Source organism: Dipteris shenzhenensis, chromosome 6 (assembly GCF_047967505.1).
Source record: "Dipteris shenzhenensis isolate YYH24624 ecotype China chromosome 6, Dip_SZ_1.0, whole genome shotgun sequence".
Classification (NCBI taxonomy): Eukaryota; Viridiplantae; Streptophyta; class Polypodiopsida; order Gleicheniales; family Dipteridaceae; genus Dipteris; species Dipteris shenzhenensis.
The window spans coordinates 29955297-30027385 of NC_141601.1; the positions used below are offsets into that span (position 1 = coordinate 29955297).

General features: G+C 42.5%; 2 protein-coding genes across 4 annotated transcripts; one reads left to right on the forward strand and one right to left on the reverse strand.

The window, feature by feature from the left end:
• Window positions 1-8777: 8777 nt before the first annotated feature.
• TPR7 (Tetratricopeptide repeat (TPR)-like superfamily protein) lies at window positions 8778-38122 on the reverse strand. 2 transcript variants are annotated; one of them, XR_015541173.1, is made up of 12 exons: window positions 37646-38122; window positions 29776-30006; window positions 29509-29565; window positions 29220-29348; window positions 29046-29123; window positions 28845-28915; window positions 28687-28757; window positions 28345-28534; window positions 11555-11954; window positions 11231-11374; window positions 9109-9349; window positions 8778-8924 (listed from the first exon to the last, which is right to left on the reverse strand). XR_015541173.1 is itself a non-coding variant. In XM_087376026.1 (11 exons), the coding sequence occupies exons 1-11, from the start codon at window positions 37727-37729 to the stop codon at window positions 9203-9205; spliced, it is 1602 nt and encodes a 533-aa protein (XP_087232152.1). In that variant the 5' UTR covers window positions 37730-38122; the 3' UTR covers window positions 8946-9202. The 2 variants fall into 2 exon arrangements, 1 of the variants encoding a protein (XP_087232152.1); XM_087376026.1 differs by lacking the exon at window positions 8778-8924 and having other exon boundaries at window positions 8946-9349.
• Window positions 38123-64073: 25951 nt separating this feature from the next.
• On the forward strand, window positions 64074-68809 carry LOC147901042 (trihelix transcription factor GTL1-like). 2 transcript variants are annotated; one of them, XM_087375437.1, is made up of 3 exons: window positions 64075-65817; window positions 67097-68421; window positions 68539-68809. In XM_087375437.1, the coding sequence occupies exons 1-3, from the start codon at window positions 65162-65164 to the stop codon at window positions 68739-68741; spliced, it is 2184 nt and encodes a 727-aa protein (XP_087231563.1). In that variant the 5' UTR covers window positions 64075-65161; the 3' UTR covers window positions 68742-68809. The 2 variants fall into 2 exon arrangements, with proteins under 2 accessions (XP_087231562.1, XP_087231563.1); XM_087375436.1 differs by having other exon boundaries at window positions 64074-65817; window positions 67097-68809.
• Window positions 68810-72089: the final 3280 nt, after the last annotated feature.

Sequence of the window (72089 nt, forward strand, 5' to 3'; positions counted from 1 at the left end):
TGATTGGTCCACCTCAAACCCCACCCTAATCCCTAAAGATTAGGAAACACTAATTTGGGGCCCTTTTGAGACTCAAAATCTCTCCTAATGGTGATAGAAATGTAGAAAACAATGGTGAAGTGTTCATAGAGGAGAAACCCATTTTCCATCTTCTTTAGTGCTACAAGGACCAAGCAAAATTTGGCACCTTGACAATCAATTGTTGCCCACATACATGTCACCTTTGCATTGCAATCAAGCTCACTAAGTGTTAAAGGCAAAAGCCTTCAATGAAAAACATGAACACACAAGAACAAGGAGAGAAAATTTTCCATTGTTGCATAATGCAATTGTTTATTTCTTCATTCACATTCTCAAATACAAAAGATGGTGGTAGCTATGCTTCTATGCAAAATGAAAAGGTGGAATGTGGATGTGGAGGGGTATGGCTGGCCACCCTTCCAATGTATTATTAAATCCCAGATATTACTTTGGGTATTGCTGTGTGTGCACACATGGGCTAACCCTAGGAAACAGCACATTGAACTAGGTATCTTAATGCTCATGCAAGTTTGAGGTCCATCATGTACTAGGTCTATCCATTATTTACTTGGTGAACACTTAGCGTTAATAGTAGTTATGCATGCTTAGAACAAACCACCTCTTTTCCTTAATAAAGAGTATTAATGCCTTAGGAATGTGCTTCAAACAAATCTCTAACAAGCACCCCCATTTCCAAAACAAGAGATGGTGATAATTGAGAAATGGCCAAATCTTAGGCAAAGGAAATAAAATCTTTCATAATTGACCATCATTCCATCCCTAAGGCACAAGAGATGGAGGAGCTAAAAGCAAAAAAGATATCCCAAGGGCCAACCACCTCTAATTCCTTGTTATGGCTAGGATGGCCGACTAGACCTAGAGAGATGCCCTTAGCCACCCAAATGATAAACACTTTTTCTATGCCAGTATCTCAAACTTGTATGACTGGGGGAAGTAAGAATAGGTGGATGAGGCCCATTTGTCCTTGGTTACCTCTACTAGGGCCCTATTGAACTAGGCAATATTTGGTTCTTGTATATTTTTCTGGACCTTTCCAATGTTGTGTGCCCCATATCTAGTATGATACTCGTCTATGGTAAAGAAATGCAATCTCTACATACCACGGTAGGTAATCAGGAGAAAAGGGATTCAAGACCTTAACCTTTGGTTTTGGAGACCATTGTTTTACCATTGGAACTATTCTCCTAAAGTGGAAAAAAAGTTCAAATCACTCGTGGCTCCATTAGAATATTCAAATTTATAGATCAATATTGATCACTCTATTTTCATTATTGACTAGCATAGATAACAATGATCTGATTTCCCAATAATCCTAGTCCAAAAGGGGGAAGAGCACATTCTACATGTTTTTCTCTAGCTCTCTTGGAAAAGGGCGTAAGAAAAAGCCACCAGTGCCTAGTCTAAGTACCCAAAGTCGGATAGATTTGGAAGGAACTGTTCATGAAATTAAGTTAGCCATTTAGAAAGAGATCAATGATCTACATAATACTTCTCTAGGCTTAAGAAATTTTAGATTTGTGATCTTTCAAGACCATGGGACACTCATAAAAAGGAGATTCTTCCTCAAGGATACAATTTGGACTAGGTTTGGTGCTCTGTCCTAATTGCTAAAATGTAGACAAATGCTTCATCTCCTCCTAATCATGGCTACATGGCACTTCCTCTAATTTCAGCTTTAAAATGCATGAAAGTTGAGTGGGAAAATACCATCTAAACAAGTTCTTCAATCTAGACTCAAGACTACATGAGTCTTTATTAGAGGACCTGGGTGCAATAAGGGTCACTTGCCTATAGAAAAGGTGTAAGTATTTGTGCATCAACATTTTGGGCAAAGAGGCTTATGAGTTAGGATGGTCAAGATATGCTCACTACTCCATGCTCAAGAAAAGTAGTATAAGATTTCTTCCATTTGCAACATATCATGATCATAACATTTGCAAGTATAAGTAGCACAACCTCACCTTTCCCGTCACTCAAAAATGAATGAGGTGCAACACAATAGTAACTAATTCATATGCTTAGTGCCATTTTCTTAGCACTACATGCTTCTTGAGAGAACCCAACACCCACACACACTATTTACTTCGTAGCAAAATAGTAATGCTAGTGTTATTATTTTCAAAGGGATTTTAGTTACATTTGTGTCTACATAATTGCATGCAATACCAACGTAATGTACCTTGGAACTATGTGCCAACAAATTGGAAGTATATGTAGTGTTGCATACATAAGATTGATTATACATGCATTGGTGTTTACATGAATACAAGCAATACTACTTAGGGTACCTTGGAAGTATGCGCCAACAACCAATGAATGGGTTACAAAGTCTCTCTCTCTCTCTCTCTCTCTCTCTCTCTCTCTCTCTCTCTCTCTCTCTCTCTCTCTCTCTCTCTCTCTGTGTGTGTGTGTGTGTGTGTGTTAACTTTTTGGTTCCTGTTGAGAGCCATGGGTTGATGGAGGTGTTCGTTGAGGCTGCAGCTTCGCTAATTGGTAGATATTGAGGTGAAGGGTTGAGTGAAACTAACCCTAGGTGCCCTCACAGGTTGACACATGTCACCTAGTTATTGGGAGATAAGGTTGGGTTCAAGAAACTGTGGCTTGGTTAGTGAGACTACAGTGCCAAGTGGTAGATTTCCTTAACCACAAGCCACATCACCTGACATATGGCATCTCTACCACGTCACCACTACCAAGTGATACCTCACCTACCTACCACATCATCTGGACATGTGGCAGTGCCATGCCATCACTACCACCTCACTTGACAAGTGGCAATTCTAGCTCACAATGCCACCTCAGCATCTGCTTTAGAGGCACACCCCTTGCCCAACACACACTGCACGTGACCACCCAATGCCACATCATCATTGCGTCTCCACAATACAATGAATGAGCACCAAAATGATTGTGATCACAAGTTATAGATAGCACTCTGAGCCTACCAAACAATGCTCAATGATTCTTGTATACCCAATTCTAGTTGGCATCTATTCTCAAAGGAATCATTCTAGTGGGATTACTTGTGACAATTCTAAGGGTGATTGTACAACACACAAATGGCCAATCTTGGTACAAACGAGCTATGAGGGTGGACCACTAAACAAGCATCCACACCAATGCAAAATGCAAAAATGAGAAATGGTAGTACTAAGTACTAAGTACAACATAGTCATGTCAGTGGTCAACTACATATCAATCTCATCATCATCATCATCATCATTAGGACATCAGGGTGGATGAGGCAATGGAGGCATGAAAGCAGTGATAGAGTGTTGTCGGCCGCTCACGGGTGCGACCCTTTGACGTCTCCTGGCCATAGCTCTACCCCTAACAAGGGCTACAGTAACCCCTGTCAGTCAGGCTCCGACTCTAAACAGGGAGGGCATATCCCCAAGTGTAATCTGCGCATCAACCCTCTATCTGAGCTATCGAGTCACTTGCTCTGGGTCACAATCATGTCGAGTCCTCATCTCATGGGAATCCATGTGGTCTAGCAGGAAGAACTTTGTGATAGAGCTCTGAGAGGGATCTGCCAAGGAAGAATTATGCTCCCGTCTCCATGATCGAAGTAGAAGTAACTTCCGCAGTGCCTGACTGCCTCATGAATGAAAGCCGCCAAGCATCTCTGGTCTAGATATGAGAGGAATCGGGACAAAACCCTAGAGTTATCTCTGAAGAGGCAGTAGAAATGCCTCAGATCACATAGTGAACAGGACACCTAAAGATGAAGTGCTCTTCCATCTAAACCTCTTGTATGTCACATAATGTGCATATGCGCCTCTTCCTGGGTAGGCCCTCTGCTCTACTGCTCTCGATACGGAGTCTATGTGAAGAGACCGGAAACTATCCAACAGAGAACCTCAGTGAGTGGGGTAAGTGGATATGCATGTATCTTGGTGCATCAATGAACCCCTCCTCTCTGATATGCAAGCAGTGATCCCTATAGAATCTGAGCTTCACTGGAAGCTCGTTCAGTACTAGCTAGGTCCGGAATGTGTGTAGCTATAAGAGATCCTCATGGATGACCTGGTTAACGTCATGTGAGTGCAGGGGAGAAAACGGAGTGCCTGTACTGGAAGGGAGGGAGTCTATCCATGTGGAGCCCCAATCGCTCAAACCATCTCTCTGTGCATGCATGCTAGCATCTATGGTCACCTCTTGCTGAAAGAGCCATAGAGGAGAACAATGCTAGCCATGGTAGCCTATTGCGCCCAGAAGTGTAAGCCCCATACTCTTTGACTCGGTACAGATACATGATGACCTGAAATGCAACATCTAGCTGTAATGGAGATGAGCCAAACTCAGCCTGGATGATCTAGTGAGAAACGGATGGCTTACCACGAATCATCCGTGATAGCATGAGAACATGTAGCTGCTCCACCCGGTCCCACACTCTATATCTGACAAGTCTAGCCCCCAGCAAGGGTTGCCATACATCCCCGCTGGTGGGCGAACCAAGGAATCAAAACGCAGCCCCTTGATTCGAGGATCCTGAAAGTGTGAGCGGAAGCACTACCTCTCTAGTATGGCCAATGAAGTGTATCCTCTGCCCAAGCGGGCCTACATCGTGGGTCTCATAGTGAAGATGGGTCCGGAGAAGACAATCCCAAGATACGTGTATGATGAAATTATCTCAAAATATGACCCATCAAACGTGAACTGCTCTTGACTACATCGCGGGTCTCATAGTGAAGATGGGTCCGGAGAAGACAATCCCAAGATATGTGTATGATGAAACCATCTCAAAAGATGACCCATCAAATGTGAACTGCTCCGACACATGATGGCTCGAGATGCGTTGAAGATCATAACCTTGGTTTTACCTAGGTTGACATTCAAATCATGAGACTCACAAAAAGATTGTAGTGCGTCAAGGTGTCTCTGGAGCCCCGCTACTGAGGAAGAAAAAAGAGCCATGTCATATGCATACAACAATATCCGAATCAACGTGCCAACAAGACAACATCGATCCCTCCTATGTTTGCATCATTGTCTCAAGCTGTCTATGTAGAGGCCAAACAAGGTAGAGGACTCTATCCACCCAGATCCTATACGGACTCTGCCTGAGACTCTCGTAAAGTGCCATGACACCCCAAATGATCTCCTAGTCATAACCCAAATCCTGTAGGCATCGGATGAGGTAGGCTCTCGAAATCGTATCAAATGCTTTGCAAAAATCCACAAAGCAACAATAAACCCTTTGTTTCCGTGCCCTCACCTCCTCAATGATACACTTGAGCGTGAGAATGTTACCCATGGTTCCATGATCACGCCGAAATCCAACTTGTTCTACTACTCCAAGTCCTTGACACTCCGCAAATCAACTAACCTCGAAATCAAGCACTGATGCATAAATCTTAGACATGACATGTCCAATCATAATGGTCATGCGATTCTCCGAGCTCATGGGATCCCCTGCCTTGTGGATGGGTCAAATAGTGTTCATGGTCCACGTGCGTGGATTCCCCAAACAAACAGCTTCATTAAAGAGCTTTGCTAAGATCGGGGCTAGGAGGTTAATCCCATATGTAATGAACTCAGTGATAGTCTGATCCTCCTTCGCTCGACCATTATGAAGTTTCATTACGGCGTCCTTCACTCCCCCCTTTAGTGAAAAGGGTATAGGAAGTGGAGCATGGCAAATGTGAGAGGTCAAGGACTGGCTGATTCGGGATGTCATATAGTATGCGTGCATAATTACACCAGACCTGAGTGTTAGTGAGTGGTGAGGGGGACCGTCCCTTTAGAAATCTCTGCTAAAAGTCCTTAGAGTTGTTTTACTAAACAAAATGTTCAGTAGTTATTCCTCGTTCCGACAAACGAAATCTAGTTTCTTTCTACGTAGCAGTCAACGATACTCGCGTACCATCTTTGGTTCGCTCGGAAGACTGTTTTTTGTTTCGAATCTAAGCTAACGACGTAAACGCGTGAAGGACAGCCTCATGTAGTGATTAGGGCAACGCAATCCTCTAATAGGAGTATAAAGTCAATATAAGTGAGAAGTATGTACAGACGGCCTGAGTAAATAGGAGAGTGGTCACGATTGAAGCGTATATCGTGACAGATGGAGTAAGAACTCAATGGGGTGGAGGGTGCTATGCGACAAGGAGTAGAAATGCTAAAGAATAGGTAGGTATGATCAGCCCCTGGAGGAAGAGGTGCTACTATAAAATCAGTGATGCGAGATGTGAAGGTAGGGAATCCCACGATGTAATCGACGACACTAGAACCTCCCCTATGTGGAAAGCATGTGAGACCACCTGAGGCAGGCAATCTGTCAAGACCATTATAAATAATGAGATCATGCATCCTACCGAGGTCCAATAGGGCCTGCCCATAAGATGTGATCGGACCTCGTCTATTAGCCAAAACCCGTACCATACCTACACCCTCAAGGTCAGTATCTGACAGTAGAATGGAATCATTCCTGAAGTACAGGAGTGGTACCTAAGGGACGTATGTCCTCGCATTGAAGTCCCCGACTAGGAGGACTTCTCTGTGGCTCAAGAAGTCAACAATGAACTGATAAAGGACTGCAAATGGAGATGTCTCAACCTCATCTCAAATATCTCTAGCAAAGGGATGTCTCTTGAGGAAAGTAGCATATTGCAACAAACAGATCCCGACTATCCATGTGTCAGATCCGAAAAGAAACTTGAAATGTGTACCTCTCTGCTCTATTGAAATGATCCCTAAAAGGATAAATCTGTAAAGAACTGCTACTCCTCTTGATCCCCGTACATCTCATCTCTGTAAGCATACTCCCATGTGTACCTGCTGACTACCAGTAGAGGGCACTCTGAACTCTGATGTGTCCGTGTGTAAAAGACTATGTCACGACATGTATAAGATTTGGAGAAGTTCCCTGGTTCTGACCATAAGGTACCATTATAGTTCTAAATGGTGCAGGATAGGGTCTCGAAGATCTGAGTCTCATAGACTGCACCTCCCTACGTGAGAGGGGGGGTTGATGCCCGATGGGGGTCTATAAGAAGTCATCCCTTCCGTACTACTGCCAACTTTCCTCCTTGTGTGGACCTGATCCTGCTGCTGCAACAGAGAGCGCCTCTCCTCAATCTATAGCGGAGTGAGGTCCTCATCCATGGAGATCGCTGATCGGTCTCGTAGGACTGACCTGCGTCCGAAAGCCGAAAGTCGTGCCCGAGCGTCATGGAACCATATGATCAGGGGCTACTCAGTTAGATGCGCGCAACACCCAAAGTAGTGGCCATGAAGACCGTCGCATCTGTCATCGATATAGCCGTAGTACACGGGATACCACGGACTTTGATGTTGAGAGCCTTACTGACTCTCTACAGCTGCTTCATGAGGATAGCCAAAACAGTTGCCCTCGCAAGTTCCCGTTTGGCCACGTCGACCCAACTGGAAGTCTCCTCAATTGCAAATTGCATGCTCGCAATCTGTGCCTCAACAACTCGAGTGCTCCCTGGGACTATGCGTATGGGTGACCTCATGTCGGAGCTGTGAGATATCTTGCCTAAGTCCCTGAATGAGATCAATCTGATCTCAAATAGCATAAGCTTGCTCTTATATGACGCGCTCCTACTCTTGTATGAGGCGCCCCTACTTCTATGCGAAGCATGTCAGCTCCAACTCACCATCAACAAGTTCTCCCAGGCCTCTAATAGATTAGCTCGTCCGTGTCCTAGCTAGAACTAGGTTTCGGGAGGGGGGTATAGATTAGCTGCCCGGAGAGTAGAGGAGCAGGCACGCTAGAGAGCAAACAAAGGAGCAAACCTAAGGGGAGGGGGGTGCGAAGCAAGAGCAAGGGCCGCTGCAGTCAGAAGAGAGACGCCCATACGGGAGAGAGAGAGAGAGAGAGAGTCGCACACACGCGCAAGCATACATAGATAGACCAAATACAATAATTGTAGATTGTATGCTACTTGCGAATTGCTCATTGGTGGTTGTCGCATGGTTGTGCATGTCTCCGTTGCCGGCATTTCCTTAACAATCTTCCCCTCTATCACGAAAGGATATGTTTGGCAAGGTGTGCATCAAGAACTCGAAAGTTAAACTAGCCAGATTACTTTCTCATTAAAACACAAGGTTCCTTAAGCTCCACCATCGGTCTGTCGTGTCATGATGGTAACATTCCAAGGGCAAAAGATTTGTGTATTGAATCCTCTCGAAACTATAGAAATGCTGGCTGAAGTTTTATGCGATCATACTCTTCAATCTCAGTTCAAAATGGGACATCCATCAAGGAGTTTTTGTATATAAAACAGTTGCAATGCAGAAAGTGTAAATCATGGTTGTGAAAAAGGTCAGGTACGAAACATTTGGTACGTTTTAGGATCGAGTACTTAAAGTACCTAAACTTAAGAAACTTTAGACATGTATAAATAAATAAATTATATATATATATCCAACCATGGTGTAAATATCCAGCAAAGCATTTCTATTAAAGGATACAGCTTCGCTTTATTTGAAATAGCTTGGGCCAAGAAGTGAAACTTAAAAACAAGAACAATGCCCTGTGAGTATGACAGCCCACTCACTCAATTACAAAGCAGCGTGTACAAAGCTAAGAATATCGAAGGTTCATGATCATAACACTGACAAACCTTGTGCATTATCTTGAGAAATTTAATCAACAAGAAGCAACCTCTCTACTCACAAAAGTGTTGCAATCAGTAAGAGAGCATAAAGTTACGGTATTAGAAAAGCAAAGAAATCAGAGAGGCATTGATCATTGCAGCAGCAAATTTGTATCACATTGATCAAGTTTGTATTTCCAGAATTATCTTCTTCCCTACAAGCATGGAGTTCAAATGAAACCTTATTAAACAAAATTTGAATCAGAAACCCTTGTGCAAAGAAAGCACAATCAAGCTTGCCATATCTTCCTTCGATCCCTGTTAGCATTTACCAATGAAACATGGACTGAAAAGATTAATGTGCAATAAGAGAAGTCACTTGAAAAGCTTAACAAAAGTGCATCATATAAATGGTAGCATTTTCCGTAATTAACACAATGAGACGAGGTTTCAAGCTCCAAACCTCGGACAACAGCATATAAAAAATTGTTGCACAACTGACCTCAACGGACTTCTTCCTTTAGGTCAACTGCTGCAGCAGATGAGACTCTACTTGATTAAGTTGCAAAGGCAAACAGTGTATTCCACCCATGGCACTAGCCACCAATAAACCCGAACCAATGGAGTATAACAGCAATGATCAGCATCAATATAGCCAAAACCAAGCCGGCCCTTCCAAGCAAAAAATTCTTTGCTTTCGTTCCATATTCCCAAAATTTCAGCACTCTATCAGTCCATCTCATCTGCAAAGATGCAATAAAAAAGAAAACACCATGAACATGGAGGGCTGCAAAGCACACTTGCTTCCACCTGCACAAAATCCCCTTTTTTCTTATGTCGATTCCGTTCCATACAACTCAGCTTATGTATGTTATGCATCAAAGAGCAGCCAGACTCCAATACAGGAATTCAATTATGTGAATGTACATAAATGAAATCTTGTTTAAGAAACTGCAGAATCAACATAAAATATAGAAAGCTTCTAAGACACCGCTCCATGGGATCTCATCAAGCCAATACTACTGCCTACATATATTTCACAACAGAGGAGAAGCATGCCAAAACCTGGTGCAACCAATGAATTTTGCAAGCACTTACGTCATGTCTGGTTTATTGATTTTGAAAGACACCAAGCCTGTCCACTGTTCACGCCTCCTCTTTCTAGACAAATGTTCTTACTGTAGGAAGCCACTTGGCTCACAATCCAAGCAGGTGGGCGCCTTGACGTACAAGGCCTATGGCTGGGAGGTGAGTCAACTAGCTATATCTTTTATGATTCTTGTTTGATCTATGGTATACATCTTCTGGTTTCTACCTTGGAGTCTATGTTACCTGAGGATGATCTGAGGATGATCTAGACTTATGGATAAGGTCAGGTATCAACCCTAGCATGTTAGAGTTGCTTCAGGTCCTATCAGAGCAAACCTTGGAATAATTGATTTGAACCTGTGCTTCTGGTTGAGATAGATTTGCAGGTTTTAATTAAACCTGCAAATGGTTTTCAAAAGGAATAAAATCCATGGGAACTCTAAAGCAGGTACAGTGCCAGCTATACTTTCAATTGCCTAAGCAATCCAAATTGCATATCACAATCAATAGGACTTGGGCAGGGCACTCTTTAACGGTCAGACTGCGCACCCATTTGACTAGTTGTATGAATCGAGAGCAACTTCTTTATTAGTTCTAATCTTGACCTGTATAAGTCTAAGTGACTGATTTTTGACACACTCAATTTGGAATACCATCTGCTAGAATCTGTAAGAATGGTAAAACCTTGCTCAAAAATTCTGAAATAGGTGGCTACCAAAAAAGGCAAACGTCTTCTTGTTGGTTTCGGTGGCTAGCTGCATAATGTACAAGAAGATAAGAAAGTCAAGGTAGCACAATACAGGCTGATCGATTCAAATCAAGTGGGAGCTGCCAGTAAATATACCATGTGACTCAGGCAGGTTAGATTTTTACTGCCTGCCGCTACCTGTAGATAGCTGACTGCACACCAACATGCCAGGTGGGAGTCATGTATGAGCAGGAGTAGGCTACACCCATGTGCCTCCATATTGTGATGTTATGCCAAATTGAACACTTGTCTATTAAATTCATGAGATCCATGCCAGAGTAGGCAATCAGCCTATTTTGCTCTACTTTTGGAAATTTACTGCCTTCAAGAGATATGCTCTCCCACCTCTTTCACCCCTCTGCTATCAGCTTCAAATTTTGACTTATTTTTTGAGCTAATAGAGCGTCGATGTTAATGTGGAACAGAAAGATAAGGGCCCACCCTAGTTTGGGCAAATGAGTTTCTCTCATATGCATCAGATGCATACTAGTAGATATCCCCAAATTTGACATCCTTTCAAACTTTTTATTTTTTTAACATACACAATGTTTCCAAGCCCACGCCTGTAAGTATATGGAAATTTCCTGGATAGATCTGTACATATAATACTCCCTTTTCCCCCCCAATGCTATGGACTCAAAAACGTTCATTAGCAAATCATTTGAAATTTCAAAACAGGTCAATTTGACCAATAATCTGCAATGTATACTTTTCAAGACATCCAAACTTTGCCTTGCATAGTCGTCCCTACAAGCATTGAAAAGGAAGCTTTGATGAGAGACCGTACCAGCTTGTCTAGGTCACTTGGGCTAAGGTTAGCCATAGCCTTTTGAGCTTGCTTTGCCTCCTCTGGTGACAACTTTAAGCCCAACTGCTCTCCCATAGTGGCCATAGTCTCAGGTGTCATATGCCCTACCATTGAAGCAAGCATCTTTTATCCAGTTTCATCAGCGAAAAGAAAGTCAGTACACCGGTCACAGACCCTGAACACTGGGGTTGACTAATAAACAGATCATCAAACAATCTATTGCTTTGCTAACAGAATCATTGGAATTCGTAAACTTTCTATATTAACATATCACAAAGAGTGCATCAAATCTTGGAAAACTACCTGCTTCATCACTGGATCTTTCATCTGCTGCCGCATTTCTGCCTGCATCTCAGGACCAAAATAGGACACATTCTGTGGACCGGAACCTGGCCTCGTACCAGAACGCTCTAAATTATGAGCAATACCAGAGCCAGATTCCTCTATTTGAGAGCCAGAGCTTGAGGAAAACCTGTCAGAATTTGAAGGCCCCCTTGAGGCTGTTTGCATGGAAGATCCAGATCCATTAGCCAAACCTTGTCTTTGAAAAGTCCCCATCATATCAACCATTTTCTGCATATCCTCTGGCGACATTTTTTTTAACATATCAGATGCAAGTTTGGCCATATCAGGTGTCATTTCGCCACCACTCATGGATGCTATCTGCTCTGGCCTCAACTCGCTCATCATTGTGTGCATACTTCTGCACTTCCCCCAGAATGACACATCAGTTATTATCTACCTAAGATTGACAATAATGAGCATATAGAAAAAAGGCACAGCTAGAAAAGCATATATACATATACCTAGATGAATCCTCTAAAAACACAACATAGTGCAGTTTCAATCTCACGATAGTCACTCATAAGATTGAAAACCATAAACTCCATCACGCATAGCAGGGACTAGCTACTATGACATCCCCACTGACGTCAACAGCTAGAAAAGCATATATACATGTTTGCAGGTACCTCAGGAAGTCAATTACTAAACATTGGTACCACAAAAAGGTAATTTCTTTCTATTACATAAGTTTCCCAGAACCATTAGAACATCAGAACCTTGCATTGCCGACCCTAAAAACTAAGCGAGCATATCAGCTTAAGCGCACTGTCTTGAGATGAGAGTGCAGATGGAGATGAGTGGGTGCATTGGTGATGCATATTGGAGGGAACGGGTCCAAAAGGCTAAGAAAATCCACATATGGTGTATTCCTTGTATATAGTAAATCATTGGAAAAGTAGAAACACATTTCACATTGTCTTTATACTAAGCAAGAGAAGTTGTATGCTAAGGAATCCCAAGTGAGAATTCCTTAAGCATGAGTCGATTTACCTTGGACACATAATACTTGTGAATTCTTCAAATAAATGATGAGAAGGTACAAGCGGCTTCCGAATTGCCATTGCTGAAAATTTTCATGAAACTAAGCGATTTCTAGAATTTCCTAGCTATTTCTATGGCTTCATGCAGGATCGACCATACAAACAGGCGTTGCTGCTGTCAAGTCGTTTGCACATGCTATCATCTGCCCATACAATCCCTGTGCAACATTTGTGCATTGCCTACGTCAATGTGAGACATTTGCACTGACGGGAACCTTCGCCCGTACACCTTTGGGATTCGTCCATACAATCCGGTGACTCTATAGCTGAGTCGTCCGTACATACACTTGTACTACCTGCATTTTATACGTACAATCATACGGCAAAATCACCGTACAATCTGTGCTGCCTTCTTAACACCCTATGCTGCATCAGCTGTACAATTGCACAATCCTACTGTACAACTCATCATTCGTTTGCACATCAACTATACCAAATGCCTTTGACGCTTTTGGTTGCAATTGGGTCAATTTTGCATCAGATTTGCACACTTTGGGTCAAAAATTGGGGTGGATGCATGGGATACTTTGGCCAGTCTTTATCAGATTCGCAATAAGGCCCAGGTTACCTATTTACGCAGGCAGCTGGATAATGTTAAGATGAACAAAGGGGACAGCATGGATACCTATCTCACCAATATTAAGGATTTTAGAGAGCATCCCATCAATGTTGATGAGATTTTGTCAAATTCACACGTAGTGTCTACTACACTTGATGGGCTCCCTGACTCATACCAGAGATTCGCTACAACACTGGGGCTAGTGGCCATGGGTAATCGGACCACTATAGCTTCAATCAGCTTGTTGCCCTACTATCGCAGGAGGAGCAGAGCCGCCCCAATCGGGCTTCCAATCATGCAGATCAAGTTTTTGCTACAAATCACAAAGGCGAAGGTAAGGGGGCAATAATTTCAGCAAGCCCAAACCTTCTGGCACTTCATCTACTTCTGTCCCGTCTGATGGGAATAAAAAATCAAAGCGTTGTAATTATTGTAGGAAGCCCATCATGACATCTCAAAATGCTGCAAGCACATTGCTTCAGAAAAAAGAGCGAAAAGATCTTGTTGTCACAAATGCTCATGTTGCCCCTGAACAAACTCATGAGGCAGCAAACATGGCTCATGATGAGTGGGAATTTGTTGTGACATGTCAATACCTCGGAGAAGCATGCTGCACTCTTATCTATTTCAGATTCTGAGTGATTGGTATTTTGACAGTGGTGCATCTAAGCACATCACTTCTTGCAAATCCCTCTGTCAATCCTTGGGGACTTGTAACATAGGGTTACTTTTTACTTAGGCTAAAAGTTAGTAGAAAGGCCTTTATTGGCTTGTAAGTGTTTTCTTCTTTTTTTAGGGGATACCATAAGTTGCCACGTGGCATCCTAGGAGTTAATCCCATAAGCAATACTGCTTTGTACTACCCTCAGCCATAAGCATCCCTTAACCAAGAGCAGATCATAAAGAGTTGTATGGACCCAATGCTACAGATATTCAAGCAATTAACTAATGAGATTAAGACCAATAATCAGAGGATTGACCAAAGGATGCAGAACATGTCTGCCACTTTTAATAAAAGGTTGGACCAGTTCAAGAGAAGCCAAATTTATGATGGGAAGAGACCTGTGGATGCCCAAATTAATGGAGACTCGGGTTCAGATGATGATGATGATCATCCTATACATGTAACTGAACTGGTTGGTTTTATGGCTTCTGCCTGAAGGACCTATCACTCTAGTGGAGTTACAGCTCATATGGATAAGGATTCAGCACATGGTAAGACTCCTAATAATAACAGTTCAACAGCTGAAGAGTTGTGTCAAAAATTCCATAAATATAAGTTGCTACCAGCAAACCTTAGGGCAGCAATGACATTCCAGCAATATATACAATATATACAAACAATTAAATCTATTGAACCAAAAGGACCTGTTCATCAAGACAAAGATATGAAAGACAAGATTATACTTCCTAAATTCAAAGGTGATTCTACCTATCCTGAGGAATTGGAGGAATGGCTCAGCAAGATGGATGACTACTTCCTTCTATATCCAAAGGGTGATCAAGGTAAAACCAGATTTTCTGTTCATCTGGAAGATTATGCCGACTCTTGGTGGAGGCATCTACAGCAAGAAGGGTTAACTTTTAGTGCTTGGGATGAATTCCAGGCTGAAAAGCTTAAAACTTTTATATCTCCTTTTACTAGGGATCAATATATTTGTAAGTGGTATGATCTTACTCAGCAAGGATCAGTGAAAATTTATATCAAACAGTTTTGGAAATTGACTCTGTTTATTCATGGTAGAGCTTTATGAACCCAAATACAATGGGAAGGAGAAGACTTTGGGTATTGGTCACTTTGGAACTAAACTTATGGTCAAAGGGGTTTCTAATGATGAAAGCAAACTTCCTGCACCTGCTACAACTTCTTCTATTTCTAGGTTCCCCACAGTGTATGGCAGTGACATAGGACAACCTAAGGCTTACAAGGCTACAAATGTAAAGTCATCCTTTAAACCCACTCCAAAGGATGATCTGAGTGATAAAAGAAATAAGTTGGTTAAGCAGTTATCTCAAGCAATTATTGATGACACGAAGAAGAAGAATTTGTGCTACCTTTGTGGTGAGAAGTGGACCCCTGAACATAGGAATGTGCGCAAAGCAAAAACAGGAGCAAAGTTGAGCTTGATTCTAGAGATTGATGAGGATTTATCTCCTGATACTTCTATAGCAGAATCTGAATTTCATGAATATCAAGACTGTGTGAATGAAGGCCTTGATGATGATGAGGATCGTAGTCCTAAAGGGGGGACCACCTTTTCCTTTGATCCAAGTGGGTTATCCATGTTTGATACCATACTTTGGATGATAGTTTGCCAAGGTGCTCAAATAGATCTAGACAATGGAACATTAAAGTTGTTGAAGGATATGAGGATGAGATCAGAAATTCTAATGGAAATGATGTTGTGAATGATGATGAAGTGTATTGGGATACACAATCAGTTGTGTACAGCATATCTCCAAATGTTTTTATGGGCTGCAAGGGCTCTCAAACCCTTAGGTTAAAAGGAACAATCAATAGCAGACCAGTCCACATTTTGGTTGACAGTGGGAGCACTCATAACTTCATTAATGCAAAGACACTTCAAAGTTCAACCAGTGAAGTTATGCCCATCCACTTTGGATCATGGCATCAAAGTTGAGGTGGCTAATGGTCAGCATTCCCATAGTAAGCAATATTGTCAGGCTGCTTAAGTGCAACTTTCTCAAGACTATACTTTTCAAGGAGATCTATTTGTCTGTATGTGAGCCTTGTGCCTTGGGCAAGCATGCAAGGACTCCATTTCCAAAAGCAAGCTCATGGAGAGCAATGCAAAAACTTGAATTGATACACTGTGATTTGTGGGGACCGGCTAAAGTGAATTCACTTGGTGGATCACGTTATTTTATGTCCCTTATTGATGATTATTCGCACAAGTGCTGGCTGTATTTTCTCAAAAGTAAGGGTGAAACTCTTGATGTGTTCAAGCAATGGAAATCTTATGTGGAAAATGAAACAAGTATGAAAGTGAAGACTCTCCGCACAGACAGAGGAGGTGAGTTCATGTCAAATGAGTTTGATTTGTTATGCAATGAAAGTGGTATGTTTCATCAACTTACTACAGCTTATAGCTCTCAACAAAATGGAGTAGCGGAAAGAAAGAATCGCACTGGGGTGGAAGGAGCACGATGCATGCTCAAAGATTCAAGATTGGGACGTAAGTTTTGGGCAGAGGCTGTCCACACAGCCATATATTTGCAGAATAGATCTCCAACAAAAGCGCTTGATGGTATGACTCCTGAGGAAGTCTATTATGGTAAGAAACCAAATGTGTCTCATCTTCGTGTGTTTGGATGCTTGGCATATGCTCATGTGCGCAAGCAAAACAAGCAGAAATTGGATGATAAATCAATTAAGTGTATCTTTATTGGATATGCAACATGTTCAAAGGCTTACAAACTTTATGACCCTGTGAGTAAGAAGGTTATAATCACGCGTGATGTGTTGTTTGATGAGACAAAGAACAGCGCTGATTTTCATTTGGTGGAAGAAGATGAAGATCCCCTCATTTTCTTTGAGGTTGATGAAGAGATGGGCGACAAGAAAGATGAAGGATTCAAGGCAGCTCAAAACAGGCCAGCAAGTATCAATGAAGGCATTCCGCCTCAAGATGTGCATGAAACAGTCCCAAATATTCCAAATGTGGTTCCCATGGATGGTGTTGATGCAGACAATCCACAAAGTGTGAAGAAATTGCCCAGATGGTATATTAAAACTATTGAAGATAGTAGCACTTTGGAGCAGGCTGAAAGTAGCAATGATGGGCTGAGAAGATCACAAAGAATCAAGGACAAAGGTACGTCACATGTGAACTTTGCTTTGATGGCAAAAGTTCTTTCTAATGATGAACCCACTTCATTTTCTGAAGCAATCAAAAACAGCAAATGGAAAGAAGCAATGGAAGAAGAATACTCTTCTATCATGAAGAATAACACTTGGACACTTGTTGAGTTACCTCATGGGAAGCAGGCCATTGGTACTAGTGGGTTTTCAGGATCAAGTACAAGGCAGATGGCACCTTGGACAAGTACAAGGCAAGGCTGGTTGCTAAAGGTTATGTGCAAAAAGAAGGGATTGATTATGAGGAGACATTTGCTCCAGTTGCAAAAATGACAACCATACGATTGGTTTTGGCAGTGGCCACTCATCATGGGTGGTCTGTCGCACAAATGGATGTCAAGTCTGCCTTTCTCAATGGCATTCTTGAAGAGGAGGTATATGTGCAACAGCCCCAAGGCTTTGGAATCAAAGGCAAGGAGAGGCTTGTGTGCAAGCTTAAGAAGGCGTTGTATGGCTTGAAACAAGCTCCCAGGGCATGGTACTCAAGGATTGATGAGTATCTCACAAAGAATGGCTTCATGAGCAGTAAGAATGACTCCAATCTTTATGTCTTTCATGAAAATGCAGATTTATTATTGATCATTGTCTATGTGGATGATTTGGTAATCACAGGAAGCAGCACCTCATTGATTAAGCGCATAAAGAAGAGCTTGTCAATTGAATTTGACATGAAGGATTTGGGACAGCTTCATTACTATCTTGGTATTGAAGTTTGGAGACAGGAAAACAGTATGTTTCTTACCCAATCCAAGTATGTGAAAGATGTACTTGAAAGATTTGAAATGGCTGATTCAAAAATAATGCACACCCCCATGGAATTGAATGAGAAGCTAACCTCACGTGTAGATGAAAAGAAAGTGGATGGCACACGTTATAGGAAACTGGTTGGCAGTCTCATTTATGCTACTATCACGAGGCCGGATATTTCATATGCAGTGAGTGCTCTAAGTCAGTATATGGCAGATCCAAAGGAAAGCCACATGAAGGCAGCAAAGCGGTTGTTGAGATACATGAAGGGCACTTATAATTATGGTCTCGAATTTGTCGCATCTTGTGATTTATTGCTGGCTGGTTATTGTGATTCTGATTGGGCCAGCAGTGTTGATGACAGAAGATCTACCTCAGGATATTGTTTCTCACTTGGCTCTGGAGTTATTTCATGGAAGAGTAAGAAGCAGCCCACGGTTGCTTTATCCTCTACTGAAGCTGAGTATATTGCAGCAAAAAGTGCCGTTTGTGAAGCAGTGTGGCTGAGGTGCTTATTGGCTGAAATACATGAAGTACACGCAGGTGCAACTGTGACAATCAAAGCTGTATTCAGATTGCTAAAAATCCAGTATTCCATGCAAGGACGAAGCATATTGAAATTCATTATCATTATGTTCGTGAGAAGGTGCAAGCGAAGGAGATAGAGCTGGTTTATTGCTCTACTGAAGATCAAGCAGCAGACATGCTTACTAAAGCATTGTCTCGAGATGAGTTGGAAAAATTCAGAAACATGATGAATGTAAAAGAGAACAGATTGATCATTAAGGGGGAGTGTGAGAGTTAAAATAATGATGCCAATCTAATGTGCAAGGGGGCAGCAAATAAATGAAGGGTAGTACAATAAATGTGTACCAATTGTTAAGGTACAAAGAGTGGTATGAATAAATGAGGCCCTAACATTAGGCGCCCTATGTATGTATGCAGTTTTCAGTTTTAATGCAAGTTACTCTTTTGGCTTCTCAACATGTCTCTTCGCTCCTCTCCTTCTCTCTCTCTTTGATCTCATTTTCAGCAAGCTTCCTCGCACTTTAACAGGGTTAACCGCTGGTTGGAAGAGTATCTAAGGCATTTTTGCTTTGAGACCCAAGCATTGTGGGATCAATGGTTGCATCTAGCTGAATTTTGTTATAATACCACCAAGCATACTTCAATTGGTATGAGCCCTTTTGAAGCCATGTTTGGCTGTAAAGCTCATGTTCCATCAACCATTATTGATCAAGCATTGACAAGCCAGCAAGCCAAGAATGATTTGGCTCACATGACTGCTCTATTACAGCAATGTAAAGATAATATGGTAAGGGCCCAAGCAAGGATGAAGGATTATGCTGACGAGCATAGGAGAGATCTTTATTTTGAAGAAGGGAATTATGTATTTCTCAGATTACATAAGTCTAGGCATGCTTCTTTGAAAGGTAATACAAATGTTGAACTTGCTCATAGGTATTATGGACCTTAAAAGGTTTTGAGGAAAGTTGCGGAAGTGGCTTATGAGTTGGAGCTCCCACCATCCTCTAGAATACACAAAGTATTCCATGTATTACTACTCAAGAAGTATTTGGGGCCTAAGGAGCAAGTTATGGAAGAGCTACCTCCTATGGATGAAGAGGGCCAAATTTAGTATATACCTGAGAAGATCCTTGATTTAGAGATCATGTGTTGAGGAACAAGTCCTACATGGAATATCTTATCAAATGGAGAGGTCTACCTGATGAGAAGTCTTCTTGGCAGCCATCTACAATTGTGGAGAAGTACCCTCAACTGCTTAGCTGAATTCTATGGCCAAAATTGAGTCTTTATGAGCAGATTTGATTCTCTCTTGCTATATAGCATATATGGACATGCTGCAGCCAGCATTCACTATCCTTTCTCAGATCAGCATGTCTCGCACTGGATTATATGATCAGATCTGTTATATTGAACAGCATACTTCTTCCACCCAATTGCTTGATTTCTTGGGAATATTATATGATCCATTTACAGATCAGCATGCCTACAGGGAGGTATTTGACTGAGAAACTTCATTGTTCAGTTGATATGACCAAAATTGAGCTGTTCAGGTTTACAAAGAGCATTGTATGTCCAGGTTACAGCCTTTTCAAATTTGAGGACAAATTTCTATTTGAGAAGGGAGGATTGTAACAGAGGGTTACTTTTGACTTAGGCTAAAAGTTAGTAGAAAGGCCTTTATTGGCTTGTAAGTGTTTTCTTCTTTTTTTAGGGGATACCATAAGTTGCCACATGGCATCCTAGGAGGTAATCCCATAAGCAATACTGCTTTGTACTACCCTCGGCCATACCTATATAAGGGCTCTAGTTGTACTTGGCAAGGCATTCATGACTTGTACTTCATTACTGAAATAGAAATTACAGCAAGAGTTCAATACTCAGCTGAATTCTAAAAAGGATTGACTTCCTCCTGTCCTTGTGCAGCCCCTCACAAGTCTCTGTTGTAGGTCCAGCCCATGACCTTCCACTCCTACCTTTTTCCTAAAACATAAGGTACTTCACTACTCAACTTTCCTGCACATTCTACCAAATTTAGGGGTGTTTACTGTCAGTTAGGAGCAGTCTTGTTGCAGGGCTGCTCCACATGGTGGCATTGTCACTTGTGCCAATAATCCATCATATCACGTGAAAGGGATTGGCTAGGTTAAGGTCACTTCCATGTCAAGGGATTATTGGCACATGTGGGCAGGTTGCACTACTACTTGGGTATCCAGTTTGCTTGCGTAGAGGGGGTATGACAGCTCTTACACCGCTTCCAGTTCAAGGATTGCAAGCCGGTTTCTACACCATTGGAGCCTGGGTTTCGTATCTCTTCAAACGATGGAAGTGCCCCATTTGATGCCACCCTTTATCAACAGGCTGTGGGCTGCCTCATTTACGTATGTCATACCTGGCCTGATCAATAGTATGCCATTTCCCACTTACGCATGCTTTTACGGAGTGATTGGGAAGGTTGTTACAACACGAGAGTGTCTCACAATGGCAATTGTTTCATGCTTGGATCTTCATGCATTTCTTGGTTCAGCAAGAAGCACCCTACAATTGCTACTTCCAGTTATGAAGCTGAATACAGGGCAACCTTCACAAAGAGTGTCTCACTCCGCAAGTTGCTTGCAGATCTTGGCATTAGCCATCTTCTACTATCATCTACACTAACAGCCAGCATGTTTTAGCTGTTGTGTTAGAAATTGACCAACAGAGGCTACGCACAGCGGAAGACTGATAGAATAGCCCAGGAGCTCACACTCGGTTGGGGAGACTTGGTTTATTACCAAGACGGTTAACCAAAGAACTACAGAGCTGAGAGTGTTGACTTCGGTCAACGAGAGTTAGCATATGCCAAGAGGGTTAACTACGGTTAACCAAGATGTGCCAACTTCAGTTGGAGAGTTGTGCCAACTTCGGTTGGAGAGACTTGACTATAATTAAGGCGCCTCGAGCCTTGGTCAAAGCCCTTAATTATGATCAAGACCGTTGACTTCCGTCAACAAGAGAATAAATATATATTTTTATATTTGTTATGTGTGCACATGTGTTCAATGGGGCCGTCCACCGTGACTAGAATTAGTCCACAGTGTATTATTTGCATGCAACAGCAGCGCAGACTGGCTGCACAGGGCACCCTTATATAGGGGCCTGTGGCAGGCCAAGTCGGCCCAACCAGGGCCACCGACCAGGGCCAACCCTGGTCAGTTTTATGGGGCCCATGAAGTCGGCCACCAAACAGGGTACCGACCCTACTGGTCGGTCATCTGAAGGGACCTAGGCAATGTCTATAAAAGGCCGACTTCTCCATTGATCCCTGCATCCAGTGCACTACGAAAACCCTTCTCCAAGGCAGCGTTCAGCACTCAGATCTGGGAGAGTTTGTGAGAGAGAGTTCATCAGTTTGCTCCAGCACCCTGCTGTGATTTGTACAGCTCCCTTGGAGCCATTTTTCTGCCCACCATCCGGTGGATGAATATACTCTCTCTATCTATTCTTGATGTTATCTCTGAGTGTGTTTCTGTTGCATCTGTGGTCATCTATCTAAGTTGAGTGTGTAAGAGTTAGAGAGATCTTGGGTGGAGGATTGAGTGATTCATTTCCTCTTCATTTCTAACAGCCTGACAACGCACATCTGACGGAACACAATAGGCGTTAAGGGGCTTGCAGGAGTGAACGCTACTCATGGGCGATGGACAAAGTGATAGATTTATTGTGTTTTCTTTGTCGTGACGTAGATTTGTCATTTATGGTCAGGCGTGGAGAAGGTGCGAAGGAGCGAACCCTGTAGACGGAGACTTTTGCTGGGTTTTGCATTTGCGCGACGTTGACGGACGTGCGTGATGACCTTGGATTTTGCCAGCCAAGGTTCAACCTTAGGCTTACGTGGCAGCAAGCAGGGCACATGACATGGCACAAGCGTACACATGGCATGCACAGAGCTGACGTGGCAGACACGTGTGGATGCTGACGTGGCAGTGGGAGCTAATGCTGACGTGGCAGCACATGCAAGGTGATGACATGGCAAGACACATGGCAGCTGACCTGGACTGCTGAGGTGGCAAACCAGTGGCTAGACTAACTCTGGTTAGTTAACCCTGGTTAGAGGTTCAATTAGTTGGTCTAACCAAACTAGACTGGTTAGTCAAACCAGGTCTGACTAACCAACCTTAGTTTTAGTTAACCAGACCATAGCTGGTTAACTAGACTACAGATGGTTAAGGTCCAATTGAGAGCCAACCAAACCAAACCAAAACTAGTCTGGTTAGAGTAACCAGCCAATTACTTCATCTAGTTACTGTTCCACACAAAAAAAAGAGACAGTTGCAGAGACTGTTTCTGCTAGCAGTTTTCACCTATCTGAGAGAGTATTTACTGTGAGAAAAAAGCAGAAATCAGAGAAAAATCAGAGATTTTCACAAGTAAAGGGATGCATGCCTTTGTGCTCAGGAAAAGGGAATCAGATGCATTCTGAGTGCTTTTTGCAGCAGCCAGAAAAGGGGCAATATAGTCATTGATGCCTTGGCAACTTTGTGGGTATATGCCTTGAGTTGACAGCCCGGTACTAGCATAGATTGTGAATGCAAGACACCTCTTGTTGAGGTAAATTTTCTGTTTGAAAAGCAAAGGTTGCGTGCATCAGTTGCATACACAGTGTGAGTGTGAGAAACTTGCATATCTCAAAAGAGTTGTAAGAAAATGGCTCAATCACCTATCCAGTGGGATTCACAAGATAGGGATGTACATCCCAGACAGAGAAGTGTGCAGCAAAATCAGCAAGAATTTGAGGAGATGGTACGCACACGTATACAAGAGATGGAAAATCTCAGAAAGGATCCAAGAGCTCAGCATTTGTTTCAAGCAGAAACTATGCCTAATGCAGCTTATGATGTGCCAATGCTAGAGGCACACTCTCGTGTACAGCCACAGAGAGAGATCTCATAGGGGACGGTCTCATAGTAGGAAGAGATCAAGGCATGTGATGCTGAAAGATATCTGGGAATCTATGAGAAAGAGTTATTGGCTGTAGTTCATACTGTGAACACATGGAAGCATTATCTTTTGGGTGCAGATTTTACTGTTAAAACAAATCACCAAAGTCTAAGATATTTTCTAACTCAGACAAAACTTTCCAAGAAGCATATGAAATGGGCAAATATGCTGTCAATGTATCATTTTCAGATTGTCCATACCCCAGGAATTCGGAATAGAGTGGCAGATGCCTTGTCCCAAAGACCCCAGGTCAACAATGTGACTATTGCTTATCATCAGGACCTGGAAGCCATGAGGGAGCAATATGCTAATGATGCAGATTTTGGCAAGATTTTACAACAAATGCAAGAGGGGCAGTGCACCAGTCACTCTTCCCTAAAAGATGGGTATCTAATGAAAGATGACTACCTATGCATCACCCAGGAGATGAGGAAAAAGATTTTGGATGCACCTCCCTATGCTGGACATAGAGGAATTACAGCAACAACTATAGCACTAGAGAGGTATTTCTTTTGGCCAGGGATGCGGAAAGATATACATCAGTTTGTTACTAAATGCCTTACGTGTCAGAAAGTGAAGTATGATAGACGGAAGGCACCTGGCCTACTTATGCCTCTTCCCATGCCTCAGGCACTGTGGGAAAGTATTACAATCGACTTTATTTTTTATTTGCCAAGATCAAAGTCAAGGAATGATGGGATTTGGACTATCATTGATCGATTCAGCAAGCAAGCTCATTTCATTCCAGTTCGCAAAACCATAAAGGCAGATCATATGGCTAAGCTTTTCATGGCACAGATCTTTAAGCACCATGGTATGCCTAAGTCCATTGTCAGTGATCGAGATCCCAGAATGACCAGTCTATTCTGGAGAGCTTTATTTGATAATATGGGGACGAATTTGAATTTTTCTTCTTCTTTCCATCCCCAGACAGATGGTCAAAGTGAAGTAGCAAATTCTACAGCATTGGATATGCTGAAATGCTACGTGGGTGACCAAGGTTCAGACTGGGAAAAGTACCTACCATTGGTGGAGTTTGCTTACAATAATACAGTACACAACTCTACAGGGAAAGCCCCCTTTGAGGTCATCTATGGAAAGGTGATTCTGCCACCTATCCTGAGGACCAAGGACGAAATATTTGCAACTAATCAGTTTGTGAGAGACCTCCAGACAGAAATCCAGACAGCAATCGAAAGGTCTCAAGAGAAACATAAAAGAGCTGCAGATAAGCATAGGAGACAGTTAGATCTCAAGGAAGGGGATTGGGTACTTTTAAAGTTCGAGAAAGCTAGGCTCTGCAAGTTTAAAGACAAACAGAAAGTGTATGCAAAGTTATCTCCCAGATACTATGGCCCTTTCAAGGTTACAGAAAGAATAAATGAGGTTGCATACAGGTTAGCAGTGCTAGAGCATTGGAGGATTCACAATGTATTCCATGTGAGTCTTCTAAAGAAATTCCAGGGTCCAGAGCCTACAGAGGCAGTATCAGAAGATCCACCAGAAGTGGATGAGCTAGAGGAGGTCCTTCAGCCAAAGAAGATTGTGTACCATATTGTACGCAAAGGCCCTCAGGGCAAGGAGTTTTACAGGTATCTTGTAAAATTCAAGAATTATACGGCATTAGATGCCAAGTGGATGGATGAAGACATGTTATCCGATCATCCACAGCTTTTGAATGTTTACAAGGAAGCTTTTCAGTTGAGGTCAACTAAATAGAAGCCGAGGGGATGTCACCACAATGTAAATATACTAAGTCAAAGTACAGTTGACCATTTATTTGATCATAATAAAAGAGTTTTCATATGTGTTAATTATGGTCAAATGGTCAAGGAATTGACTACCGTCAAAGATACTTGACTCTGGTCAAGTAAACCTGACTTCGGTAGGGGAGACTTGGTTTATTACCAAGAGGGTTAACTACGGTTAACCAGAGAACTACAGAGCTGCGGTCAACGAGACTTGGCATACGCCAAGAGGGTTAACTACGGTTAGAGAGTTGTGCCAACTTCGGTTAGAGAGTTGTGCCAACTTCGGTTCGAGAGACTTGACTATAATTAAGGCGCCTCAACCCTTGGTCAAAGCCCTTAATTATCATCAAGAGCATTGACTTCGATCAACGAGAGAATAAATATATTTTTTTATATTTGTTATGTGTGCACATGTGTTCAGTGGGGATGCCCACCATGACTAGAATTAGTCCACAGTATATTATTTGCATGCAAAGCGCTAACAATTAATGGGTGCCATGGTGGTGCGCTTTAATTAATTGTTACAAGTACTAGGAAGAGTTATTTTCCTAAGCGCTACGAAAGCCTACCAAGAGTCTAGGAGGCAGTTCGCGTGACCAAGTGCTTCGAAGACTCCAGAGTTGCCCTTAGTGGCATGTAATTAGGAAAGTAAAGGGAAGCCTTAGAGCTCATGTAATGATTCATTTTACATTTGGATTTATGTATGTACAGCTTCTACACTGAACTTATGTACTAAGTTTTCTCTCAAGTAATAAAAACCTTGGGGGGGGTCCAACCCGACGATTGTCGTGGGCCCTAGTGTATCTGTTCAGAGAGGGAGAGAGGGAGAGAAAAGAGAGTGACTTTGCTGCCCTTTACGAGTAACATTTCGTAGAGAAACAAGAGCAAGAGGTTTTTCATGCTTTCGGGATTTCACTATCTGCCGGATATCTCTCGACTCGAGCCCACGTGCTCCACCTCAAGCTTATGTGGACTCTCTGTCCTGAATGATCCTCTCCACCTTACTGCATGTGTATCAGCCTAGGGTGGAGTGTCCAGAACTCAATACCACCACCAACTAGTCAAATGAGGATCCATCACCACTGGTAGACGAAGCGAAGTACAGAAGGCTTGTGGGCAGTTTGATTTACTTGTGCAACACACCACCGGACATCAGTTTTGCGACTGGTGTACTAAGCAGGTTTTCCAATAAGCCCCGGGAGAACCATTGGAGGGCAAGGATGCGGGTGCTGAAATACATCAAAGGCCCTTTACCAAGGGCAACACCTTGACCGGGTTCTGTGACTCGGATTAGACAGGAGACGTGGACAGCAGGAGATCAGTGACAAGTTACTGTTTCTCACTTGGATCTGGAGCTATGTCATGGGTCAACAAGAAACAACCCACAGTTACTCTTTCTTCTACCGAGGCTAAGTACAAATCAGCATGTTTTACTTCTTCTGAGGCAGTGTGGTTGAGGAGGATTTTAGGGAACATGGGTGCAGTGCAGAACAAGCCTACGCAGTTATCATGTGACAATCAGAGTTGCATGGCAATTGCAAAGAACCCTATGTTCCACGCTCACACAAAACACATTGAGATTCAATATCACTTTGTACGCGAGCTCATCATGGATGGAGAGGTCGACTTGGTGTACTATCCGACTGCAGAGAATGCTGCGGACATCTTCACAAAGGCTCTTGGAAGAGACTTGCTGGAGAGGCATCTGCATCGACTTGGCATTGGGCCGAAAAAGTAAGTTCACTTGCGGGTGGACATTGAGGGGGGGTGTTAGATATCAATGCTCCACTCTCGTGTAACTACGCGGGAACCAGCTAACTCTACTTGTAAGCCCTCCATATGAGGAGAAAGCATTTGAGTAGCTCGGTTATCCGGTAGGTCCTGGTTTGGACACCAGATGGGGACCATGTGTGGCCTGATAGCTGGACGGCTTCAAATAGAGTTGGCACACTGCCAACTAGGCTACATGCAAGTGCGGGAAGGCATCCCATGACTGACCACACTGAGGGTAGACGGAGCATTTCCCAGGGCAGTCTACTCTCGGGTTGCGGGGCCTGTTTGGAGCCCCAGATGATCCCGGATGGCTCTGGGCCGAACGGACACCATGGGTAAGTTGCTCTATTCTGCGCCATGGTTCTATCGTGTGGTCAGTGGCCTATTTCGGGACCGACCTTCAATCGACCGTTTTGGGCGGACTGGGTCGATCACCCAATTGGGTCTAACCAACTACGACTGGTGGCTAATAAGAGCAAGCCCGTGAAGCCCATTATCATCACTGGCTACAGCAACCTGATTCCTTAGCATCCAGCCTCCGTCCTCTACTGTTTCCAGCACGCCATCGAAGCTTCTCTCACAGGAGCGCACGGCTGGGAGGCAGCGCCATCTATTGTATCAGTTTTATAGCAATCAAATTTTTTATTCTCCATACTATCTGCTTTTCTCTCTTGCATACGAGATCCTGTTATCTGTTGAGCACAGACGTTGTATTGTTTTCTTACAAATAACCCTCTATATGCTCAATAGGAAAGTGATGAAAAGATTCGAAACCAGACTTTGCCATTGCCGCATATAGGGTTTTTGAAAATAGGGTTTTGAATTCTCAACCAAGAAATTCTTCCTATGAACTTTTCTAGCTTCCCTAGCATGTTCTTGAAAACAAAAAAAGCCATTCCATAGGTTTGATCTATATAAAGCATATTACTAGTATGTATGTTATAGACAACATAAATAACTTGTGTGGTATGAATAGGACTATAGGAACGGAAGTCTTAAGATGTGTGTTTCTAAGGCATCTTAGTTAATAAAGAATGTTATTGTTTGTATAATGAGTACTAACTAATAAAACCTTACAGTTAGACCATTTAATGTTACCTTCCCCAAAATCATGAAAATTATTCATGTTTGACCTAGCTAAGAAGTTAAACCTTTCTTTATATATGTTTCTTCTAACTTTTTTTATTTGATTTACAGAGGTAGTAGACCCAGCTAAATCACGTACCAAAGGGACATGACCATCACTAGCATTTCCAGTGTTGTTCGGTGAGGTTAGGCGACGAAAAAATAGATAAAAGACATGCATTCTCCATAGGCTAAAAGGATCAGCAATAGGGACATGAAAGAAAATATGTTTATCTGAGATCTCCTGATTGTTTTGATGCACCAAACCTTTGGAATATGCACACGAGGATGCAACGTAGAGGCCTGAATCATAATTTAACCAACATGGAAACACAAGACAAAATATTAAAAAAGTGCACTTATCTCACCTGATCATTTCTGGGTTCTGCTTCAAACGGTTCACAGTTTCAGAAAACACCTCCGTATCAGGTGGCAAAAGTGTTTGAGTGTCACTCATAGACTGCTGTCGACACTGCTCTTGATTACTTCCATTAAAAGTATCAGCTCCTCTGGTTAGCCTTTCAGCCTCCTCCTCAGTAATCTCCTCTATTATACATCCTAAAGCACCCATTTGAAGCGAGTCATCACATATGGATTTTTTCGATGTTAGCATGACTTTGCACCTTTTTCAAGACACTGGAAAAAGTATGAAATAGAACAGAGATGACATTATTCAGCGGAAGCACATCTATAATACATCTGCCTCATACCATCTTCCCTTGGCTCACAGATCTCATTGTCAAGTTGTCCGCCTTGCTGTTCAAATTCATCTTTAAGTTGCCTGAAATATATCTACGGTCAACAAAATATATGACAGATGCAAAGCACAATACACTATTTAAAACAACAAAGAGGGTCTCAAGTATACCTCAGCGCTTCTTGTACTGTCTCATCCTCTGGAGCAGATTGTGCAGCTTTGGTCAAATCTGTGATGGCTAACTACTCATACAACAATTTAAAATCATAGCCTGTTCTCAATGATTAAATAGTTTGCAACCCAATGATGGCATGTCTATTACAGATAAAAGGAAACCTGAGGGTAAGGACTATAAATGCAGCATGTGCTTACTTTCAACTTGCCTATCGCTTTGTATGCTTGACCCCGACGGTACAATGCCTTTAAATTATTTGCATCATTCGCCAAGACCTGATAAGATGAAGTGCACTTGCTCAAATTCATAAACTCATAAGCTTTTCATCTAACACTGATTTGTTAAAACCCAGGCTTGGGAATCGGGCAAACCTCTGAGCCTTCTGCTATAGCTTTGTCATACTGTTGTGTCTTCAAATAACATGACATCATGTTCAATGAGCAGGCTAACCGCAAATTCGCTGCTTCTGAAGTTAGCATACCTGATAAGTTGTGCTTAGCCTAGTCGTGGGTAGACACCCCGCAAAAAACACAAAACGCCCCCAAAAAAAAGTTATATCAAAGAGGGAGCATAAGGAATAAGAAATTAGCCTGCACCAAGTGCTTGTGCAATTATTCCTGATCAAGATGAAAATCCATCAAGGGCAAAGTAAGCTCTTACACGCTCATATTTTTCTGCTGCCTCTGTGAATTTCCCAATTCCATGCAACCTGTTACCCTGTTAACCAAATGACAAAATAGTACAAACAGATTTGCAATTTAGTCATTGCTTTTAAATTTTCATATCTGTAGAGAATATGCTCATTGCCCTGAAACCAAAGGTCAAACATCTGTGCCCTGTAAACCAAGCTTGATTCAACCATGGAATGTATAAGCCCTGACAAAAGGCAGTACTTCATCATCCTTTGACACACAGTTTGCTTCACACCTGATTCTTTAAAGTTAAGGCTCCTTGAAACTCATATGTTCTCTGAGCTTCTGCTTGTGCTCTCATTCCAGCTATTTCTTCAGGAGATGCTTTGGCCATTCGTGAAGTCATTTCTGCCATATCCTCTGGACGTATATTTTTCATCTGTTCAGCAGCAAATCGGACATCTTCTGGTTTGAGATTCTTCATGCCCTCTGTGGCCATGCGAAGGAGGTCTGGATTGTTCATCATCTGCCATAACCAGAGAAAGACTGAGAGCCTAAAGCATACAGTCGAAACTTCAAGCAGTATGCCTTGTGGGAGAGCAAAAAATTATCAGTGTGACCATATAAGACATAGCTGTTACAAAACAGAGACGAAGGTTTGCTTGCTGTAGCCAACACCCCTACAGCAGAAAATGTATAAAGAAATGTAGCCCAGGATACATACAGTGCTAAAATCAAATCTAGTGCCTTTCCATCGTGCACATAAGTGTATAAAGAGATAGATACAGGCAGAGATCTTTGAATAATGCACAGTAGAGTAGAACAGCAAAGACAAACAAAACCTGATACAAAATCATCAAGCAGATATGCTACTGCCAAGATGTGGACCCCTGGCACCTTTAGAACTGTCTTCTACCTCCTCCTAGCACTTTCATACGTCTGTTCACTCCTATGGAGCATCAGTGGCTGCTAAGATGCTGCACAAACAGGCCTCCTTGCTGCTCTGCAAAGGAGTCAATGGTGAGGCGCTATACACCTTCTCCTTGACCTCCCTGTTGCTCTGGCGTGCAGCCAATTTTGCGGCTCCCTGTGAATGAACCTATTTATAGGGCATATAGCCCTCTAACCTGGCTGACGTGCTGCAGACTAGCCGACCAGTCTGTCCGCCAACCATAGATTGGGCCGACCCAGTCTGCCTTCCTCTGATCAACCGACCTGATCATTGGGCATATTTAAGACTTTGTTACAGGTGCCTCTTACATATATACCTTTGTAAGAGTAAAATATATCCAATCGTAAGACATTGTTACAGGTGCCTCTTGCTGGGACCAGCCCCAGCCCAGCTTAAGTCTTCCGTATCTGAAACATCCCACATGGATCTGCTGAATGCACCTGTGCCAGCCACCATACCTGCAGTACCATACGCCTGCGCTGTTACTGCTACTGCCGACCATGCCACATGGCTTGTCCTGCCACCAACTGTTCTGCCGCCTGGTCTTGTGTGGGTCCAATCAGTCCTTCCTGCGAACTGCTCACTCCAAGCTCTGTCTGCAGCCCTGCACACGGGCTCTTCACCTTCCATGATCCTTCAGATGCTGCCTATGTGGCAACTCTCTCCTCTCTCTCAGATCTGCCCCTCATGGAGCTCTCTCTTCTACCCACACAGCTTCCTTCTGAGTTCAATAATGCTGCTCCCCCATGTCCTCACTTGGGGGGTTCACAAGAGGGAGATGACTCCTATAATCCCAACAACACCCCCTGTGGCTCAACAGCCACTCATCGATACGATACAGAGCTCCCACAAAGAGGCTCTCAAGACAAGTGGGAGATGTCCTTGATCTTTGATATTCGAACCCACAGCCTCCATTCCTCTACAGTCCATGTGCAAGGACAGCTATCAAAATGATCCCCCTCTGCCTCTCCTGGGCAGGCAACCCACAACAAAGGCCCTAGCAGTCCCTCACATGGGCGGGCAGACCCACAACCAAAGGCCCTCACTCAGTGATGCAGGAGAAGCCACCTCTACCAAGAGCGTCTACTCAGATTGCAGAAACAGGGGCAGGGCACACGGTCACAGTATGATTACGGAGTTCTTCCACTCAGGTCGCACAGACTATCAGACCACGAATGGTCGGCGAGGTAGAGACCCAGAGCCAACGACACTACACACTCAACAAAGAACAGACACACAGATCATGCTTGGTGACATCCCATCCCTGTTCAGCACCGTGGCACGACTAACAGGGGTTACCGTGGTCCTTGTCAGACGCAAAGCCTGTTGGAGGTCAACATCTCCTGATGTCACCATAGAGAGAGAGAGAGAGAGGGGGGGCCTTTGTTGTGGGTGTGCAAGAGGTTCGGATAGGGTACAGAGAGAGGGCCTTGTTGTGGGTGAGCCTGCCCCCCATGAGGGTGGTTAGGGTAGGATGGTTGCCATATAATTGCTCAGGGCTGGAGACATGTCATGCTGCTCCTGTGGTGGCCTTTCTCAGGCTGAGGTGGGCCGACCTGATAGCCGACCACCTAGGCCTGGAGTTGGGAGGCATAGGGCAGGAGGCAGCCGCTATTGGCTGCATGGCAGTCTCTTGTAGGGCTGCAGGCAGTGGCAGCCTGGTCGGTGTGGTTGGGCAGGGGTAGAGGCCTATCTAGGGCTGCCTTGGAGCCCCTTTTGTAGGGCTGTGCAGGTTGGTCAGTGGAGCCCCCAGTTGGGCTAGGCACAACAGGGGAGCAGCCCCTTTATAGAGCCCTACAGCAGCCCTTGGAGACTGGTAGGTGGGTTGGCCCACCCTGACTGCTGGTCGGCCCCTAGAGCAGGGGCATCGATGCAGGAGCACATCAACAAGTTACAGGAACTTTGGCAGGAGATCCTCCACGCAAGGAAGCAGATAACGTCCGAGGACATGGCCACAACCCTACTGTCCCAGTTATCCTCTCAGTATGGTGCATTCTATTCGTCCTTGATAGCCAGTGGAAGGATGAGAGCGTTGACCCGGAAGGAACTGGTCCCGATGGTGCTTGACCAGGAGGAGAGGTTTGTAGATCGTACCTATCAGAGTCAACCTGAGGCTAAGGAACGGGAAGCACTCAAGGCATCATGTACATGTAATCAATGTGTCCAGAAAGGTCTTTATTGGCGGCAGTGTCCTCAAAGGAACAGTGAGGGAGCCAATAATCAGCAGGACAGTGTTACAGCCGCTACGACGTATACTCTAACCTTCTAGTAGCATGCGGTAGGATGCGCTGCCAGCAGGCTTTCTAGATCCCAAAAGAGGATTGCTTGCTTGTTTGTGGCAACAGTACCTGCCAGACAGGTGCAGTGGGAAGGGAGTCTTTTACCGAGGCAGGCGTTCAGGCAGGACCTCGAGCCACGAGTTGTTCCCGTTGACAGGTGGCAATTTACAAGTTTGTATGTTGTTTGGACATTATGACCTGGCAGAACCAGAGGGGGTCTCCTAGTGTTCTGCTGCAGCTATTGTCTGATGAGCTGCTAGAGATCCGGATGGGTCAGCAAATTGCCAATGCTGGAATCCAAACACAGTTGATTAATCCTTGTGAGTTGTTCCATGCCCATTGTCATTGGAGCACTGAAGTTCATCGATCTGGTGACAGTGTACCCCAGTTTGGACTTGAGAGGGGGCTCCAGAGGAGGATGTATAGCTATCAGATACAGGTGCCATGCAGGGAAGAAGACTTTGCACCGGGGGCAGTATCAGTTGGATTATTGTTCCAGTACCTTCTGTTGGAGTGATGTACCAGTACCAACATTTGGACTGATGTACCAGATGACTTATTGTACCAGTACCGGACCAAAGGAGTATATCTAACACCTACAGCCTGGAAGCAGCAGTGGCAGGTTTCTATCGATCGTGCTGAGCCTGTTCATGCCAAGAGGGGGCTTCTTCGATAGTAGGGGGGTTTCTCTTGTTCATAATCCAGTTATTACTACATGTGGTGGTCTTTACTGTAGAGAGAGAAGGCCTTTGTTGTGAGTGTGCCCGCCCAGAGATAGGTTATAGAGAGAGGGCCTTGGTGGTGGTGAGCCCATCCCCCTGTGAGGGTAGTTTAGGGTAGGATGGTTGCCATGTGTCTGTTCAGGGCCGAGGGCATGTCTTGCTGCTCTTATCGTGCCTTTTCTCAGACTGAGTCTATTGCAGGGCTGCAGGCAGTGGCAGCCTGGTCAGTGGTTGGGCAGGGTAGAAGCCCCTCTAGGGCTGCCTTGGAGCCCCTTTTGTAGGGCTGTGCAGGTCGGTCAGTGGAGTCCCTAGTAGCACTAGGCACAGCAGGGGAGCAGCCCCTACAGCAGATCTTGGAGGCTGGTAGGTGGGTCGGCCCACCCTGACTGCTGGTCGGGCCCTAGAGCCAGGGGGGCGGCTCTGTTGCTGCAGCCGACTGAGGGAGGGGCTGGGGCTATAATAGGCTCCCCTCCTTGCCTTCTCAGTGTGGTGCCTCTTGAACAGTGTTGTGAGCTCTTGAGCAGTCTTCTATAGCAGACGTTTCCCCACCACTTTGGGGGTTTTCCTCAGATCACTTGCAATTTCCCTCATTTCTCTCTCCCCTTTCTTGTTTGGTGTATGTGAGGTTGGCTCTCTCTCTCTCCACACTTCCATTCAGTTCCACTACACTTCTCATGAAACCATCACTAGGAGGCGACGACGGTCCATGCCCACAGATAGCCGCCAGCACTCTATCTCTAGCTTCATGCCAGTATGGCCCTGCCCATCATCGGGCCCGCAGGCCGCCATGATATCCCCCACTCTTTTTGGGACCGCCATTCACGTGACTTGATATTAGATTTGACATTATGATGATGAGGATGATGATGATGCTAAGATTGTGTAGTACTTAGTACTTAGCACGGGTAATTATGCTCGTTTAGTAGCTCCACCCCAGCTTATTGTATCAGGTTTCTTTCAGTCTCATAGACGCGTCAGTCTTCCGAAGACTTTGATAAATTCTCTCTCTCTCTCTCTCTCTCTCTCTCTCTCTCTCTCTCTCTCTCTCTCTGTGCGTGCGTGCGTGCGTGTGTGTGTGCGTGTGTGTGTGTGTGTACATATATCGAAAAAACTGTTATAGTTTATGGCATCTCATGTGTGTGGGTGTGCCCAGCCCCGAGAGGAGTACGTGCATATCCTTTCTCCAATCAGCTTGAGGAGCCAAATACCAAGGCTAGAGTCGGGGCAGATCACATGCTGGTTGCACCCAACCAGGTCGGGTCACCTGACCTGCCTGGTTGGAACAACCCGACCCTGTTTGGGTCAGGTCAGCCCGACTTGGTGGTCAAGACAAACCAACCGTTGGTCGACCAATCAGACAGCAATAGCAGGCCAACCAGCAGGGCCTATTATAGGTCCCCCTCTCATAGTTGTTAGGTAACACTTGGAGCATCACTCCTCACCTCTCTGGCTGAGGTTGTTTTCCAGATCATATAAAATTGCTATTCTCTCTCTCTCTCTCTCTCTCTCTCTCTCTCTCTCTCTCTCACACACATGCTCCTGCACGTGCTCTTCTTTCACATGGAGAGCCTGGTACACGGCGATTTGAGGTAGATTTCAGAGGAGGCTGTTCAGAGCAGCCTGCTGAAAGCGTGGACAGCATAGCGGTCAGCATTCTGTTGAAGACGGCAGCAAGGCATCCTCTTCCTGTCTCCCACACCTCCATCCAGCTTTCCATTTCTTCTTCTCCACGCAGAGGGCTGTTTTCTTCTAGGATCAGCAGAGCATGGTTGACACATACGATCACATTTGACGCGTACCGTTCGATATTAGTGCAGTACTAAACGAACTAAAAAATATTAGGTACGCCCAATGGTACGTTCGATACCCCCCAAAAAAAGACAGATTTTAGAGTTTTGGAGTAGGTACTTGTACAAGCTTTAAAACTTGTACGAACATGTTATATAGGTGCTTGATGGAGATAAAGTGGGAGAGAGATGAAGTGCTTGATGCAGCTTGAGCCTTGTCACTTGTTGGAAATGGAGTTGCCATTTGGGAGGCCCAAAATCAGTTTGGCAGAACCACCACCAATAACAAAACCAGCCATCTAAAACAAACGAACGCAAGCAAAAAAAAAAAAAGAACATAACATACAGATCAAACGGGACAATACGGAACGTTCCGTACATTGAACAAGGGCAACCATGCAGCAGAGGCATGTGAGCTTGGAGTGGTTCCATCGGAGCCCTGTGTGCAAGTAAGGAGGAAAGCTCAGTGGAACCAATTATGCCCAACATGAAGCTATGGTTCATTCACAAGGGCCTTTGGGAGGTTGTTCAGGGATTCAAGAGAAAGCCCAAGCGTCCAAGAAGCTCAATCCATTGGGACGTATACTGTGAAGATGCTTTTCTGGAAGAGTTCCAGGATTGGGAGGAGTGTGATTCCAAGGTGCATTCTGCAATGGTGCAGACCGTTTCGAAAGAGGTCATGCAGACCTTGACCAGTGCTTCAGAGGTGTGGTCCAAAATGGAGGATCTCTACGCTAGGGGTTCATCCATGAGGGCTGTCACTTGCAGGGCAACTCTACGGTCTCGACTTTCATAAAGGTAGCCTTATGCAGCCATTCCTAATGCAGGGTGAAGGTCATCCATGACCAGCTTCTGGCAATGGGTGCTTCAGTAACATCTTCTCAGTTGGCTGCCCTAATCCTCACCAAGCTCCCACTAGAGTACGAGATAGTTGCTCAAGTGTTGCAGTGCCAGGTCACGACAAGTCAGATGACCTATCTCCCTTCTCTTAGAGGAATCAGTTCTCCTAACTAAGGGTAAGCTTTAGAATCCTCCAGATGGCGGTGAGGCAACTTGGTAGTACCGAAGAAAGGAAGGCAACGGTGCTATGCATGTGGGAAGATAGGGCATCTGGCCGAGGATTGTTGGTCCAAGAACAAAACCAAGTATCAGGCCAACAATACAAAGTCAGATTCATCTTCAGACCAGTCTGGTACTCCGGAGGCAGCAATTGCTCAACAACTCCAGATAGCACCCGCTTTCTAACACTAAGTAACATCTTCCCCCATGTGTCATAGCCAGAGAGGGCGTGTGCATGGAAGTGCGGTCCTATCATTTGAAAGTTTGGCAAGCAAGGCACACCTGTGGGGCTATGGACCAAATATGTTCAAAGTTCATTGCTTGACGTCACAAAGACTATGGAAACGGTGTGTTTTGGAGTTCATTGTTCAAGGTTCCTAGACGTGATGTGGTCAGTCTCATAGACCCATCGCTCTTTAGCAGATTTTAATAAACTTTCTTTCTTTCTTTCTTTCTCTGTCTCTCATGCTTCCACACTGGCACTACTTTCACAGAAACATGCCCAAACTCATCCTCAGAAAGCACCACAAATAGTGTAGTTTCATAAACAGTGGGGACCACTATGCCTGAACAACCGCGCAGAATTCACTACAGCCCATCCAATCTGTGAGGTTCCTTTGGGCTAAGTGATCGTAAGGTAGGGGTTAGATAGCTCGTGTAATGAGTCTTCTGAAAAAACCTACAGTGTAAAAAGAATTCAAAACGCATCAATTTCATTTCCAGATGTGGTTGTTACTTTCATTCCTTGTGCAAAATTCACTCTTTAAGATCACCTTCTATTTTTCCCACCCAAACTTCCAATCCATGTCTTTTCTGGTCCACCCAAAGAGAGACTGTATCGCAGATTATACAGAGGCGCGTTCCCTTTCAATACTTTTCAGATTGTGTAAACATGATGCAGCAGCAGCATGGGTATCTAGATATTAGAGCCATGCCAGATATGGAGAAGTTCCCCGTTCATGTTCTGAGCGTCACTTCTACATTCAAAGGCCATATGGCAGAATTCCTAACAGCTGACCCATCACTTCCAGAGAAGCGACCCACAATGTCGTGACAAAAGCAAAATAGTAAGTAAGAATTCACATATTCTCACATATAATGGCTGCTTCGCGGTCAGTGCTTTACAATAGATAGATTCATTGCTACAGGCAATTGCTATGCTGACCTACACGAAACATACGAACGACTTTCTTCAGAACTTCCTTCGACAGAGAATTCCTGGTAACCACGAAGCGTATCTCCCATCAATTATTGACCGTGCATAACGAATTTTAAAAAAAAGGGCAGAACATGAGGGCGCCTAACAGCAAATCGAGCTACCTTGCGCTCTGTGGCGTCGTTTCATCTGAAGGGATCCTTCGCTTACCTGTTGTTGCATTCTCATGAGCTCGTCAGGCGGGATGCGGCTCATTTGCTCTTGGGCAAGCCTCATCATCTCCGGATCCATCATGGTGCCAACGTTGTCGTACGTGAGGTTGAAGGGAACAAGAGCAGGCGCAGGGAGGACGAAGTGGGTTGTGCTAAGTCTACTGGAATCGAGCAGGGGAGGATGTTGGAAGGCTTGTGGGAGGAAAGGAAGGGCAAGATCACGTCTCTTGTGGCATGCTACTTACTAGAACACGCCCACAGTCAACTGCGCCGGGAAATCATTCCTCGTGCAACCGGCCGATTATCCCCGTTCGCTTTTTGCCGGCCGGAGCTGAGTTAGCATGTCGTTGCTTTGCTCATATATGAGTCATATATCACATTCCCAAAAAAGAGAATTGTCAAGTCAAAATCCAAAGAATGTTTCCCTTGCACAATTCGCCATGCTTTCCTTTGTTGGCTCCATGAACATTTCCATGTGGGGAACCTCCTCCCGCACCATTGTCTCTCTCCCAAACACACCCACTACTAGCCCATGAAACCTCCACACAAACACACCCAAACTCAGCACCAATTCCTTACCGAAAATATCGGAGTTTCCCCCACGCCAAATCCAAACACTCTCAAAAACCATTCATTGCCTATTGGCAATCATTTATACACAAATTCGGCGTGCCTAGATGTGTTATACACAACATCAATGACTTCAGCAACCCCCTTAGAGAGGTCAAGCCAACCCTTACCAAGCAAATTGACCCTGCAATGCCACAAGCAACAAACGTAAGATGGGATGGCAATTGTGATACTAAAAGGTTAATCCCATCTCAAACAAATCCATCATGCATTCAATAAGGTCAACATTACAAGCATGATATTATGCCCCATCCTCAAACAAATCCATCATGCATTCAATAAGGTCCGTATGATATTATGCCCCAAATTACTACACATCCTCAAACAAATCCATCATGCATTCAATAAGGTCAGCATTATAGGCAATAGTAAACTAAACTAATTTAATTACTTGGAAAGATTGTAATTTCAGCCACTCGGCTGGTCATCAATTATTTCGGTTGGGAAATATATGTTTGTTTTTTATTTCTATAATTAGACAATAAAAAAACTCAGTTTAGGAGGGTCACATCAGCCATCTAAATTAGATATTGCTATTAAAACCACCAAGATGGTCTTGGACGATTACAGTCTAAGCCATCCTCTGAAACTAAACTAATAAACTAATTTAACTACTACTAAACAACTCAAAAATTAAACTAAACTAATTTAGCTACTCGTAAACTAAACCACTTTAACTACTTGGAAAATATCACCACCGGGCTAGCATTCAATAGGCAGGAAATGGAGACTTATAATAATGATGGAGTAGAGATCAAAATGATAGTATGGCACGGATTAAGTGGCGGCCATAGGAGCTTGCCTAGAATTAAGTGTGATGACTTAATGTCGCTTCTTTTTAGCCACCATGATATTATGCCCAAATTACTACCCATCCTTAACAATGTTAAGACATATTAGACCATAAGGTAGCGACCCCATGGCACCCATAACATAAGCATCAACACCCATCATGCTATTATGAGGTTATTGAACCCCCAAACCAAAGAGGTCCAACAATGAAGTGAAGGACCCGACAAAGCGAACGAAGGGTGAACAACCCACAATAAGGGCCAAACTGCGAGGAAGCCAGTGGATCAAACAAAAGACACCATGAAAGAATCCCGCCACCAATTTTGACAAAAAGTCAAGCTCAAGTCTCGGAAGCATCCTCCATAGTATGATAGATCAACATTAGATGTGAGATTCCCGACATGGAGTACATGCCAATCATTGATGGAGAGATTATTTAAGGAGGAGGAGTCAATGTAGGCAGGGGGCGGGGGATGAGGTTGACCGGACCGTCCCGTCCCCCATCGCAGGGGTGAGGCTCATTACTATTGTAGATAGTCATGTGAGTTGTTTATCATGAGTGTGAACGTGGCATTTCCCTGAGTTGTTGAGGCATAGGCATTACAATTAGCGAGTGATGGGTTGTTGAGATGTGAGTCTAACAAAGAAATGCGTGTGGGTTGTACTATCTTAAGCAAAGATGAAGAAATGAATGGAATACCCTTTTCCCCAAATACTATTAAGCATTTTGGGCAATTGATGCACTGTGCAAATACACTTGAATTCACATTTGTACATTGTTCTACTTTGCAACTGAGCATTTTATATGAGGGATTGTGAGAACACCAAGTCCATTCTTTTACATTTTTAGTGATCTTGTTGGGGATTGTCTACACTTAAAGGAATGTGAATGGATAGAATATGCAAGAATGGAGAAGAAACCTCAGTACTAGTGAGGGAGCAAAATGGGAGGAAGTAATACAATGGACCCAACAAATTCCAAAAGTTGCACAATCCTGATTACTCCCAAGATGCAAGAAGCGACAAAGTGCAACACGTAAGTTCCACAAACAAAAAATTGTTTATGAAGTGAGCGTGGTTAAAGTGGCTCCCCAACTAGAAAAGTTGTTGTTGTTACTCTTCCACTATACCCTACACCTCAAGAAGATTTGAGTTCTAGGCTTACATCGGGCTATGGAATGGAAGTTACTCGCATCCCAATGAATTCATTGATCTGCAATTGATCAATTGCCAAGAGAGGTCTATGAGGGTGAAAAGTGTAAAAAGCCAAAAAGCAAGTAGTGCAAGCCAATAGGAAATGAATGTTGGGCACAAAGAGGTCATCACCCCAGCAAAGACATTAACAAAGGATGGTAGAAGTGAATAACCAAACTCATGGAAGTTATTGTTGAACGATGCGGAAATCCAAGCTCGAGCAAATACGACATCGAGAGTAGCAAAGAGAAAGAAGTGCAAGAAGGCCAAAAGAGTTGTGGCTATGCTTTCAAAGGAAGTTCAAGTGTATCACAACACAAAGGAATGGGAAGCAATACCCCATAAGAGGGTGAAAATACTCATTTGCATTTGCAAAGCTTTCTATAAACAATGATGATATTGCAATGTAAAACAGAGGAAGAGTGCTTGTACTACTTGCCCATGGTATTGCAAACTAAAAGCAAATACAGCATCAAGAGAAGCAAAGAGAAAGAAGTGTAAGAAGGCCAAAAGATTCACGACGCTGCTTCCAAAGAAAGTTCGAGTGTATCACAACATAAAGGAATAAGAAGCAGTACCCCATAGGAGGATGAAAATCCGCATTTGCATTTGCATTTGAACAACAATGATATTGCAGTGCAATACAAAGGAGGAGTACATGATATTGCACTGCAACATAAAGGAGGAGTACTTCTTGTACGATCCTATGATGTTTGTAGGCAAAGCCATTGAGTGGTTTAACAAGCATCTTGTAGGGGGGGGATGGGGGTCATTACTATTTGAGATAGTCATGTGAGTTGTTTATCATGAGTGTGAGTGTGGCATTGCCACGAGTTGTCAAGGCATAGGCATTACAATTAGTGAGTGATGGGTTGTTGAGAGTGAGTCTAACAAAGAAATGGGTCTGTAGAGTTTGACAATGTTGGTTGTACTACCTTAAGCAAAGATGAAGAAATGAATGGAATACCCTTTTCCCCAAATACTATTAAGCATTTTGGGCAACTGATGCATTGTGCAATTGCGCTTGAATTCACATTTGTCCATCATTCTACTTTACAATTGAGCATTTTGCATGAGGGATTGTGAGCACACCGAGTCCATTCTTTAACATTTTTGGTGATCTTGTTGGGGATTGTCTACACTTAAAGGAAGATGAAGGGATAAAATATGCAAGAATGGAGAAGAAACCTCAGTACTAACGAGGGAGCAAAATGGGAGGAAGTAACATAATGATGCCAACAAATTCCAAAGGTTGCACAGTCGCGATCACTCCCAAGATGCAAGAAGCGACAAAGCCAACATGGGCGTTCCATTAGCAAACAACTATTTTGAAGTTAGCGTGGCCAACTAGAAAAGTTGTTATTGTTACTATTCCATTATACCCTACACCTCAAGAAGATTTGAGGTCTAGGCTTACATTGAACTATGGAAGGGAAGTTACTCACATTCTAATGAAGTTATTGATCTGCAATTGATCAATTTCCAAATGAAGTCTATGGGTCATAGGATTGTTGAAGGTGAAAAGTGTAAAAAGCCAAAAAGTAAGTAGTGCAAGCCATTGTGAAATGAATGTTAGGCACAAAGAGCTCATCACCAGCAAATACATTAGCAAAGAATGGCAGAAGGGGATAACCAAACTCATGGAAGTTATTGTTGAACAATGAGGAAATCCAAGCTAGAGCAGAATGTGAGTAGCCTTAGCAAACCAAAACCAAATACGACATCGAGAGTAGCAAAGAGAAATAAGTGCAAGAAGGCCAAAAGATTCATGGCTTTGCTTCCAGAGGAGGTTTGAATTTATCACAACACAAAGGAATGGGAATCAATACCCCATAAGAGGGTGAAAATCATCATTTGCATTTGCAAAGCTTTCTACAAACTATGGTGATATTGCAATGCATTACAAAGGAAGAGTGCTTGTACTACATTCCCAATGGTATTGCAAACCAAAACCAAATACATCGAGAGAAGCAAAGAGAAAGAAGTGCAAGAAGGCCAAAAGAGTCATGGATCTACTTCCAAACAAAGTTTGAGTGTATCACAACACAAAGGAATGGGAAGTAGTACCCCATAAGAGGGTGAAAATCCTCATTTGCATTTGCAAAGTGTTCTATAAACAACAGAGATATTGCACTACAATACAGAGGAGGAGTACTTATACTACTTTCCCATGATATTGCACTACAACATAGAGGAGGAGTACTTCAACCATAATGTTTATAGGCAAAGCCATCAAGTGGTTGAAGATGGTCATTTCACAACATTGAGGGAAGCCTTCCTCAAATTGTCTCAACACAAGTTTAGTAAGGAAGATGTGATGCTAAGGCTCAATAAAACAAGAAAGAATCAAGCACAAAGCTAGAGAGTCGATGTATGACTTTGTGGTGCATCTAGCAACCATCGAAGACACACTTCATTCATGATTGTTGAATGGCCTCACCACCAATAATGCATTGTTGAGGAATATGGAGATCATGAATCTTATGAGGATGTATGAAAAATTGCTACATAAGGAAATTTTCATTTAGAAGGGGTCATCATTGAATCCAAAAGAAAGAAAAAGTCGGTCTCTCTAGACATGGATGGTGAAGAGCAAGAATTTCAAAAATGAAATAGCAAAGATAGAAATTGAAGAGCTAAAAAAGCTTCTTAAAGATCTGGGAATAAGGGGAGCTTTAGAAAAAGGAGAAATTTGGTGTATAAAGTGTAAAATGGATTGGCATACTAGTAGTGAATGTTAGTTGGGAGGATACTACTACATGTACAATCATTCAGGAAACATGATAAAAGAGTGTTTGATAGAGAGGGAGGGCAAAAGGCCCTATCAAACAAATCTTCGAGTTCCAATATTGTTTGTTTCTTACATGCAGGAAGGAAGGTTGCCAGAAGAAGATTCGGCTAGTAGCGCATAAGTTCAGGCCATCAAAGGTCCAAACTAGGGAGCTTGCATATCCCATTTCACAAAGGCTACTAATCAACATGGAGCAAGCCTAGCGTAGGGCCATAATGGTTTGAATCAGAAAGGTAAGCAAGATTAAAGACGTGGCAGCCCACCACCAAACCACTCTCTTGGTAGGCTATCTAAAGCCACCACTATAAAATGTACCAAACATTGGAGGTTGAAGCCATACAAATATAGGATTTATTTCCAATGTGAATAGAAAACCAAAAGGTGCCTAACCATGCGACAAAGTAAGATCAAAGTCATGATGACACAACTACCTCATTATCTAGGGAAATGTTCAAACCCCAAACTAAGAAGGGGTTTAAAAACAAAGAGAAGGAATCAACAAAGTGGTCCATGGGCTGAAATAAGAATCGTTTGGACCTACCCACAATAAAGACCAAACTATGAGAAGGCACTAAACCAAATGGAAGACACCACGAAGGAATCATGATTTGGCAAGAAGCCAAGCTCAAGTCTTCGGAGCATCTACTAAGATAAGGGATTGAGAGACATTAGAGGCAAGATTCTTGGTGTGGTGTATACACAAATCATCAAGGGAGAGAGTATTTAAGGAGGAGTATTCATAAGTTGTAGGCGGGTTGTTGTTTTAGCATGGTAGTTGTCATCATGTAGATAGTCATGTGAGTTGCTTACCACAAGTGTGAATGTGGCATTGCCATGAGTTGTTGAGGCATAGGCTATATAGAGATAATATTGTGAGATGGTGCAAACAATGGAATGGGGCACCAATGTTAGTCCAATTGAGGAGCAAACTCTAGATGTGCATATAAGGTCCCTGCAATGGTGGACCACAAATGACATCCTCGCTCTTAGGATGTGCTTAGGTTCAAGACTATCAACATGATGCAATGTTTGCACATGAAATGGTGAGCCATAAATCATGATCTTAGCTTAGGATGTGCTTGATTCAAAGGCTATCAACTCCATAATATAAGCACTTACATCTTGGAAGGTCCTTCATGCTTTTTGAGATTAGGGAAGCAATTGTAGCTAGTCATTTGCCCTAGTCCCTTCATGGGTCTTCAAATGGTAGCCATTGCTTGTGTTATTCATTCCATGTCACCCAAATGATGCATCTAATGTAACCCACTCCATGTCATCAAAATGATGTACCCTACCCTCCATGGGGTCGTGATGTTCGCCCCATGAGTGCAGTGATGAGCCATAGATCCTAACCTCGTGATGTGTGAAAGTCATTCTAAATACTATTGGATAGGTCATGCCTACTAAACACTACGTCCATATTTTAGTAAGGCCAAATCACCCATGATAACTCTCCTCTCTTGTATTCTTTTTATATATTCTCCAATATCCAAAATTTTTTACCTATTATTCTCTAAATCCATGTGTGTGGGTGCAAATGTATGAAGGCCCAATCAAGGAGATGCACTATTAAAAAATAGCATGTTCTATTTTCAAGTGGGTTGCTTAATATCATTAATATCACACCTTCCATCAATTTATTATTGTGAAAGCAAGAAGTGTTAATTCTATTGTGTAATGTTCTTGTCTATAGGTAGGTATGTTGGACATTGAAGATCAAAATCGTGAGTTTTTTACAAAGGCTACTCAGCATTTGTTATGGACCATATAGCACATAGATTGTGTTATATAGCATGTAGTTTGTGCTACATACTATATATATTAAAACCAAAAGGGATTTCCCAAAGCTCACAACAACACCACTTGGTAAATTGAAAGAGAGAACCAAAAACACAAAGTGACAGTGACAACCAACTGGGTGCAATCTCCTCCCTAGGTGAGTGGCTCACGCTTCCTCATCTAGGGTATTTATAATATTTCAATAAAGCTTTCCAAAAATATTACCCAAAATTTACAATATTAAGGAAATAGAAAACTAGCCCATGGCGATATAATATGCACCGTGCGACACCTCGATCAGTACCCTCACACTAACTCCAATCCTCACCATTAGTTCCATCACATGTACTTAAGCTGCCAATTACATTAGTTAACAATCAATTGAACGAATCACCGAATCAAACAATCCCAATATAATTGTGCTCAAAGTACAATAATCAAGCACAACACCAATAACACTAGCGACATCAGTATTAACATGGAATCTCCCACAATACTGACCATCTAGCATGGCAAATCATAGGCTACTTATGCACCCCCAACTAAACCACACAAAGCATCCACTAGGAGCCCCGCTGCATTTGGTATGCTCCTATGGAATACTTTGCCATTGTCACACGACTAAAAATAAAATAATATCCAAGTAAGAAATATCAAAAATACAATTTCCATAGCATCTCTCTTGCATCTCCAATTGACCTCAGTTGTGTGTTTGATTATAGGAATTGATGAGGTCTAGAAAAGCTCAAAATGATCGCTCAGGCATCCATTGAGCATCGTCTACTTTTCAGGTCGGGATTTGTTGATGATCAACAATGCATTCAGGTTCTAGTATTTCTTCTTCATCAACAATCAATGAAGCCTCTTCATAAAGATGATGTATAGGTCAAGGTCCTTTAAATGGCTTTAAGAGGCTAATGTGAAAAGCATTATGCTTTTCCCAATGATCTGGTGATTCAATCCTATGCTCTTAAGATCATTGATTTTTTGAATCACCTTAAATGGTCCATAAAGACGTGGAGACATTTTGATAACTGGCCATTTCTCAATGCTCTTTAATTTGCTTTTCTCAATCCATAGAAGAACTTAATCACCTCCTTTAAAGAGCATATGTTTTCATTTCTTATTAGCTTGTCTTGTGTACTTCTCTTGAGCGACTGCTATGGCTTCTTTAACCTCTTTGAGAATATTTTGATAGGTTTGAGTGAAGGCATCAGCTAGATATGAAGAAAGGATTTTCGTCAAACTCCCTCTTTTTATGGAAGGGAACAGGTTGATCCAAGCTCTTCCCTTCTTTTGGCATTCCTTTCTCTCACAATTCCTGGCTAGTGATATGGCAGAGTTTAGTGAATGGGGATGGAACATATTGATCTCAGCTCTCAAGTTGGACTTTAAACCTGCCACATATTTTCTTTGTTGATCTCGCTCACTCACTTTCTTAAGTGTATGAGAATTATAAGTGGATTAAAGATGTAATTTGAGTGTATGATCAAGGAACGGATTGCGGACATTTCTAAGTGTATGAAATATAAAGCAAAAGGAATCAATTATCTCACACTTGGTTAGAAGGAAAAAGACTAGAGTGGGATATTCATCGTCGATTTGTGTTAGTTGAGTCACCTTTGTGCCTAAGCACCTCTTCATTTTATTGCTCGGTTGCTTTGTGACTTAAAGAATCTCGTGACTCCACTATATCTTCATGCGCATTGTCTTTCTTTCAACAAATCTTAAGCATAGCCAAAGCTCTTATATACCTCTGAAACCAAAAGGGATTTCCCAAAACTCACAATAGCACCACTTGGTAAATTGAAAGATATAACCAAAAACAAAAAGTGACAACGACAACCAACTGGGTACAATCTCCCCCCCTAGATGAGTGGCTCACGCTTCCTCGTTTATGGTATCTATAATATTTCAATAAAGCTTAAGGAGAAAAAATTATCCCTTTCTTCCAAATAAAGGATTTGCCTTACATAGCCTCTTTGGGTCCAAAAATGATTTATATCTTTTCCACAATATTACCCAAACTTACAATATCAAGGAATTACAAAACTAACCCATGGCCATATAAGATGTGCCATGTGACACCTCGATTGGTACCCTTGCACTAACTCCAATCCTCACAATTAGTTCCATCACGTGTACTCAAGCCACCAATTGTATTAGTTATTAACAATCAATTGAACAAATCACCGAATCAACCGATCCCAATATAGTCATGATGAAAGTACAATAATCAAGCGCAACAGCAATAACACTAGTAACATTGGTATTAACATGGAATTGTCCACAATACTGACCATCTAGCATGGCAAATCATAGGCTAGTTAGGTGTCCCTAACTAAACCATGCAAAGCATCCACTAGGACCCCCACTGCATTTGATGCGCTCCTATGGAATACTTTGCCATAGTAACACGACTAAAAATAAAATAATACCCCAAGCAAGAAACCTCAGAAATATAATTTTTGTAACATATATACATTGTGCTATATAGCACATGCATAAATTTAATATAATCCATATGTTATGTTGTGCTATATAGCAAAGAGAAACAACATGGAATGATAATAATTGAACATATATCATGTTCTATCAGTATCGATATATAGCAAAGACATAAATATAGACATTTGATCATTCATATATGACTAAAAAGTTCTATATGTACAATGTATGTGCCATGTATCACATACTTTGTAACCTATACATTTTACACTTCAGGCTCTGTTATATAGCACGTATTTTGTGATCTATATATTTATTAAAGTTGTGCTATATAACACATACATTGTACTATATAGCAGAGATCTTAATAATTTCTAGTACATGAAACATGCTAGATGCTACATGCTACATGATTCAATGGGTATAAATCATATATCGATTACAATAATATAGTGCTATTAAATAGTTTCTATCACACAACATATGTAGTACAATACATGTTCTAGAAGACTATAACCACAGAGCTATCATGTCCACTATTTGATTACATAAGTCATGTATAGTGGTGTTGGGCTATAGGCAAAGGCACAAAATCCTTAGGATCATTCATCTGATTCATTTTGCAATATCTACAATGAGAGATGTGCCCTTTCCTTGCCTTAGAATTATTATCCTATCTTGCATGTGCATCATTAGCTTGTCCTACCTATGCACCATCATCACCATCATTTGCATGATGTACATTGGCATTATCTTCCTTAGGCATAGCATTAAACGTTTATGAGACAACTTAAGCAATTGTAAGCATGGAAATGATCAAAGACATGGCACATCATGATTGTGAATGCAAGGTAATTATTCCATTATATTGGAATACATTCCCTAAAGGCTACATGGCAAGATTGCAAATAATGAGTCAAATAAAATCTATTTTGTTAAGAGATATTTCAATATCAACATAGTAAGGATTAGTGATCTAGAGAGATGAGTCATGATCACTCAGTGCATAGGGAGTTTACCACATGGTCAAAGGGAGACCCCTTCAATTATGATTGAAGGTATGAATATTAAAAGCTAATGATTTTACATTGGACTATGGTTTGAGTATTGTGGTTAAAGCTGCATGGGAGTTGGAAGGTGCCGCAGTGTCAAATGGACATGCAGGCTCAGAGAAAAGGGAAAAAAGAAAATAGTTCAAAAAGATAGCCTTGCAATATGGTGATGATAGATTGGAAATTAAAATGAAAAGAGTGTCATTGACTTGAAGAATGGAGTGGAATGGATCCACCAATAGATCCTCCTTCACTTGCATGAGAAAATTGGTAATGGAATAACTATGGGAAAAAAAGGGAGCTAAGGGTTAGAAAGTAGTGCACAATAAAAAAATGAGTTGTCTTCTTCCCATCATTGTCCAAAGTATAGTATAGGGTCTCCCATCTGCATCTGAACATAATGAAACTTATTATATTATTTGATTACCAACTTGCTGTGATATAAAGATACATACAATTATGTACACACCATTGCTAATGTTGCAATGCATAACGTACTTTTAGTGCTTTTAAAAAGTGGGTTCCTTGCATGAGGAGTTGTGGCTAGCATGGAGCCATAGGTTTTGTTTGTAATCCACTTATCATGTTCGCCATAGTTTGGGGAGAGTTTCGATGACCTCAGTGACTGTTTGGAAGAGGGGGATAACTTTGCAGTTGTCACAGATTTTGGGGAGAACGAGGAAGATGACCCATAGTTTCTATTGCAGTGCACAAAACCTAAGTACAAGGTTGAGGAAACATTTAAGGATAATTGGGAAACAACCTATGAGAAGTGGGATATAGTACTCGGAGCTTTTTAGTACAAAAAAACATCCAAGAGAGGCTGCAATTACAAACTGCTACATAAGAGTCCACAAACATGTGTGTACTCTCATTTAGTAAGAGCTATTAAGTTCCAGATGCAACCTATGCCACAACAAAAGAAGGGCAAGAGTGTCTTCAAATTGGATTTAGACATGCATGAGCACATCTTGGGGTGTCTTGGAGTGGTGGGTGAGGACGACTGAGATAGTACTAAGAAAATGTATGTAGTCTCATTGCAGGGAAACAATGTCCACTTGTCCTAGAAAATGGAATTTGTATTGAGACTACTTCTTTTTAGTATATCCCAAACAACCACCGTGCTGGTTTTATTAAATTATTTTTATAAATCCCAAATGGTAAAACTTGCCTAATGTAAATCTTTTGTCTCACATTAGTTGTCTAATCGAAATCTTTCGTCTCACATTAGTTTAGTAATCGAAATCTTTCAGTCTCACATTAGTGATCTCATCGAAATATTTCGTCTCACATTACTTGTTAAATCGAAATCTTTCGTCTCATTATTATCACCACGCTGGCGTGGAACAAAGGACACTATCTAGTCACATAGCTGAGAAAACATTGCCCAAGTAAACTCTAGAGAAGATTAACAATTCAATAGATTACACACAGATTACATAGATTACAATCTCAAAGACTCCTTTACTTCAGATTACATCTCAAGGACTCCTTGTTGAGCTCCCTGATTGTAGGCTCAGCCCTCCTTGCTCCTTTCCAAAATGGCACTGGTTCCTTCCTATAGGGGACTGGCCCTTCCCTTCATGCCACTTCCTCTTTCCTTGATTTGAGCTTCCTGGTTGCAGGCCTAGCCCTTCTTGCTCCTTTTCTGAAGGGGGCTAGTTCCTCCCTTCACGCTCCGTTTCTTCGTAGTCAGAGGCTCGCGATCTTGGCCTTCTTCAATTTGAGCTCCTTGTCTTTAAGATCTTTTGCCCAAATGGCAAATTGAGTTGCAGCATCTACTTTCTCGTCGTAGATAGCTGTAGCAAGCAAGCACATTTGATCTAACCTGGGCAATGGCAAATGGCATTCTCTACATAGAGATTTTGTATGCATAAAGACTCCAAAGCAAAAAAGGTGCACAGGGTGGTAGCATGTATGCCATCGAATACAACAGTCATCTATGATGGGGGTATGGCATACCATGCATTTCGAACCCTACTGCATAGCAGGATATGCATCCGATTTAACTATTGTGGCCGTCAATACCACAGTCTCGCTCTGTACATGACGAAGTTTCTTCTTGATTCCTTCCTCCCTCATCCTAAGGCTGCAGACGTTCTCCTTTGTCTCCTCCACTTTTTGCTCACTCTGTGCAATAGCTTCATCTGAATCCCTCAGCGTCTGTTGAAGTTGCGTAAATTGCTGAAAAACATCTTCATGGGTAGTTTCCAATACTTCCACCCTAGATTGGAAATCTCTCAAGATGACGGACTGCTTTTCATAACTATCCTTGACAAGCTCTATGCGCTTGTCCTCAAGTACCTCCCTGATGAAATGGTACCTGACCTCAATGTGTTTGGTCTTTGCATGAAAGACCAGATTCCGTGCTACCTGAATAGCACTCATGGAATCACTATGCAATGTCGGTACACCCGTATGAATCCCCAAATCTCCCATTAGTCGATCAAGCCATATAGCCTCCTTGCAACCCTCTGTGCTTGCAACATACTCAGCCTCTGTGGTAGACAAAGCAATGCACTTCTGTGCATGAGACATCCACGACACTGTACCACGTGCAAAGGTGAACACATAATTAGAAGTGGATCTCTTACTATCCACATGCCCTGCATAGTCTGAGTCATCGGTTGGGACAATGTGCCTTTAAGGGAGAACAACCAGTGAGCATACTATCCAATGCCCATCAATACATGACTGTGGGGTTAAAGGTCACTGTGCCTTAACCCCAGTTATGTACAATAGTCAAACACATATATAAATGAATAAAAAAGAAGATTAGGGTGGTTCTGCACCCACCAAAACTTGTGTGGCTCTCTATCTCTCTCTCTCCTTCTTCCGTTTTTGCTTCCGTTGAGAGCACTCTGTGGTTGTTTTGGTATCAGAGCCCGAGTGATCTAGCTGAGCGTGCGTGAATGCTTAGAAGCTCAGCAGCTCTGTGGGAGGAAGGAGAAGCTTTGTGGGTAACTTTACTTGCATCCGAGCATGCAGAGACCTTGGAGGAACCTTTGGAAAAGTCACTTTGGCTTTGCGAAGTGGTTTTGAGAGCCTGTTAATTGGTTTCAAAGAAAAAGTCGTTTTTTGAGCTTTTCCCTGTTTCGTTTGATGACAGAGACTCCATATTGACTTGTAGAGGCAACTATTGCTTGCTTTTGGTGTCCACATTACTTCAGAAGCTTGGAAACACCTTCATTCTTGAATCTGGGATCATTTCATTGGATTTCTGACTCACTGTGTCAGTTCCTGCGTTTTTTGCCCGGGTGTTGGAACTCAAGTTTGGAGCAACCATTTGCAGATCTGTCAGTTCCGGTGGACTCAGGAGGTCCTAAAACTTCTATGTTGCTCATCATTCGCACTCCGGTGGAGTTTACAAATAGCTCTGTTTCAAAAAACGTTTTTCAGCCCGTGTGTTGGACCCAGTGATTGAGACCACGGTTTCCAAAACCGTCTATCCCATTGCGTTCCGGACGCCCAAAAACCCCTACCTATCAGTTCTTGTGCGATTTGGTGGAGGATTTTCAGAGTTATAGATCTCTATGTATTCGATTTCGTCTCTCTGTTATGCATTTTTCATTCTAAGGTTTTGAAACCTTAGATTTATGCCACATGGCAGTGGATAAGTGTTGACTCCCATTTCTCACTCATCGGTTGGGATTTTGGAGTTCTGGCAGAAGAGAGATATTTGCAGATTTTCTTGCTGATTCCGATTATGCAATGGCGCCCATGTTTTGAGGCATCTCAGGTTCTATTTTCAGTAGCGCTCATTACCGTGGGACTATGATTTCTTGAGCATACCTTATGCAGATCACTCTGGTTGCAGTTTGAGCAGTGTACGCTCATTCGTGGTATGCATTGGGTTGCAATGGATGATTTATAGGCCATTTGGATGCATTGCGGTCCTTATTGGATGCGCTGATAGGCCCAAATTGCCTTGTGGGATGCTATTTTTATGGACGCTTTGCACATGGATGCTATTTTATGCTGAGGGACAGCTTTGAAACATTGCAGGTGATGCACTGATAGTGCTATGCTCTCTTGGATGAGACATTATTGATGCATATGCCAGTGGATAGTGTTTATGCTTGAGTCATTTGGCACTTATTGGCATTTTCTTTTGGGCCAGATTTGCTCATATGGATGCATAGTATATGCACATGAGTCAGATGCATCTTTTGATGCTTTGAGCTTTGAATTTTGGTGATATTTCACTCTATTGTGGCATACACATTTGGGTGCACCTAGTATTTGGTGTGATTCTCTCTTGCAGGCACTAGCATTTGGGATTTTGTTTCATTTGCATCATGGCATCCTCTTCCACGTCTGAAAAGGAGTTTTTCAGCATTAAAAAGTTTGATGGGACAAACTTTTCTCTGTGGAAAGAACAAATAAGGGATGTGCTTATTCAAAAGAAGTAGACTAAACCCTTGGCAGGGATTGAAGCTAAGCCTGCAAATATGTCTGAGGATGATTGGAATGAGTTGGATGCATTAGCAAAGTCTACTATTAGACTTCATCTTGCAGAGTCAGTTTATTTCACAGTAGTAAATGAGCAGACTACGGAAGATTTGTGGAAGAAACTGTGTGCCACTTATGAGAAGGAAACTGCCTCTAATAAAGTTTACCTCATGAAGAGGTTGTTTGAGCTGCAGATGAAGGAAGGAGTCTCCATTGCTTCTCATTTGAATGAATTCAATATTATTTTCAGCCAGCTTCAGGCTCAGAAAATGAATTTTGATTCGGAGACTAAGGCAATATTTCTCTTATGTTCATTGCCATCCTCATGGGATACCTTTCGTACAGCTGTCAGTAACTCTGCACCTGGTGGAGTACTGAAATTTGATGATGTTGTGGGTAGCTTGTTGGCCGAGGAGATTAGACGGAAGTCTATGGATGGGAACAAGCAGGATGCAGCCTTAAATGTGCAAAGGGGCAGATCACAGTTCAGGGGGAAGTCCCAAGAAAGAGGGAAGTCTCGTAGCAAATCCAGGGCACGAAACATTGAGTGTTACCATTGTGGCAAGAAGGGCCATATGAAAAAGGATTGCTACAAGCTAAAAAGAGAGCAAAAGGATAAGAAAAAGAATGCAAATTGGGGTGCAAATCAAAAGGAAGAGAGTCCAAGGGAGGACAAAGGAAAAGTGAAGATCGAGGAGATCAATGCAGTCACACATGATAGTGACAATGATGTTCTCTTCATGTCTAGTTTATCTGCAGAGTTGCTTACCACTTCAGATGATGCATATGCCCAGGATTGGATTTTGGATTCTGGTGCTTCATTCCAGGATGTGAATCCACCTGCCTATGTTGATAGACAACAAGCTGTCCATGCACCAAATGTGCAAGAAATGGTGCCACCAAGTACTCCCACAGGTATACAATCAAGGGTAGATGATGGATCATCTATTGGTGGAAATGATGAGCCAAATGTGGCTGATATTATGCAAATGGGACAGCAAGCTGAAATGCCCTTGAGAAGATCATCTAGAGTGTCTAGACCGCCTGATAGGTTTGTTCCAGGGGTAGACTATGTGATGCTTACTGATTGCGGGGAGCCTTCTTGCTATAGAGAGGCTATGATGCATGAGGATCAACGCAAGTGGGAGTATGCTATGCAATCAGAGATGAGTTCACTTATGAAGAATAAGACTTGGGACTTGGTTTCTTTGCCACATGGAAAGAAAGCATTGCCATGTAAATGGGTCTACAAAATGAAGGTCACAGGTAATGATGTGCCTAGGTACAAGGCCCGTTTGGTTGCTAAAGGGTTCAAGCAAGAGAAGGGTGTGGACTTTGATGAGATATTCTCTTCGGTTGTGAAGATGACCACACTTAGATGCATGCTTGGACTAGTGGCAATAGAGGATATGGAGCTTATGCAGATGGATGTCAAGACAGCTTTCTTGCATGGGGATTTGCATGAGGAAATTTACATGGTTTAGCCGGAAGGCTTTGAAGAAAAGGGCAAAGAGCATTTAGTTTGCAAGCTGAAGAAGAGTCTCTATGGTCTTAAGCAAGCGCCTAGAGAATGGTATCAGAAGTTTGATGCTTTCATTCGGTTCCAGGGTTTCAGAAGGAGTGAAATTGATCACTGCCTCTACACTAAAAGGGCTAAGGATAATAGCCTGATAATCTTGGCACTATATGTGGATGATATGCTATTGGCTAGCAAGAATACTTATGAGCTAGATGCATTAAAGGCCAAGTTGCATGAGGCCTTTGATATGAAGGATTTGGGACTTGCAGGTCATATTCTTGGTATGCGCATCACGCGTGATCGGAGTAGGAAACTCCTTTGGCTTTCACAAAAAGAGTATGTTACAAAAATATTACAGCATTTCAATATGGAGGGGGGGAAGGTAGTGAGTACTCCATTGCCTCCATATGTGAAACTGAGTCATACAGATAGTCCCAAATCAGATGAGGAGAGGGCCATGATGGCCAAGGTTCTTTATGCATCAGCGGTTGGGAGTCTTATGTATGCTATGATAGCTACTAGACCAGACATTGCATTTGCAGTGGGAGTTGTTAGCCAGTATATGGCTAATCCAGGAAAGAGGCATTGGGAGGCAGTTAAGTGCATCATGAGGTACATGAAGGGTACCAAGGAGCTGTGCATTTGCTTTGGTAAAGTTGACATGCGTGTACTTGGGTACACAGATTCAGACTATGCAGGGCATGTGGATAGTAGGAGATCCACTTTTGGTTATGTGTTCACCTTTGCAGGTGGTGCAGTGTCGTGGATGTCTCGCGCACAGAAGTGCGTTGCTTTGTCTACCACAGAGGCTGAGTATGTTGCAGCCACAGAGGGTTGCAAGGAGGCTATATGGCTTGATCAGCTAGTGGGAGATTTGGGGATTCATACAGGTGTACCGTCATTGCATAGTGATTCCATGAGTGCTATTCAGCTAGCACGGAATCTGGTCTTTCATGCAAAGACCAAACACATTGAGGTCAGGTACGATTTCATCAGGGAGGTACTTGAGGACAAGCGCATAGAGCTTGTCAAGGTTCATACAGATGATAAGCCTGCAGATATGCTGACGAAGAGTCTACCTAGTCAGCGGTTTGAGTATTGTCGTGTATTGATGGGCATTGGATAGTATGCTCACTAGTTGTTCTCCCTTAAAGGCACATTGTCCTTTAAGTGGGAGGTTGTGGGGTTAAAGGTCACTGTGCCTTAACCCCAGTTATGTACAATACTCAAACACATATATAAATGAATGAAAAAGAAGATTAGGGGGTTCTGCACCCACCAAAACTTGTGTGGCTCTCTGTCTCTCTCTCTCTCTCTCTCTCTCCCTCTTCCATTCTTGCTTCCGTTGAGAGCACTCTCAATGACAATACTAAAACCGCTGACTAGGTAGACTCTTCGTCAGTAGATCTATATGGTTATCATCTATATGAACCTTGACAAGCTCTATGCGCTGGTCTTCAAGTACCTCCCTGATGAAATGGCACCTGACCTCAATATGTTTGGTCTTTGCATGAAAGATCGGATTCCGTGCTACCTGAATAGCACTCATGGAATCACTATGCAATGTCGGTACACCCGTATGAATCCCCAAATCTCCCACTCGTCGATCAAGCCATATAGCCTCCTTGCAACCCTCTGTGGCTACAAGATACTCAGTCTCTATGGTAGACAAAGCAACACACTTCTGTGCACGAGACATCCAAGACACTGCACCACTTGCAAAGGTGAACACATAACTAGAAGTGGATCTCCTACTATCCACATGCCCTGCATAGCAAGTACATGCATGTCTCCTCTACCAAAGCAGATGCACATCTCCTTGGTACACTTCATGTACCTCATGATGTACTTAACTGCCTCCCAATGCCTCTTTCTTGGATTAGCCATGTACCTCATGAGTCACTTTGGTTTTGCGAAGTGGTTTTGAGAGCATGCTAAGTATTTTCAAAGTCATTTTTTAAAGCTTTTCCCCGTTCCGTTCGACGATAGAGACTCCGTATTGACTTGTAGAGGCAACCATTGCCTACTTTTGGTGTCCATTTCACTTCAACAACTTGGAAACACCTTCATTCTTGAATTTGGGATCATTTCATTGGATTTTTGACTCTGTGTCAGTTTCAACGTTTTGCTACCCGCCGGGTGTTGGAACTCAAGTTTGGAGCAACCATTTGCAGATTTGTCAGTTCCGGTGGACTCAGGAGGTCCTAAAACTTCTATGTTGCTCATCATTCGCACTCCAGTGGAGTTTACAAATAGTTCAGTTTCCAAAAAAGTTTTTCAGTCCATGTGTTGGACCCAGTGATTGGGACCACAGTTTCCAAAACCGTTTGTCCCATTGCATTCCAGACACCTAAAAACCCCTACCTGTCAGTTCTTGTGCGATTCGATGGAGTATTTTCAGAGTTATAGATCTCTGTGTATTTGATTTCGTCTCTCTATTATGCATTTTTCATTCTAAGGTTTTGAAACCTTAGATTTATGCCACATGGCAGTGGATAAGTATTGACTCCCATTTCTCACTCATCGGTTGGGACAATGTGCCTTTAAGGGAGAACAACCAGTGAGCATACTATCCAATGCCCATCAATACATGACAATACTCAAACCGCTGACTAGGTAGACTCTTCGTTAGCATATTTGCAGGGTTATCATCTGTATGAAACTTGACAAGCTCTATGCTCTTGTCCTCAAGTACCTCCTTGATGAAATGGTACCTGACCTCAATGTGTTTGGTCTTTGCATGAAAGACCGGATTTCGTGCTACCTGAATAGCACTCATGGAATCACTATGCAATGTCAGTACACCTGTATGAATCCCCAAATCTCCCACTAGCCGATCAAGCCATATAGCCTCCTTGCAACCCTCTGTGGCTGCAACATACTCAGCCTTTATGGTAGACAAAGTAATGCACTTCTGTAATCAAATACACAGAGATCTGTAACTTTGAAAATACTCCACCGAATCATGCAAGAACTGACAGGTAGGGGTTTTTAGGCATCTAAAACACAATGGGACAGACGGTTTTGGACACCGTGGTCCCAATCACTGGGTCCAACACACGAACTAAAAAACGTATTTGGAAACTGAACTGTTTGTGAACTCCACCAGAGTGCAAATGATGAGCAACATAGAAGTTTTAGGACCTCCTGAGTCCACTGAAACTGACAAATCTGCAAATGGTTACTCCAAACTTGAGTTCCAACACCCGAGCAAAAAAACGTTGAAACTGACAGAGTGAGTCAAAAATCCAATGAAATGATCCCAAATTCAAGAATGAAGGTGTTTCCAAGCTCCTGAAGTAAAATGGTCACCAAAAGCAGGCAATGTTGCCTCTACAAGTCAATACGGAGTCTCTGTTATCGAACGGAATAGGGAAAAGCTTTGAAAAATGACTTTTTCTTTGAACATGCTTAACAGGCTCTCAAAACCACTTCGCAAAACCAAAGTGACTTTTCCAAAGGTTCCTTCAAGGTCTCTGCGCACTCAAATGCAAGTAAAGTCACCCACAAAGCTTCCCACAGAGCTTCTCCTTCCTCCTAGAGAGCTACTGAGCTTCCAAGCATTCACGCATGCTCAGCTAAATCACCCGAGCTTTGATACCAGTTGAGAGTGCTCTCAACGGAAGCAGAACGGAAGAGGGAGAGAGAGAAACAGAGAGCCACACAAGTTTTTTTTGGTGGGTGCAAAACACTCTAATCTTTTTTCTCATTCATTTATATATGTGTTTGAGTATTGTACATAACTGGGGTAAAGGCACAGTGACCTTTAACCCCCACAGTAGATTGACATCAGGCGTGGAAGAATCATGCAAATGATTGTACATGATATGCACAAGAATTGTTATCTGCTTGTGCCAGTGAGCACTTTGTATCTCATCTTGTTCTTGAGAAGAATAATTTTTTGCAAAATCTATAACAAATACAATAGTTTCATCGAGAAAATTGGCAAGGCACGTCCTGAACTGCTTATCTTGCCAGCTATATATGTGTTTGAGTATTGTACATAACTGGGGTAAAGGCACAGTGACCTTTAACCCCCACAGTAGATTGACATCAGGCGTGGAAGAATCATGCAAATGATTGTACATGATATGCACAAGAATTGTTATCTGCTTGTGCCAGTGAGCACTTTGTATCTCATCTTGTTCTTGAGAAGAATAATTTTTTGCAAAATCTATAACAAATACAATAGTTTCATCGAGAAAATTGGCAAGGCACGTCCTGAACTGCTTATCTTGCCAGCTGGCCATGAAATTGTGAAGCACATATTTTGGGATGGATTGAACCATTTGACCTATAAGCTCCCTTCATTGGGTGCTCTTATATGACAGTAGCCATCTCTTTTTATCGGATCCTTCAGTAAGGAGAGAATTAGTGATTTCACGGATGGTATGTAAAAAAATAATTCATAGTTGGGAAAGTATACATGTGTGTGTGTGTGTGTGTGTGTATGCGTGGCCCACCCCCAACCCAGAGGGTAAGACCACATGGTGGGGAGTAAGCCCACCATGTGGAACTCACTCCCCACCTATTGATAACAAGTGAATAAAAGTGGATCTATATGATAAGTGTCAAAATGAAAAACTGGTGCCAATAGTAAAAGTGGATCCATATGATAAGTGTCAAAATGAAAAACCAGTGCCAATAGTATATGTGTAAACCACTTCTGCAAAATAGATCTAAATAGTAAAAAATAAGACGGATCACAAAATGACTAGGGATTATCCATGCTAAAGAATTATCCAATGGACTGTATGGCACTAGCCCGACCAAAGGCTAGTTGGGAAATTAATGTGTATGTTTAGATTAAAAAGTCCCATCAATAATTGAGCCATACAATTAATTCCATCAATTGGATAAAAAGTAAAAAAAGGGAAACATAAAAGGAAAAGTTATTTGAGACATCTAAGTTGAACAATGCAACAAGTCGAGTTTGCAAAACTTTGATCAAAGTTAAGAATTTTTAATAGGATTGAGTTTGATAAACATAATATTGAAAAAAGATGTCGAATCCTTAGGCAACCCATGTTTCGAGTTTGGGGCCCACTTAGGGTAAAGGGGTCAGTAAAGAGACACGTGCCTTTGCAATGTCAGCAGCCCCCCTTTTCTCTCCATGGGAAGACCCAATAAAGAGGCATGAATATGCATGATTTTGAGTAGGTGTCAACCTCTCATAAGAAGTTGAGCTAGCCCTCATGTGACATAGTATTGGCCCACCAATGCCTTTTGTATTGGGTCTTAAGGTTTTCCACCAAGCTAAATTTCTTTCCCTTTTTTTTTGAAGAAATTGTATTCTCCCTCCATCGTTATCTGTGTGATGCATTTACATTTTTAAAACACCCAAAAAACCATAGGCGTTGCCCCTTACACTATTAAAAAGTTAGCCCTTGCACAAGACTGGCCCCTTTACCCTACCTGCTACCACCATCCAAACAAACTAGGTGTTAGAATATCGTAGTTACGTTTGGGTAGATAGGTAATGCCTATTTTCCTCGGCTTGTTATCGCTTCACCTAAGAATATAGACAACCATATCGATTCTTAGATAACTAAAAAAAATTTAAGCCACAAGTGAAGTTTAAGTCACAAGTGGAGTAAAGAGTGAAGAAGTGATCTCACGGGGGGTACATAAAAGAATAATTCATAGTTGGGAAAGTATACATGTGTGTGTGTGTGTAAAGAAATAAGTGTCTATGTGTGTGAGATATATTTACTAATCGAAATATGTTTGTGTGTGTGTGTGTATGCGCGCGCATGCACGCTCATTTTCATGAAGCTCAACATATCACCTTGAGCTTCGCACAACTCCTCAATTGATCCTTAAACTATGTCTTAAGAACATGCTTTAATGGATATATAAAGAAGATAAAGGACAATATGCAACCCTAATATTTTCAAAGATGATTAAAAACTGTGTCTATTTAGTATGCAAGGGCATATCCCCATTATTAGGCAAGGCAAATTAGCTATGGATGTTAATGGAAATGTGCATTTTGATTGGGATTCAATGGGCTCCAATTATATTAAATCTCTTAACATCATGCTAAAGATGCTTGAAAATTTAACCCGCTTTGAAATAGAGGGCAACATGTTGAAGGACCTTTTGTGAACGAAAGCATGTGGAAATATAGAGAATGGGTTCTTAACTTGATGGTGGGTATCGGGAATGCTACATGAATTAAGATTTGTGTTAATCAATTTTTATGGTCAATAAAAACTCAAAAATATACATGGGTACTCGTTTGAAAGTCCTTGAAAAGAAGTGGACTGGAGAAACTACTTTGTGCAAAAAAGGATCCAATTTTTTTATTATGGCCATGTTGTGAATAACATATATGGAAATGTATTTTTGGCATTAATTTAAATGTAATCAAATAACTTGTGCAAAGTTTATTGGCATAACACAATTGTACGTAGGAAAAGGCCCTAGGCATGATATACTATCTCAATATGCTTTTAAACTATTGCATTTAGACATGGAAATAGATGCATTCAAATCTTTATATATTGATTAAAAATGATGATTAAGAATAGATAGATTAAGCTTGAGGCATTCACCCAATAATATGTAATTACACTACGTGGGTTCAAATGGAGGGCTTTTTTAAATCAAAATTCTAAAGTGGATTTACAAAAAAATATTTACATTTAGATTTTCTTAACTTTGGAAAAAAAACATGTAAGTTTGTATGGAGAATTGGTCTTTTTGTCTAATCAAAATCTACAAATAAGGAGTTTTTAAAATACCATTTAAATTCACATCGTATCTAGGGTTTCTTAATGGTGCACATTTTAAGTTCTAAGTTACTTTTTTAATCATGAAATGTACATTTATTTGCATTAGCCACCCTTGATTCTCTAGTAAAAATGGCTTTAAAATGTAGGCAAGTTTGTGCACTTGAAAATAGTGAGGCTCTATTTTAGAACATACCTCATGAATAAGAGAAAGGGATGCACAAATTCCTGTTGAATTTTAATCGTGTGACCTTTATCAGGGATATTGGATAAGCACAAATTTTATATATAAGGTGTAACCTTACTAGTGATAGAACCTAGGTAATAATTAATATGTTAGCTCCAACATGATTGTTGATTTTATTATTACAAAGGAATTCTATCTCAAGCACAATGATTCAGAAATCAGCATCAAAAGTGACACACCTTTTCCTTACTCTAAAAATGAAGCACCAATAAATTCATTTCTGAATTGCAAGAACTTTACTTACAAATTAGAGATTATAATTATAAAGATTAGTGAATTTGAATCTTAAACTCATTACAAAGGGTGGATCAAAAAAGGACAAATCTAGGTCCAACTTATTTCCCTTACTATAGTAGCAAAGGAGCAAACCATATAGAATAGTTCCTTATTAAAAGTTGTATAGGTGTGCCTTTGATGTTTCTTCTTCAACCTTAGGATGAGATCATGCACTCAATTCTATACATGATTGTGACTAGTCTTTTCCTCCAGGTTACAAGGAGCCTTCACATACATACAAGCATACGCATGCATGCTTGCATAAAGAACTTCAACAATCATGAGAATATGCATTGGAAACTCTCATGCTACCTTGTTTGTGAACCTGTGGCTTTGAAACAATACATTACTTTGCTTTTCCAAAAAGAAGTTGCTTTCAAGTTTCCCAAAACTTTTAGGTTGAAGACATGAAATGTCTAATATCAAATCTCTGACTTCCATGCTTGCACAAATTAAAATTTTCCATTTGTTTCAAAATCTTATTGCCACACTTTCATGAATTTTGACAATAAATTTATGTGGTATCCACCATAGTTGAAGATTTAATTCGTTTATTTTTTAATGTGTTTTGAATTCCATGCTTGCATATTATGTTTACTTTGAGAAAGGATGATCACATTTATTTTGAGCTACATTTGAATAAGAGATCATAATTTATGCATTACACCAAATTCATGTGTAGTTCTAACACAATACGATGTGGTTTTCTTTAAGAATTCAACATACCATAGTTAACAAATAATCTTTAAATGAAAACCCTAAAATTAGGCAAAAAATGTAAGACAATATATAGATTTGAGAGAATCAACATCAAAAGTATTATAAAAGTATGCAATGATTCCCTTTTTCGTAAAGAAAATGAGGAAGAGATTACATATAATTGCATAGTAAATGCAAGCTATAAATAAGATACTTATTGGTTATAATAGTTTTGTAATGCCATGATTGAAGTTGGTTTGGATGCATCACCAAATGCTAGGTATACAAGTTTAGAAAACATCATAGCTACGAAAATATGGCTATGATAAAAAGAGTAAAACTAGCTAATAAGATGTAGTACTATTGTAAACCCTTAGGAATATGCCATCTAATTATTATTGGTGCTATAAATTTTGAGACAGTATCCCCCATCAAACATGCTTTTATATAAAAGTTGTTATCACTTGCCACATATTCTTATGAAGCTCACATGGGTAGCTCTTAACTCCACATCTAAATTGAATGCCCTTGGTGGGTGAAAGATAATGCATGTTGACCTTGGACTTGCATGCCAAGTTGCCTATGTGACTTCACAAATGCTTTGATTTTTGTGTGTTACCTTGAATGAGTAGGGTAATAGGAGAGAACACCTGTAGTTTCTCTTGAATTGGCTTGTGTGACTTGACAAATGCTTTGATTTGTGTGTGTTAAATTGATGGAGTAGGGTAATAGGAGAGAATAAGTGTAGAATATGTCAATTGAATGTGACATGATGCTTGTGGACACTCGTGGTCAAGAGCTATTGCGTAGGTAAGGGTGGTAAAGTGGGAGCAAAGAGCCTAGAGGGGAGGCAAGGCAAGGCATGCGAGAAGTGATGCTGATGGGTAAACGAAGCGATGATGAGATGATTGCAATTATAAGAGAGAAGGATTAAGAGGAGAGAGAGAGAGTCTCTCTCTATGAGGAGTTATGAGTGAGGAGAAAGGTGGAAAGAGAGAGAGAAAGAGAGAGAGAGAGAGAGAGAGAGAGAGAGAGAGAGAGAGTATGTATGAGTATTTATGAGTGGGGAGAAAGGTGAACATCATTGTGGGGGCCTAGTCCATGAGAGGTGATGGAAGAAATGACACACAAGGTGGGGTTGCGAGAGAAGACTAGAGGGGAAGCGGTAGGATGAACGTGGGGATGCTGAGAAAAGGGTAGAAAGAATCTTTAGAGAACGTGGGAGGGAGTGAGATGAAAAAAACAAGGGGACCCAAACGAGGAAAAGGACAATAGGGGGCAAGTAAAACAAAGGCCGGGGAAAGGCGGTAGGGATAAGGAGGGGGGGCTTCCCAGCGTGGAGGGGACAGGCTGTAATTGTAATAATATATACGAATTATAGGAGTGACGTTAAAAAAAATTTGATGAAGAGGGAATCTAGGGGGGGCAGGAATCTTGATGGAGATATTATGTGATGATGCATGCATGCATGGGGGGACGTAGGAAAAAAAAAACACGGTCTGTGATGCATGCATGCATGGGTGGATGGATGGTCATCCATGGGTGGATGCATGGATGGATCATGGACTACGTTTTCTTCTTCTTCTTCTTCATCTTCATCTTCTTCTTCTTCTTCTACTATTAGAGTTTCTGCAGCTGCTCCTCCTCCTTCTTCTTCTACTATTAGAGCTTCTGCTGCTGCTTATTGTAGGAGTAGCAGGTATATAGATGGATGGATGGATGGATGGGATGAGGGCTCATCGCCCACGTTCTTCTTCTTCTTCTTCTTCTTCATCGTCTTCTTCTACTATTACGCTAGAGCTTCTGTTGCTGCTGCTGGTTCTTCCTCGTTGTAGCAGCAGGGTGTGTTTGCATGTATGTATGGATGCATGGGATGCGTGGTCATCGCCTACGTTCTTCTTCTTCTTCTTCTGCGTCGTCATCATTTACTTCTTCTACTATTAGAGCTGCAACTGCTGCTTCTTCTTTCGAGCTTCTGTAGCTGCGCATAGACCCCCTTGTCCTTTTCCTTCTGCTTCTTCTTTACATCTTCCTCCTCCTCTGTCCTTCCTCACTAGCCGTCGTTCTTAGCACTACCACTAGCACTGCATATAACCACCTCCTTCTCCATCATCATCGCCTTCTTCTACCCCATGATCTTGCGCTCCTCCTCCCCTTGACCTCCTCGTAGCCTTCCATTCTACAGCTCCTCTCTGTCTCTCTCTCTGTCTCTCTCTCTCTCTCTATCTCTCTTTCTGCCTCTCCTTCTTGCTGCCTTTCCTCATCGGTAGAACAGAATCATACCTTTCACGTCCCATCTATCACCCTACCCTTCTCCCTACCTCCTCCCTCATCATCCCCTCCTCCCCCCCCCAGATCCCTTTCCATACCCTCCAATTTCCACCCTACTCCCTCCCTGCCCTTTCAAGCTCCTTTCCCATCACCGTCTCCCATTGGCCCTCATCCCTTCACCCTGAAGGCGCTTGCTCCTGCAGCTCTACCCTCACTTCATCTTCATCATCATCATCATCATCAGCAGTCCATTCTGTTATCACCCCTGTTATCCCACCTCTTCGTTTAGCTTTGTAGCTTCCCCCTCCTTTCCCTTCTGATCAGCCCTCCCAACCGTCTCTCCCTTCCTCGCCCCCGCCCCTCTCCCCCCAACCCCGCCTCCCCCCCCCCGGTTCCCTCCCTGCTTTGCCAGACTGTTCCCACCACCGATCTGATCCGAATCCTTTTGTTCTTCTGGCGCTTTTGTCCATCACCGTCCCGATCCTAGGAGTCCTTGCTTTCTCTCCCGACCATGTCCTCTAATTCGAATCTGCCTATTATCCATCCTCGGTTAGCATCGAGCTGTAGCCGGCTCAGGCCTGCTGCTGCTGCCTCTTGACAAGCTGGGTCGACCCGCAGCTTGCGACCTAGATGCAAGCGAGCGGGCAATACGGGGTGCCTCCTGAGGTGCCCCAGTACGTAGTTGGTAGAGGACCTCCCTCCCACAATCTGTTCAATCTGTCTCACGATGTCTCTAGTCTCTCGCCTTCGTCTGGACACGGGCATCCTCATCATGGTCACTCTCCCCACCCTCAACAACACCACCACCAACAGCAGCCGCCGCCTCACCACCTCCACCAGCAACAGCATTTGCAGCAGCACTCTCAACACACGCAGCATCACCTTCAATCTCAGCAAGCCCAGCAGGAGCATGGCCATCAGCAATCAGCTCAACCAGCTCAGGAAAGCCCGCAGCAAAACATGCCTGCGCATCAAAGCCAAGACATTCAGCAGCATCAGATCGTGCAGCAACTGGGTCTTGGTCCGGAATCCCCTAAAGTACCTTCCTCCAATATTCCTTCCAGGCCGCCACCGATAAAATACAACAAAGCCTTGCCGGCCATTGTGACAGATCAATCTCTTGTTCTTGAGGATCAGGATGGATTGGGCGACGAGGGCGAGCGGGGAACAGCAGGAAACCGTTGGCCTCGACAGGAAACATTAGCGTTACTGAAAATTCGGTCAGAGATGGATGCTGGTTTCCGCGACTCGAGCTTGAAAGGCCCTCTATGGGAGGAGGTTTCCCGGTAGTTTTCCTTGACCTCATGCTTTTCCATCTGTGATAGAAATGAATGCCTTGCGAGAAATCAGGAAGCAGACATGCTGGAGCCTGGGGGATCAAACTGTGTGCGGTTCTTTCAAACGAAGAATTACTTTCCTGCCCGGATTTGCGTATTTGTGCACATCCCTTCAATTGAGAAAGTCGATACTTGCACCGTTTTGGGCATACGAGATGGTGTGTCCTGAATTTTCCCGGGAGTCATGGAACCCACAGGTAGGTTGTAAGTAACGTTTTATGGAATAGCGATCAAAAGTTGCACGTGCTGTAGCGGCTTGATTATAGTTGCCATGAGAGGCTTGATTACAGTTGCCATGAGATTAGTTCAAGTGCAGAATCCTGAATCCTGATCGTCAGTGGATCGAGGAGACGCAAATCGAATCTGGATTCCACTATCAGGAAATCATGGAAGTAGCCCTCCAGAATACCTCCTTCCGATCGGTTTGCCGGCGGGGGATCATTACACTCGCTCGCAATTTATCCGTGCAAAGGCTATACTTTCTGAAAATGACGAGAATCCTTCCCCCGCATACTTTCAAGTTTCGGATGTGAACTACGCCTGATGTTACTAATGATGTGCACCAAGTACTGGTTGCTTCTTATCCGGACAGATAGGATCTTGGATTCTCGGTTTAGCGACCCAGGAATTCGAATTATGTTCGGTAGCTTTGGTCATCTCATAGCCGCCACGTCTAGAATCGGGAATTAGGTCTCTGCCAATAGCGACCGCAGACCTTTAGCAAAATCTCTGGATTCTGCACGTCCTCGAAGTTCGTTGCCAATGATCTTGAGCTTCTATACGACTCACGTATCAACCCATCGTCTCGTGTTATCAAGCTTCGACGTGGCAACCGGGTCACATACAATACGTTTCTCTTGGGTTTATGATCGGTGCCTACTCCGATCCATGCCATGATCTCTCAACTTTTCATCTCTGCCATCCTTGATTTTAGGTTTGATTGTGTCGCAAATGATTGTTTTGTTTTGCCAAGCAATTAGCAAAGACGAACAACAGCCTACTATTTGTTTTGAGTTGTCAAAAGCAACTTTGCTTTGATTGGGTTGTGTTCGTGGTTCTAGTGCGTTAAATTGTTGTATATTTGAACTCACCTTGGCTTTCCTTCATCGCATTGGATGGACTAATGCTAAAAGCGTCGCTATAGTTTTGTCGTATAGCTATGTGGTTTTCTTTTTAAAAGCTTAACTGGGTAGATCGCGGGGTTGTTGACATTGTCTTATTCTTTCAGCAAGCTAGCAGAGATGGGTTATCAAAGGAATGCGAAGAAATGCAAAGAGAAATTCGAGAATGTCCACAAATACTACAAGAGAACAAAGGAAGGGAAGGCCGGGAGGCAGGATGGGAAAAGCTATCGCTTTTTTAGCCAACTGGAAGCCTTGTACGGGAATGCAAGCCACCCAGGCAGCACTAGCAACAGCAATGCTGCAAGCATGTTTGCTGCTGGAGTCAACAGAAGTGCCGATGTTTTTGGCGGTGCTACAGCCGGAAGCGGAGCAAGCAACGCCCAGGGGGATAGATCAGGAAGCTTAGTATTGCCAAAAGGCTCGATTGCTGGACCTAGTGGGACTGCAGCCGATACCAGATCCATTCCTCCTTACGTGCCTGTGGTAGAGGAGAGCAGCGGGCTGAATTTCTCGACTGAATCGTCGGAGGACGAGTCAGAAGGTGACCTGAGGGAGAGCACCGATGTTCCAGAAAGCAGGAAAAGGAAGAGGAAGTCAGCGGGGAGGATGATGCTGTTCTTCGAGGGTCTGCTGAAGAAGGTGCTGGACAAGCAGGAGCAACTGCAGCAGAAGTTTCTGGAAGCGTTGGAGAGGAGGGAACACGACAGGATGATACGGGAGGAAGCCTGGAAGAGGCAGGAGATGGCGAGGATGAGTCGCGAACACGAGTTGAGGGCACAGGAGCGCAGTTTAGCTGCAACCAGGGATGCTGCGCTAGTGGCCTTCTTGCAGAAGGTAACTGGGCAAACAATTCAACTGCCTTCTGTGGTGATCCCAGCACAACCTGTACAGGCCGCACCCCCCCCCGTGGATCCTCCACAGGCAGATCAGGATCACAGTGACCGCGATCTTTTCGATCCAAACAGCAAACGCTGGCCCAAACCCGAAGTCCTTGCACTCATCAAATTGCGTAGTGGCCTCCACCCTAAGTTTACAGAGTCCGGTCTCAAAGGTCCTCTCTGGGAGGAGATTTCCGATCGCATGTCTCGTCTGGGCTACAGTCGCAATGCCAAACGTTGCAAGGAAAAGTGGGAAAACATCAACAAGTACTACAAGAAGGCCAAGGAGAGTAACAAGCAGCGTCCAGAGAATGCCAAGACGTGTCCATACTTTCACCAGCTGGACGCTCTCTACACGAAGGGAGTTTTGGGCAGTCAAGCTCACGTGAAGCAGTTGCCTTATAAGGTCACGGATCGTCCCTCTGATGAGGGGCTTCTCCAGCAGCAGCATCAGCCAGCCAGAAGCAGTAGGGTCGGCGACGGTCCGCACGTGCAGGCGTCTGAGGTATTGGCCATTGCAGTGGAGGCTACTGCATCAACTAGCAATGCAGGTATTGTGGCTGCAACCCATTTGTTTTCCGATACAACAGCTGAGGGAGGAGGCATGGGTAAAGTCAAGACGAACCCCATAGGCTTGGCTGATCCAAATAGAAATAACGTTTGTGCAGGAGGGCTTAACGTGGATGCTGCAAAAGCCAACACGGGGGGCGATGTAAGACAGGGTAGCTCGTTAGTTGTCGGGCAACAGGCTGAAGACGTAATTCGAACAGACTCACAATTGCAGCAACATCAACAGCAACCTGCCATGGATCATCAGGAACATGACAAGACGCGTGATGCTGGATTGGAGCAGCAGCAAGAAGCCCAATAACATCACAACCAAGCACTACAGGCTCAATTATTCTTTCTGCACCGCAGCGTTGTTCAACGAAGAGTTGCTAGCTGCAGGAAAGCTGGAGAACGGACACACCCTGCAGAAGCAACGCCTCCAACCCATCAAAGAGTCTGCACTTTGTATACAGATTTGGTATGTAACATATGTACCAATAGCACAGATTCTTCTTTTGGTTGCCTTGCAAGCTTGCTTTGCTACAAGGTAGCATATCGTACCGCTGCAAAGCAAAGCTAGCATAGCTCGATTTATATAGCAATGTGCATTGTTAGGGAGTCGGTCATGACAGCATAAGAAGGTGGTAACAGTTACTGAAGTCCTAGAAGCATGAGTTTGGTTGAATTCTTGCTAGTTCTGTCTGATTTAATTTAGGACATGGAAGTCACGGAATGTTGTACACAACCGAAAGAGCTACGAGTTGGATTATTCAGTTTGTGGTAGAGTGAAGGTAATAAGTTATGTCTAAGAATTTGGACACGGCATTTTGTATGCGTGCGATTCTTTCTCTCAATACTTCCAGCTTTCCCCTAGTACAAAGGAATCGATGATCTGCCAGGTGAAGCAGTGAGATCGCAGTGTTGGATAACCGTATATGCAGAGAAGAGGCTCTGTTCATTTTGTTTACATAGGCCTGAGTCTCACATTTGGGCCCTGCCCCATGGTTCTCTATCCCCTGCTTCTTTCCATGTAACGAATGATCCAGCTACAAGGTAACCTGCCATGGGAACTATGTTTTCAACTAATGTACCATTCGTATCTTACTTTTCATTGGTTTACATTGCTTTAACCAGACATTTGCATTTCGATCTTGAGAAGGATATGTTGCTGAGGTAAGAGACATAGAAAAAAACGTTTAGAGAGTGTGTGTGTGTGAGGGGGGGGAGAGAGAGAGAGAGAGAGAGAGAGAGAGAGAGAGAGAGAGATGGAGATGGAGATGGGGATACATTTTTGTGGATGTGCATGAGTGCGCGTACACACACACAAATTAGGGGTGGGGTACCTAGATGTCAATGAGTAGAAGATTGAGCTTTTACATCTCTAACCTAAGTTGCATTAATTCGCTCGATTTTTGATTTTGATTCCAAAAAACGTGAAAAATCACGAATTTTCGGATGTAAAACGAATCCAACTATTTTTCCTAATTTATTCGTACAAATACATTAAGTAATTTTTTTTGAATCATATATTGGGCCATTGAATAGATAATAAAAAACCACACACTTTTCCTTTTTAGAGTTCCTCAAGTTATGGCCCCAGGGATCTCCATGGACATAACATGTGATCTATAACTCGGATCAAGGAGCTGTAAAATGAAAAGTCTGTAACTTTTTATGATCTATTAAATGAAGTTAATTTACTTTAACAAAATATTTTAATTTATATTTATAGATTTTATATTATAGTTACTATGGTATTTATTTAGTAATATATTTACTATGGTCTTTACTATAGAGTTATACAAATGATGCACTACCAAGTTATCGACATTAATGGTTTATAACTTTATTTCATAGAATTTATTCATAAAACATTTATTTACATAAGAATAAATTTTAATTTACTCACATAAGAAATAACTTTATTTCACAAAATTCATTTACATAAACTTTTTTCACATAAGAAAAAAACTAGTGTTTATTCACATAAGAGAATTACAATTACAACTCAAAAACTTTTCTTATATATTTTTTCACAAAAGAAAGAACACAACCAACCACATTCCACACAAATAACTTAAACTAATATAAATAAATACATAATTTACACAAGAGATGAAGATCTCAAACAAGAGATCCTAGGAACTCTAACAAATAAAAACACGAAAATAATTTACACGAGGTCCTAAGAAATTTTAACAAACAAAAACACAAAAGCAATTTATATAGAGATGGAGGGGGAGAGAGAGAGAGAGGGGGAGGGAGAGAGAACGAGAGAGAGAGAGAGAGAGAGAAAGAGGAGGGAGATAGAGTGAGAGATATAAGAGAGAGTTAGAGAGACTACGATGAGAGAGAGAGAGAGGGAGGGAGAGAGAGAGACACACACAGAGAGAGAGAGAGAGAGAGAGAGAGAGAGAGAGACAAGAAAGAGAGTAAGAGGGAGCGAGGGAGGGGAGAAAATGAATTATTTGTTCGATTTTTATTCGTTTTTTTCTCCCAAATGAATTATTTGTTCGATTTTTTCGAATTTTTTGAATCACAAATTTGAATTTTTCTACTTAGTCTCTAATGACTAAGGTCACCTAAGAAATTTTGTAAGTAATCACTTGCTTAAGCTAGTATTAGTTAAGTAGGAATTTGAGCTTCTTGAGTCTATAGTCATACATCATGACGTGCGTATATGATGACAAGAAAATTTAAGAAGTAGTATTACAAGCTTCTTGAGTCGATAGTCACAAATCATGACTCACATGCATAATAGGGAAATTTAAGAGGTAGTTCTTTTGTATAAATACAAAGTGCTATATTGAGTAGTCATAGGAGCTAATATGGGCAAAGAGACAGAGAGAGAAAGAGAGAGACAAAATGTGGTCAATTGTGATGCTAATTTTCGATCTTCTTCTAAGTGTAAAATGTTGAAATATGTTTTGAGTTTGACAAGCATCTAAGCATCGATATTTTCGGCAACATAAGTGATGATATAAAAGTCGAAATACACGTCCAAATAAACATTGAAAGTCTTCTTGGAAAAAACCTTTCACAATGTTAAAAAAAATGTCGATTTATAAAGGGGCTAGAATTCATAAACATGATTTGTGGGACATTGCTTGTGGCTTATGTGTATAATATGGCTCCTTTAGAAATAGGTGGATGTAATTAATGCAACACATAGGAAATGTATTAGAAGTACTAGCTTCCATGTCCTCTATTCCCCTTCTTACATGGAGTGTTCCACTTCCTCATCTTTGAATTGTTGAGATATCGAGCTCCACTCGCGATATGCCAGGGTGACCGTTGTGCATTTATGTCACTGACTTGTTAGCTACAGATGCGGTTGGTACACCACCCACGAATAATAGCTGGATGACAGCTATCCTTATCTACACTAGTTCGTGGCTCAGTTAGTATGCCACCTTAGTTAGTTGAGTTTGGTTTGAGACCCACATATAGGGTTCTTCTATTTCTTTGTACTAGAGTTCTTTTGGCTTTCACAACTAAGAAGAGGAAAACTGTTTTCAGCCTCCACCTTTGTGTGTATTCCCCCATTGTGCTTGTGAGAAAGCCTCAAGTGAGACTCCTTCCCTCTCTCCCACTATCTTCACATGGTATCAGAGCCTTGTTCGTGGTAAGGAGCTCAAGAAAGCAAACCAAGTTCGCAGTGTCCTGGTAA

Coding starts and splice junctions, on each gene's coding strand:
- TPR7 (XM_087376026.1), bottom strand. CDS start 37,729: ATGATGGATCCGGAGATGATGAGGCTTGCCCAAGAGCAAATGAGCCGC. Junction 30,007..37,645: donor TCATGAGAATGCAACAACAG/GTAAGCGAAGGA, acceptor TGGTTATGGCAG/ATGATGAACAATCCAGACCT. Junction 28,535..28,686: donor CTGTGAGCCAAGGGAAGATG/GTATGAGGCAGA, acceptor TGGGTGCTTTAG/GATGTATAATAGAGGAGATT.
- LOC147901042 (XM_087375436.1), top strand. CDS start 65,162: ATGCAAGCGAGCGGGCAATACGGGGTGCCTCCTGAGGTGCCCCAGTAC. Junction 65,818..67,096: donor CTATGGGAGGAGGTTTCCCG/GTAGTTTTCCTT, acceptor TTATTCTTTCAG/CAAGCTAGCAGAGATGGGTT.